The sequence below is a fragment of the Oncorhynchus nerka genome, linkage group LG3 (genome assembly GCF_034236695.1).
Source record: "Oncorhynchus nerka isolate Pitt River linkage group LG3, Oner_Uvic_2.0, whole genome shotgun sequence".
NCBI lineage: Eukaryota > Metazoa > Chordata > Actinopteri > Salmoniformes > Salmonidae > Oncorhynchus > Oncorhynchus nerka.
This window is the reverse complement of record NC_088398.1, coordinates 29,531,207-29,592,154: the sequence shown is the minus strand read 5'-3', so window position 1 is coordinate 29,592,154 and position 60,948 is coordinate 29,531,207. Positions and strand designations below refer to the sequence as shown.

The 60,948-nt window shown below is 43.3% G+C and overlaps 3 protein-coding genes, 1 long non-coding RNA gene and 1 other non-coding gene across 5 annotated transcripts in view; 3 read left to right on the top strand and 2 right to left on the bottom strand.

Annotated features, from left to right (window-relative positions):
- Positions 1-5,029: 5,029 nt before the first annotated feature.
- Positions 5,030-7,994, bottom strand: LOC115106426 (uncharacterized). Its single transcript, XR_003860042.1, has 2 exons — positions 7,908-7,994; positions 5,030-5,853 (listed from the first exon to the last, which is right to left on the bottom strand). It is a non-coding gene; the product is annotated as an uncharacterized LOC115106426 (long non-coding RNA).
- LOC115106420 (trophoblast glycoprotein-like) lies at positions 5,871-7,928 on the bottom strand. The gene has a single exon (XM_029629136.2). The coding sequence runs from the start codon at positions 7,641-7,643 to the stop codon at positions 6,507-6,509; it is 1,137 nt and encodes a 378-aa protein (XP_029484996.1). The 5' UTR covers positions 7,644-7,928; the 3' UTR covers positions 5,871-6,506.
- Positions 7,995-12,441: 4,447 nt separating the features above from the next.
- Positions 12,442-46,512, top strand: LOC115106410 (inhibitor of Bruton tyrosine kinase-like). Its single transcript, XM_029629125.2, is given in 27 exon segments — positions 12,442-12,609; positions 13,785-14,723; positions 16,307-16,403; positions 17,243-17,367; positions 20,031-20,141; positions 20,755-20,884; positions 20,887-20,924; positions 21,212-21,329; positions 21,446-21,626; positions 23,849-23,972; positions 24,286-24,463; positions 24,791-24,944; positions 25,167-25,802; positions 26,843-26,929; positions 27,131-27,213; positions 28,499-28,536; positions 28,782-28,878; positions 29,183-29,284; positions 29,482-29,599; positions 34,679-34,739; positions 34,958-35,079; positions 35,281-35,393; positions 35,493-35,766; positions 35,842-36,096; positions 36,352-36,546; positions 44,998-45,130; positions 45,431-46,512. Coding segments are annotated over 26 exon segments (4,026 nt in total). The 5' UTR covers positions 12,442-12,609; positions 13,785-14,393; the 3' UTR covers positions 45,557-46,512.
- Positions 46,513-58,701: 12,189 nt separating this feature from the next.
- Positions 58,702-58,754, top strand: LOC115116872 (U7 small nuclear RNA). Its single transcript, XR_003861607.1, has one exon. It is a non-coding gene; the product is annotated as a U7 small nuclear RNA (small nuclear RNA).
- A 1,623-nt stretch (positions 58,755-60,377) lies between these two features.
- LOC115106405 (terminal nucleotidyltransferase 5A-like) overlaps positions 60,378-60,948 on the top strand; it is a 6,257-nt gene continuing 5,686 nt past the window's right edge. Inside the window, exon 1 of the mRNA XM_029629112.2 lies at positions 60,378-60,948. This exon is cut by the window's right edge and continues 990 nt beyond it. The gene's annotated coding sequence lies outside the window, so the exon portion shown is untranslated.

The following is a 60,948-nucleotide window of genomic DNA, read 5'->3' as shown; positions in this document are numbered from 1 at the left end:
CCGTCTGGATCAGCCGTGATTTGGCCCAAACATAGACGTCTATAAATGACTTATTTTCAACTTTTATTCAGAACCCCAAATTTGCCTGATTTCAGCATCCATAAAATAGATAAGATCAACATCTGCAAAATACATATTTTCAACATACGGAAAAAAAGTAGCCTATTTACAACTTTCATTCAGATCTGAAAATGAACCTGATTTCAATGTCTGGAGAATATGTATTTTTCAACGTCCGGAAAAGACGCCTTTTCAACATCCTGTAAAATATATTTTAAACCGATGGAAAATACATTTTCACATTGGTTCAATGTGAAAATACGTATATTGTTTTACATCTTTTCAATGTCATTTTGCTTACTTTTTTGGTTTCGCCAAGGGCGTCAGAACGACAAGGACAGGCCCTGCATTCCACCTATCACCGTAGACCACCATCGTGCCATATTTAAACTATGCTGTGATGTTTTACATGAATTTTTTATCTTTGTAATCGCATGGTATCCACCAATTTCGAGCTGAAGATGACAACCTTGACAACTTATTATATAATTGATTGATTGACTATGGCTTTCCAAATCACCAAACAAAGCTATTTGTAGGGTTAATTTTAAATTAATGTTGTGATTGTTTTTGACATTCCTGAATCTGTGACCAGAAGCAACATCTCCCTTTGCAGCAAAATATATTTGTATTCTCTCTCTCTATATATATATATATATATATACTGCTCAAAAAAATAAAGGGAACACTTAAACAACACAATGAAACTCCAAGTCAATCACACTTCTGTGAAATCAAACTGTCCACTTAGGAAGCAACACTGATTGACAATCGATTTCACATGCTGTTGTGCAAATGGAATAGACAACAGGTGGAAATTATAGGCAATTAGCAAGACACCCCCAATAAAGGAGTGGTTCTGCAGGTGGGGACCACAGACCACTTCTCAGTTCCTATGCTTCCTGGCTGATGTTTTGGTCACTTTTGAATGCTGGCAGTGCTTTCACTCTAGTGGTAGCATGAGAAGGAGTCTACAACCTACAGAAGTGGCTCAGGTAGTGCAGCTCATCCAGGATGGACCATCAATGCGAGCTGTGGCAAGAAGGTTTGCTGTGTCTGTCAGCGGAGTGTCCAGAGCATGGAGGCGCTACCAGGAGACAGGCCAGTACATCAGGAAACGTGGAGGAGGCCGTAGGAGGGCAACAACCCAGCAGCAGGACCGCTACCTCCGCCTTTTGCAAGGAGGAGCACTGCCAGAGCCCTGCAAAATGGGGGGGGGGGGGAACCATACGACGTTCACAGAGCACCTTGTACACCAAAATGTCAGTCAGAACCGGTCAGTCACCCAAATAGGAGAATTGACATCTAAGAGGTTAATGGTACTTGAGCATGAAATAGGTTTTAATCATTGTTCTGTCATTCACCAATTTAACTAGCATCTGTAGCTTAAACAATAAGTACAGTACCAGTCAAAAGTTGACACCTACTCATTACAGGGTTTTATTTTTTACATTGTAGAATTAAAACAAACTATGAAATAACACATGGAATCACATAGTAACCAAAATTGTGTTAAGCAAGTCAAAATACATTTTAAATTTGTAGAAAACAGTAAAAATATAGAAAGTCTGGAATGAGTAGGTGTCCAAACTTTTGACTTAGATATCAAATCATACACAAATTGCGCTCAAAGCGGTGCCCACAAACTGTTCGGGCCTACATAAGCTGTCCCAACACCTTACCACTGCTACACCTGGCTCTTTGTGGCGCCTTCAGCCTCATTTACTAAATTATAAAAGACATATTTAACTTGCTTAAACAAATGTGATTTCTACTGACAATTGAGATGTACAAACTATGCCATAAGGGGACGACAAGCGGATAAGAGGCAATCCGTAATTTCGATGAAAACATTTACGAGCGAGCTAGGACGGACGTAGAGATCCGTATAACCATTTGTTCAGCACTTTTGAAATGTATAGCAACAGAATTCAGAACATGGGCCTTTCTTAGTGTTCTCCTTGCACACCAAGTCAGAACCGTAGGATAAATAAAAGGGGGCATATAAGCACTTGAAATATCCTTAGACAGTAGAGGCAGCCAGTGACCTCCATACCACATCACCAGGGCACCAGACAGGAAGATAGTGCTACAAATCACTTCCCATCCCATTTCAAAGAGGCAGTGCTACAAATAATTTCCCATCCCATTTCAAAAGGGGCACTGAGAAATACTGTCTCCACTAATAAATCAAATATAGATCTCCAGCCATTCAAAAGCTTGGGGTAAGTTAGAAATGTCCTTGTTTTTGAAAGAAAAACTATTTGTCCATTAAAATAACATCAAATTGATCAGAAATACAGTGTAGACATTGTTAATGTTGTAAATGACTACTGTAGCTGGAAACAGCTGATTTAATGGAATATGTACATAATGGGCCTCTGTACGCCTATCAGCAACCATCACTCCTGTGTCCCAATGGCACGTTGTGTTAACGAATCCAAGTTTATCATTTAAAAAAGGCTAACTGATCATTAGAAAACCCTTTTGCAATTATGTTTGCACAGCTAAAACTGTTGTTGTGATTAAAGAAGCAATAAAAACTGGCCTGCTTTAGCCTCTTAAGGATCCGCTCCTTTTTCCCCAATTTTCGCCTAAAAAGACACCCAAATCTAACTGCCTGAAGCTCAAGCCCCGAAGCAAGGATAAGCATATTGGTACCATTTGAAAATGAAACACTTAAGTTTGTGGACATGTGAATGGAAGGTAGAAGAATATAAAACAGATCTGGTATAAGATAATACAACAACAAAAAACAACCGTTGTTTCGTCTTTTTTTGTACAATCATCTTTGAAATGCAAGAGAAAGGACAATGTATTTTCCACCACAGGAGCCATTTAGATTTTGGCCACTAGATGGCAGCAGTGTATGTGCAAAGTTTTAGACTGATCCAATGAACCATTGCATTTCTGTTACAAGTGATGCATCAAGACTGCCCAAATGTGCCCAATTTGTTTATTAATAACTTTTCATGTTCAAAACTGTGCACTCTCCTCAAACACTAGCATGGAATTATTTCACTGTAATAGCTACTGTAAATTGGACAGTGCAGTTATTTGAACAAGAATTTAAGCTTTCTGCCAATATCAGATATGTCTATGTCCTGGGAAATTCTCTTGTTACTTACAACCTCATGCTAATTGCATTAGCCTACGTTATCTTAACTGTCCCAAAGAAGTTAGACTAGCTGAGTATCTGGAGCATCAGCATGTGGGTTCGACTACAGGCTCAAAATGGCCAGAAACAAAATACCTTTCTTCTGAAACACAGTCTATTCTTGTTCTGAGAAATGATGGCTATTCCATGCGAGAAATTGCCAAGAAACTGAAGATCTCATACAACACCGTGTACTACTCCCTTCACAGAACAGCGCAAACGGTCTCTACCCAGAATAGAAAGAGGAGTGAGAGGCACCGGTGCAAAACTGAGCAAGAGGACAAATACATTAGTATTTGTAGTTTGATGACAAATATGACAAATACATGTAGTTTGAGAAACAGACACCTCAAGTCCTCAACTGGCATCTTCATTAAATAGTACCAGCAAAACACCAGTTTCAACGTCGACAGTGAAGAGGCGACTCCGGGATGCTGGCCTTCTAGGCAGAGTTGCAAAGAAAAAGCAATATCTCAGACTGGCCAATAAAAAGAAAAGATTGAGATGGGCAAAAGAACATAGACACTGGACAGACGAACTCTGCCTTAGAAGGCCAGCATCCCGGAGTCATCTCTTTACTGTTGACGTTGAGACTGGTGTTGTCCGGGTACTATTTAATAAATCTGCTAGTTTTCAGCTGTGCTAACAATTGCAAAAAGGTTTTCTAATGATCAATTAGCCTTTTAAAGTGATAAACTTGGATTAGCTGACACAACATGCCATTGGAACACAAGAGTGATGGTTTTGCTGATAATGGGCCTCTGTACGTCTATGTAGATATTGCATTTTCCCCCCATTTTTTTTTTTCTCTCAGTCTGCAGTTTCCAGCTACAATAGTCATTTACAACATTAACAATGTCTACACTGTGCTTCTGATCAATTTGATGTTATTTTAAATGGACAAAAAAAGTGACACCAAACTTTTGAACGGTAGTGTGTGTCTATCTCTCAACGGTGGTTGGCTGGAAACTAATTAAGATGACAAAACAATGATTTCCTGAAATGGATAGCTAGCCTCTACTCCTGATACCTTATTGGCTTATTTAAAAGGCAGGGTAGCCTAGTGGTTAAGAGTGTTGGATTAGTAACTGGAAGGTTGGAAGTTCAAATCCCCGAGCTGACAAGGTACAAATCTGTCGTTCTGCCCCTGAACAGGCAGTTAGTTAAGAATTTGTTCTTAACTGACTTGCCTGGTTAAATAAAAAAGCAAACAATGCCTTGGGAAGATTGATTGCAGACATAAGAAATATGCGATAGGCCTACATATTTCAAACTCACAAGTCAATCCGGGGTTAAAATGAATCTACTATGTAATGGTGCATTATTCTTGTTTTACCCTGCAAACAGACTGTCTTTATATTGAGAGTGAGGGACAAGGAAACATGATTAACACCCACACACTGCATTCATTTGGACAATCTCTATGATCACAAACCTGGGAAATAAAAAAATTATGTTTACACAAGAGCCACTTTAACATTCAAACACATTGCCCGAAAAGCACATACCATCAGTGACTGAATGAGGGATGTCTGGGCATTGTTATGGTAAGAGGATTTGTTCAGTAGCTCGGGGCTATGCAAAGGTAGTAGTTAGTTGTGCACAGAGACTTAGTGCGTTTCTGTTTGTGCTCGTTAGCTCACACTACCTCCCGGGTGGTCTTCAATGTGCATGGTGAGGTAATGGCCAGGTGTTTTACTCAAAACGTTCACCAACTCTGCAGTTAATTCATAGTCCAGATTATGAACACTTGTCCTGTAAAATAATGTTCCACATTTGATATTTACTCATACATACTTGATGACCAGAAAGAAAAAAAGAAGAGCACAGCATTTAGTTAGCAGGAAAGTAAACAATGCTTGAAAAATAAGATACTTTAAAACGCCACACACCTAAAACACTGCAGATTAAAGCAAGAGTATGAACTCATTTCCATACCATACTGCCTGTAGAGTGCCCTCCTGGTAACAACCGTGGGTACTGTGTACCTTCATTAGCATTTGTCAGGAAAGACAACCCTTAACTTTCCCCCTTTGGGATCACAACGTCAGAATGCTTTGAATGAGTGCCAATCCTGTAACTGGTGTAGTTGAACCAAAGAGGATTTGGATAGAAATCCACTGACCATGGGCTACACCTCAAAATATTATTTTGGATGGTTCTGAGGTATGCAATCATTTGACTATCGCGCCAGGGATTTCTATCCGAATCCTAGTAGGGATTTAATTGGACAGGAACATTCAGTCACGTCTCACTTCCCAAATAGAATGGAAGTTGACTTAACAGTACTTGGAAAGTAATTCAAATCAATTCATCTTCAAGGTAAATTCTGCCACCTTCAGAAGTCCCAGTTAGCCTTTTCTCACCTCTTCAGAGTAAAAATTGGAAAGTCAACAACAGCTGCTGCCTGTAAATGTCTCATCTGCACGAGCTGACAGAGAACGAGTTAATGTATAAAGGTGACATGTGAAGTCTTGCCTGTGTGGTATGGTCGGTGCTGGCTGTGGCATGATGACCTCTGTCTGCATGCATTTGAACCTGCAACGAGGAAGTGGGCACTTCTCCATTTCGTGACCGTGAATCTCTCTGGTGCCCAAATACCTGCACATTCCTCAGTCACTGGAGTTTAAAAGGACCTCAGTCGAGAAAGGAAAACAGCAATGCAAGACATTTTATTCAGCTGTACATCATGAAAAATGTTGATAATGTCCACCTAACAAGTGCAATACTAGTGAGAGAAATTAGCAAGTGCTTTAATAATTATATTAAAAAGGAATAAATACAACTAAACAAGCATAGCAACACTGTGCAGTGGGAGGAAAGTAGAAACAAAAGTGTTTAAAATATAACCAGCAGAAAGGATATATATATCCTATGTATATAGCCTAGTTACTACCAGTCAAAATAAGTCTGTTTAGTTGGGAGTTCTACATACCATCCTCTTTTGCTCAAGGAAGGGAAAATGTTATATTACATAGAGCCCGCTCACAAACCCCATCTGAGTCATGATTCTCAGTCCATGGAACGTTGATCTACATGAAAAGGTGTAAAAACAAATAGACACTGCATTGCAGGGGCCAAGGGCATGCGTGGTGGCAGATTGTGGGTCGTCATGACTGAGGCTACTAAGAGTCATGACTGGTGTAGAAGTCTGGACAGTACTATGGGGGGGGGGGGGGGGTTGCAGGCCTGAGCCCCCCGGAACTACAGAGATGCTCATGCATATCCTGCTCTTGACAAGTCATAATGCCTCAGTCACTGTGGGGCCCTGGCTCACATAGCGGTCCTCTTAAATGTCGGAGTTGAGACTGAGGTTGGCCAACCTGGGGTCCGAGCTGATCTCATACCTGTAATGGTAGCCCTCCATGTGGTCCCTGCACGCGTCCCGAATATTGTATATCCAACGCTTTATCCCCTTCCTGTTGAGGTAGAGGACCAGCAGAAATATCACTCCGATCAAGGCCAGCACCATGCCCAGGAAGACATACGAGGTCTCCAGCACACTTTTCATTTCACCTGAAAAGGTACAATCTAACTCCAAGTTCTCTATCTGGAGCAACGGTAACTGCCGCAGAACCTCAGGGTCAGAACAGGTCATATTCTGCTTGTCTGTGACCTGCTCGGAGCTCCTCAGCCAGGCCACAAGGTCCTCGATATTGCAGTCACAGAGCCAAGGGTTCCCTGCCAGATGCACCTGAAGCCCAGGCTTGAGGCTGAAGTCCATCAGTGTAGTGTTGGGTAGTTGCCTCAGGGCATTGTCCCTCAAGTCTAGCTCACGGAGGGGAGGAACACTCAGTGTCCCGTTCCGGATGAAAATTAGGGAGTTGTTTTGTAGGTAGAGGATGGTGAGGTTGGGGAGGCGGGAGAACATGCCCTCAGGGAGGACAACCAGGTCATTGTTAGACAGGTCTAAGCGGGTAAGTTGAAGGGCTCCGCCACTCCGTAGCAGGCTGAAGAGCTCATCCATGAAAGAATGGTTGTAAAAAGCCCTGCTGAGGTTAAGATCCAGCAGTTTGTTGTAATCAGGGAAGGCTTGAGCACTAAAATTCAGAATCCTGTTGTTACTCAAGTCTAGCAGCCTGAGATTTGGCAAGTTATTTAATACATTGTGGCCCACCAGCTCCACCTGGTTTCCCGTGAGATACAAGTCTGTTAACTGCTCAAGAGGCACAGGGAAAGACCCAGCTGTGAGATGAGAAATATTGTTCCCAGTAATAAACAGGGTTTTAGTGTTTGCTGGCAATGGTTGCGGAACCATGAATAAGCCCTGGTTCACACATTTGACCGTGGATGTGAAACAGACGCATTTGTCAGGACAGGCTGAATCTGAAACAAGGATGGCAAAGAAAAACCACAAACGAAGCAGAGTCGTATTTTCCCGGGATTCTTCAAGTTTACAACATAACAATGAGCTCGCAAAACGCATTTTTTCACCTGTGGTTCCAATTAATCTGATAGATGAAACGAAGCACAGTGCTTATTACAGTGCACAAATGTTTTTTTTCCCCCCCGAGTCAAGTTCAAGTTCCTGTCCTCCACGTGCAAAAGGCTACTTTTCTACCTTTTTCCGGGAAATAGCTCTACTTTCGATTGAAACTGGGAGGCAACGGCTACATTCATTAGCTAAACAGCATCCTCGCAATACATTTACACGCAGAGAAAAGTTTCGGTTGCCAATCAAGTCTCTCACCATGATCCTCGTGTTTAGTGGGGGCTTTCAAATCCGCTTGCAGTTCGTTTGATCGCACCGTTCTCCCTCAAATATATTCGAGTCAACCTTTGAAGTGAAGTGAAAAAAAGTCATTAGATTTCGAGGAGATTTCCCAATAACGCCAAGAACACACGATACAACAAAAGCATCTGTGCACACACTTGGTCCAACACTGCTTCCCTCGACGAATCAACTGAATACACTCTTCTCCAAGTGGAGTATGCGAAAATTAGTCCGCGGCGGCACAAACCACTGCGAGGGCTATACCATGTTAAATTACAACGGGTGAGCAAGGGAACTTCAGTAAACGGGTGTTGTCGTCCAACAAATGAAACATTAGTTATATATCCTTGTTATTGCTCACATTTCTTGTTTCCTTTATTTATTTAAATGCATACACAATCACAATATGCGCAGTCTCTATTGGGCGTTTCACTGTGGTCAAGAAAATGACATGGGTGTGCGCCAAAATAAACCACCGCTTCATAGCTGAAGTAGCCTGGTCTAATCTAATGACAGGTTTTCGATCCAAAATCAAATGCATCATCAACTGTACTCAATTATTAGGAAACTGTAAACAAGTATTGCATATGATTTAATATCGTAAATTACATCTCAGATACATTGTAGATATCAGGGCCACTCAGCCAATGTGCTGGAGAGCTAAGGGAATGCAATTTTAAACCTCAGAACACAAAGAACCCATTAGTCTCAGACTTTATGTTTCGATTGAAAGATTATTGTCAAATGAAAATTCATCACTTGTTGTGTAATGCACTTCCTCACTTAGGCTATTATGTGCTTTTAGAGGGGAATGACAATCGAGAGCTAATGTGGGTGGTTTAATGCACTATATCCTACTGGGCTGCAATTCGTTTGAATAGCCAGCAGTAACATGTAAGCATAGCCATGGGAAATAGGGGTGCTGATGGTGCTGCAGATAAATAAATAAAAAATATATAATAATTTATAAAATATTACTATATTTTTTGTCCCACAAAATGAATGTACTAGATCCCCCTCACCCGACAGCACGGCCATACAGTACATGTGTTAATTTAGACAGTTGTCATTCATTTAGATTAGTTAACAGCCGATATATAATCCTAATTGATTGAAGAGGAGCACATAGTCCCCTGGGTCCAGGGCATAACACTGATGAAGTTCTTGGTTGGAGAGAAACCAAGCAGTGCTGTTAGTGTGAAGAAGCCTGCGTGTGTGTGTGTTTGAGAGAGACAGTACATAGGTTTACACAGTCAATTTCATGCTCTTATACATGTAGTTAGTTACATGTATGTCATTTAGCAGACACTCTTATCCAAAGCGACTTACTGGAGCAATTAGGGCTAAGTGCCTTGATCAAGGGCACATCAACAGATTTTTCACCTAGTCAGCTAAGGGATTCAAACCAGTGACCGCTTGGTTACTGGCCCAACGCTCTTAACCGTTAGGCTACCTGCACTGTAATTACTCTTGTAACAACATTCTATTAAAATGTTAATTGATAATAATATATTAACATCATTTTTAGTGATCCACTGTAAATGTTTTTGTAATTATATAAGAGAAACCTATCCCCTTTTAAAATAGCTAAACTGCTGGTCACCAGGATCTTCCGGTTCCATGCCCGAACTTAATCTGGCCCAAATAAAGGAGAGCAGCATGAAAATAGTTTATTTCCAAAAGGTTTAATATCCACCAATTTTTCCACATTTGTGTTTTTTCATCAGAAATAAATGCTTATGTGTACCTTTATGTGTGTGACAAATTTGACTGATTTTTAATTCATAGATTTTAGATGTGTATTAAAATGTTGTTGTTTTTTGTTGCAAAATGCTATATATATCCCATTGTTTAACTGGAATAGTATGTTTGTATCCTGTATATTTAATATGTACATTCTATCCATAATAAATGTAGCCTCATGCTATAGCGTTTAGTTGGCCTTGTCCCAAGTAGCACCCTATTCTCTGTATTGTACACTACATGTGACCAGAGCCCAGATCTCATATGACTGATAAATATAGGCCATTTTTTTCTGGGAAGGATTTCCACTAGATGTTGGAACATTGCTGCGGGGACTTCCTTCAATTCAGCCACAAGAGCATTAGTGAGGTCTGGCACTGAAGTTGGGTGATTTGGCCTGGCTTGCATTCGGCATTCTAATTCATCCCAAAGGTGTTTGATGGGGTTGAGGTCAGTGCTCTGTGCAGGCCAGTCAAGTTATTCCACACCAATCTCGACGGACCATTTCTGTATGGACTTCGCTTTGTGCAAGGGGGCATTGGGGCGGCAGGGTAGCCTAGTGGTTAGAGCGTTGGAATAGGAACCGGAAGGTTGCAAGTTCAAACCCCCGAGCTGACAAGGTACAAATCTGTCGTTCTGCCCCTGAACAGGCAGTTAACCCACTGTTCCTAGGCCGTCATTTTAAATAAGAATTTGTTCTTAACTGACTTGCCTATTTAAATAAAGGTAAAATAAATAAATAAAATAAAATTGTCATGCTAAAACTGGAAAGGGCCTTTCGCAAACTGTTGCCACAAAGATAAAAGCACAGAATCGTCTAGAATATAATTTTATGCTGTAGCATTTAGATTTCCCTTCACTGGAATTAAGGGGCATAGCCCGAACCTTGAAAAACACCCCCAGACCATTATTCCTCCTCCAAACATTCGGGCAGGTAGCATTCTCTTAGCATCAGCCAAACCCAGATTCGTCCATCGGACTGCCAGGTGGTAAAAGCGTGATTTATCACCCCAGAGAACGCATTTCCACTGCTCCAGAGTCCACGTGGGGCATTGCACATGGTGATGTTAGGCTTGTGTGTGGATGCTCGGCCATGTAAACCCATTTCATGAATCTCTTGACGAACAGTTCTTGTGCTGACGTTGCTTTCAGAAGCAGTTTGGAAATCGGTAGTGAGTGTCGCGACTGAGGAAAGATTATTTTTTACATGCTTTATGCTTCAGTACTTGTCGGTCCCGTTCTATGAACTTGTGTGTCCTACCACTTCGCGGCTGAACCTTTGTTGCTCCTAGACGTTTCCACTTCACAATAACAGGACTTACAGTTAACCAGGGCAGTCTAGCAGGGCAGAAACTTGAGGAACTGACTTGTTGGAAAGCTGGCATCCTATGACGGTGCCACATTCAAAGTCACTAATCTCTTCAGTAAGGCCATTCCACTGCTAATGTTTGTCTATAGAGATTGCATGGCTGTGTGCTCAATTTTATACACCTGTCAGCAACGGGTATGGCTGAAATAGCCAAATTCATTCATTTGAAAGGTTGTCCACATACTTTTGGGCATGTATTGTATCTCATTTTGCAACAAAATGTGATTGTTTGTCTCTATGAAATAAAATCATCTAGTGATAGATTTCAAACAAATACATGTCTGTCCTTAAAAAACAACATTTATTTATTTAACCAGGCAAGTCAGTTAAGAACAAATTATTATTTACAATGACGGCCTACCAGGGAACAGTGGGTTAACTGCCTTGTTCAGGGACAGAACGACACATTTTTATCACGTCAGCTCAGGGATTCAATCCAGCAACCTTTTGGTCATTGGCCCAACCCTCTAACCACTAAGCTACTTGCTGCCCCATTTAGCAATCCCATGCCATGATTAGATTCTGAAAAAACACACCAATCTCCTTCCTACGTTCTTTCAACTTAAAAAGCCTATTTACCAACATTTCTGAAAATTGATATATAGCGTTTGCATTGAAACTATTCTTAACTACACAGGCATAGGCACTGAAGAATAACCTAATGTGAAGTTTTACCAAAGTATTGTACCAAAGTCTTTCTGGGTGCACTCTTTCCTCATTAGTGGTGGTTTCTGAGGACTGGCCTCCTGATCTTAGTCAGTAGCAGAACTGTTCTCCTGGGATTATGCAGGATAATGCTGCTATCCAGTTTATAACCCTAGCTCTACCCTTGACCCCTTACATATTCTTAACTGGAGCCCACATGACCATCAATTGAAACTAAGAGACGTGGAAGAGAAATCATTTTTCCTTTTCAGTAACCTTCATGCATTTATTAATTAAAGTCATTATTTATTATTTTCAAGTTGAAAACCAGTGGCCCAAGGGTAGACAATCAATACATTAATGTAACTAGTCTACTCCCAGCTCTTAACTCAGAATACGTGTCACTTTTCATTTATTTAAAGACAGCCAATTTCTCCAAGCAGTGACGTCAATCAATCGAGTGGAATGATTTTGACGGTGTGCCAATCATCTGTGACAGGGGGCGCTATATCAAGGACCTACATATGTGTCTAGAAGATATGTTCTCCCGTGACTGCTGCACATATCGGTGTTCATATTTTTAATGCAGTCATTCAGTACATGTGCCGAGTTTACCATTTAAAGTGCTTAATCAACTCCACATTGACAAATGCAACCAGACCTCTGAGGTCTCGATCAGACGCAATGACACTGTCCAATTGAAAACGGGATTGTAAGATCTCTCAACCAATCAGAAGTCTCCGTGTTACCCAGCCACCTTTCTTTTTTGGTTCCTTACATAACTGCGGAGTAGGTTTGTTCTGGCCAAATATCCACGTTTAATAAGAGCTTTTAGCGATGCATATTTTTGAAACGATGACATTGTCGGTGTGTACCGTTGGAGCAAGCTTCATCACCACTTTCGTCTTCATCTAGCGGCAGGTGAGAAAGCGGAATGTGATCGTGGCAATCTATTTTCACTGCAACTCGCTAGCATTGCTAATTTAACTGAGTATAGCGATGATGTGTCAGTAGCATCATTCAGATCTCGATCGTCACATCAGGGTAACAAGCCAACAATACGTATATAACACGTTTTACTTTAGATTAAAGTATTTGAGATCCAATATGTCCAATATGTTAATGGTTTGTAGCTAATTTACAGTTAGCCAAGTTCAAATGCTCGCTAGCTGTCAATGTAGTAGGTAACTAGCCAGGATTTAGAGAATGAACGCTTCATTCGCTTGTAGGAAACTGTTAAATCATGGTGTACATGCATATAACTAGTTGTAATACCACTGGATTACATTGTAGCTAGCTGCCCAGTGAGTAAAAAATTGTAGGCCTAATGTCTGGTGCTAGTCTCCTAAGAGACTTAACGTTAGCTAACTAGTTAATAACATAGTTGTACTAAGTAGCAAGTATTCTAGATGGAAGCAGCAACGACTGGATCCGCTACTAACTTCGCTACGTAGCTAATCAACATATGTTAGCTATGTTAACTACACCGTGGACATCTAATGCACCATACATCTGACAGGTATATTGCAGACCAATGCATCTTTATTTAAATACCTTTTTTATTATATCTAAAAACATGTTTTTCACTTTCACAACTCCAAGCTGTGCATGTTGTGAAAACAGTCCGTTTCAAACTGTTGCATGTTCCTATTTTGATACCCTTATTTATTTATTTTTTCGTGTTACTAAAACTTTTGTGCAGTATTTTTGGCCTGGAGTCAATAGACATAGCTTAGCTGGACTACTATTATAGGTATCGTAGGGTCAAGTCAATTGATCCTTGCTGGCTGTCCCTGCCTATCTGGGGTGCTGAACTGCACTCTGACCTCTGTTGACCTTTCAACATAGATTAAACTGTTAAAACCTAGCAAGCCATATAGCATAGTACAGTTAAAGAGCAAGATGGGTATGTTGGATTTTCCAGAGCATGCATTTGTTCTTGGCACTTTCAATAGGCCTGTTCTGTGGCATTGTGGACAGACATTTAGTACATGCCATGTTCGTGTTGTGTAGCTATGAATCCAGTTGTTTTTTCTACCTTGCATGTGCTTCCAGTGTTTTACAACTAATGACTTTGTCCACCCTTTATTCCCCAGGTTCCCAATACAATTATGGAGTTTTGAGAAGGGTTTTGTGTGTTTTTGGGGGGGAAAGGGGGTCTTTCCCCTCAATTTTGATGGACTATTTGAAGGGACTTTCTGGAGGGTTACTGCCTTTTGTAAAATATTGTATATATATTTTTTTGAAGTTTGAAAAGGAGAGAATATTTTTTGTAATATATTTATAGTATATTTGTATTTTATTTTATATAAGTGTAGAATTTATATATACGTTTATTGATTCCTGGTGCCATTGTATGTTTCTAACACATTTGGTTGTGTTGAGCTTTGGGTCTACATTGTGGACTAAGATGACCTAAAACAAGGCCATGGGGTTGCTAGGGTGCTGTGGAATCTCAACACAAGCACAATTCTAGCACCTCTTAACAATCTCCCACCTTTTTCTATTTTCTTCAGAGAGCAGCTACTTACAAAACATTATAATTTCAAAGTTACATTGACTTGACCTAAAGCATTCTCTTAGGGTTTGTTGCTGTTTCAGTGTTTGTTTTAGAGTTGGGAGTGGGGGGAGCAGGGTCTCCGTGACTGGGTAAGTTTGCTGCTTTAGAGCGGGGAGTTTACTGCAAAGTTTAGAAGTCTCTCAGGATGAGTGTGGTGATGGCAAACCCGGACTGCACGCCAAAATGCCGCTCCTTGCGGCATGCAGATGAAGTGGTGGCGGCGCTGACGCGGGGTTCAGAGGGGAGCCTGCGGGCCTTCCTCAACGCCCACTGCCACAACGCGGCCACACTGAGGGACGCCTTCGGTCGCACGGCCCTGCACCTGGCCGCCTCACTGGGCAAGAGGGCCCTGCTGGAGTGGATGCTGGAGAGCAAGAGCCCTGACCTCATGGTGAAGGACAAGGAGTCTGGCTGGACCGCCCTGCACCGCAGCGTCTTCTACGGACACATTCACTGCCTCATGTCACTCATTAAGGTGAGTCTCCCTCTGATTCAGAACTAATGTTTAGATGACTGGGCCTCCTTTGGCCTCTACATACAGTGGCAAGAAAAAGTATGTGAACCCTTTTTGTATTTCCTGGAATTCTGAAAAAGTATGTGAAACCTTGGATTTTATAACTGGTTGACCCTCCTTTGCCAGCAATAACCTCAACCAAATGTTTTCTGTAGTTGCGGATCAGACCTGCACAACGGTCAGGAGGAATTTCGGACAATTCCTCTTAACAAAACCGTTTCAGTTCAGAACTTTTCTTGGGATGTCTGGTGTGAACCGCTCTCTTGAGGTCATGCCACAGCATCTCAATCAGGTTGAGGTCAGTATTTTGTTGTTGATTTGTTTTGTTTTGTGTCGTTGTCCTGTTGCATCACCCAATTCTATTGAGCTTCAATTGGCAGATAGATGGCCCTGCAAAATGTCTTGATAAACTTGGGACTTCATTTTTCCGTTGACGATAGCAAGCTGTCCAGGCCCTGAGGCAGCAAAGCAGACCCAAACCATGATGCTCCCTCCACTGTACTTTAGTAACTTTACAGTTGGGGAATGGTTCTGGTATTGGTGTGCTGTGCTCTTTTTTTTCTTCTTCTCCACTCAATGCTGTGTGTTCCTTCCAAACAACTCAACTTTAGTTTCCTCTGGCCATAGAATATTTTGTCAGTAGCGCTGTGGAACATCCAGATGCTTTTTTTGTAAACGTCAGATGTGCAGCGATGTTTTTTTTGGACAGCAGTGGCTTCTTCCGTGGTGTCCTCACATGAACACCATTCTTGTTTAGTGTTTTACGTATTGTGGACTCATCAAAAGAGATGTTAGCATGTTCCAGAGACTTCTGTAAGTCTTTAGCTGATATTCTGGGATTCTTCTTAACCTCATTGAGCATTCTGCGCTGTGCTCTTGCAGTCATCTTTGCAGGACAGCCACTCCTAATTAGAGTAGCAACAGTGCTGAACTTTCTCCATTTATAGACTATTTTTCTAACCGTGAACTGATGAACATCAAGGCTTTGAGATACCTTTGTAACCTTTTACAGCTTTATGCAAGTCAATAATTCTTAGTCTTAGGTCTTCTGAGATCTCTTTTATTCGAGGCATGGTTCACATCAGGCAATGCCTCTTGTAAATCGCAAACTCAAATTTTGTCTGTTTTTTTTACAGGGCAGGGCAGCTCTAACCAACATCTTTAATCTCGTCTCGTTGATTGTGCTCCAGGTTAGCTGACTCCCGACTCCAATTAGCTTTTGGAGAAGTCATTCGCCTAGGATTTCACATACTCTTTCCAACCTACGCTGTGAATGTTTAAATTATGTTTTCAATATAGACAAGACATACAATAATGTGTGTTTATTAGTTTTAGCACATTGTGTTTGCATATTGTTGTGACTTAGATGAAAATCAAATAAAATTTTAGTACCAATTTATGCAGAAATCCAGGTAGTTCCAAAGGGTTCACATACTTTAAATTATTGCTACTCTATTCTTAACTGCTACATCACTTACAGCTAGATGTAGTTATAGGGAAATAGTATACTGGCCCTAGTCGAGAATGGTGCTTCTGTGTTGCAGCATGGTGGCATTCTCTCCACCCAGGATAAGGAGGGCCTCTCTGTCCTGGACTTAACCATGAAGGACAGACCAGCACACGTGGTGTTTACGAAGACTGGTGAGGATCGCTTATCGTTTCATATCCATCTCTCATTTAGACAATGCATGACTAAAAAGTGAAAAGGCGGATGTTTCTTTAAAGCACATGGTAAAGACGGCTGTCAATCGTTGTCGTTTACCTGTAGAAAATGGTGTTGGAAGTCTTGGCTAGGGATGCACGATATATCTGTGAACATATCGGAATCGGACGATAATTAGCTAAAAATGCCAACATCGGTATCGGCCGACGCTAGCTAACTATAGCTACTGAAACAGATTGTCGTTATGTGACGTGTATCTTTTTTGACACGCAAAGACCCAAACGACGTTCTGTAGAAATCCTGGTGGAGAATGAAACGACTGAATAAGTGAACAACAAAATGGCACAGCAAGTTAGTGAAAGAAATAGGTTTTGATTATGTTTTACTGGTAATGGGGACATACGTAAATGCCAACAAATTAACTTTTTGGTCAGTGTGGTGTGTGTAACCTTTATTTAACTAGGCAAGTCGGTTAAGAACAAAATCTTATTTACAATGAGGGCCTGGACCACGCTGGGCTAATTTTGCGCAACCCTATGGGACTCCCAATCACGGCCAGATGTGATACAGCCTGTATTTGAACCAGGGACTGTAGTGAAGCTTCTTGCACTGAGATACAGTGCCTTAGACCGCTGCTTCCGTGTGTGTTAACTATTTAACCGTACTAGAATGCTTAAGGCCGCAAACATTTTCAATATCGGTATCGGGTTTTGTTGGCAAGGAAAATATCGGTATTGGCCAAAAATGTGATATTGGTGCATCACTAGACTTGGCTGTGACAAACGTTGTTTTGTAACTTTTGTTTTCTCTCTCTCAGACCCCACTGAGGTTTATACCTGGGGGAACAACACCAATTTCAGTCTGGGGCACGGGAACCAGGAGAGCAGGCATCACCCGGAGATTGTGGATCTGTTTGCCCGTACCAGGGTTTACGTCAAACAGGTAAACAAACTGACTACTATAGAGATCCAATAACTGTTCTCTTTAATTATTTGCAGTCTATGCTCTGTGCCTTTCCTCTTAAGGGGAGGTGTTCTGCCTCTGTTTGCCACCAGCTATTAGATAGTCACATGAGTCATGACAGGGCTTCCCCACCTTCAACATCCTAGTCTCCTGGTGCCTCCTCCCTCCACACATACTTGGCCTCAATATATGGCTCACCAGGGGGATCCATCACAACAATGCTTATGTAAACACGGTTGTCCTTTGGGTCTCCTGGATAACAGCCCCCCCCCCCCCCCTCCTGGCAAAACAGACCCCCTCCTGGGATATTCCCTCACTACAGGCTGTTCTCCTGGGAACAACGGGCATGGGTAGGAACTAGGAAACAAAGGTGTTCGCATAAGTTGGCATTGTTCTTATTGGGTGGTTGTGTACGGTATAAGGGGTAAAATCACAGCAATGGTAACTGGCTATTATGTAGCTCTCTTGTAACGAAGCTAAAATCACATCAGGAGACCACTTTTGAAGTCTGTCTTATGTGTAGTTACCTTTTAATTTGAGTGCACATGCACCTAGCACTGTTTTAGTTTGCAGTGTGTTTCTGTAGCACACGTGATGGAGTTGGCAAAACAAATGCAAAACAAATGCCCACTGGATTGACGCAAATAATCATGAAATCATTCTACCAGGTTGAAGGCTACTTTTAGGCTACTTTTAACTTAACATATAGTTGAGTATGTTTTGGGGAAAGCCTTTACAGCCTTTACATCTACCAGAAGACAGTTATCACTAGCATCGCTATATATATGTTTTTACTGTCCCTTTTTTTCGTTGCTGTGGTGGCAACAGTTTAGAGGCAATGCGCCGCTGCTAAATGAATACCGGGGAAACACTGACTGACATCATTGTCCTATCACTATGGATTTGGGGGTTTTAGAAATTGAAATATAATTTCTAAGCTCCTTTTTAGTGAGAGGGTGAATGACAGAGGAGTAGGACAGGTGCACTGGGCTTGGGTTCTGTGTCTGGCTTTGTCTAGCCCAGCTCTGCATGGTTAAACCCACGTTGGCCTTATGTGCGGTCCCCTCTACAGTGTCCCTGATGGCCATGTGGAGGCCCTTAGAGTGATTAAGGCTATTGGCACCAGACAGCACCTGTGTTACTGCCCAGTCTCTCTTTCTTTAGTACAGAGCAGGGTTCCCCAACTTGTGGCCCATTCTTTCATTTGGCCCCCAAGTTTTTGGAGGAAAAAATATATATATATTTTCATTGTTGGACATAAGACTGTAAAAACAGCAGGAAATCAGCTCCAAGTGATTTTAATAAATCTGTTCCAAGTATTCCTGTGTGTAATAGAGAGATGTGATCGTATACAAATTTAAGCAAGGTTTGAAATGATTGTTTTAGTCAAACATTATCTGTTTGGGCTTCTTGCGGTCAATTTGCGGTCTACATATTATTTTGAATTAGGTTCCGGCCCCTGAACATCTGCTCAAAAACATATCGGGCCGCGGCTGAATCTAGTTGACGATCCCTGGTGTTCTAATTATCAGCGTAAGAACACTATGAAAGCTATATCAGTGCTGCCACGTGATCGTTTCCCCTGCACTTGGCACATTCCAAGCTTAATTGCACCCCTCATACATCTTCCTCCTACAGATAACCATTCTCTTCTGGTGTAGACCCTCTAAACCTAAGCACTCAATATTTCAATATGATACCTGATAATTAACCCTATTCCAAGTTTAGGAGTTAGAACCCAGAATCCATCACTGGTATAGATGGTGCTGCGAAGTCTGAGGAAGAAACCTTGTAAGATAACTTTGTGTTTTTTAGGTAATGTTGTAGAGATCTATGAGGTCATTTTGTGGAGATGTAGGCCCTAACTATGGTTAGAACTGTTTTCCAGCGGTTATTTAGACCCTTGACAGGAAGGACCTTTTCACAGGGAGCAATGCTAGGGAATTCATTCCTATGACATCATCAGCTCTCGTGCTCTGCTACAGCTATGTCATAGGGTGGCATGCATTCCTAGTAAAGTACAGATTTTGACTAAAGTCTTTGGGTTAGATATGTTATAGCTATATCCAATGTAATATTGAAAGGTAATGACCCAACTTTTGAGTTTATCTAAGTTTCATTATTGTCCTATGGCAGGTTGCTGTTTAGCATCTACATTTTATACACATTTTCATGACCTTTGCTCAGTGGGGAGCAGATCCCATTTCAAGACCTCTCAGTGACCTACTGGTACCCCTACATGGAGTCAGAGCCTTTGTCCTCAGTGCAACCTGCCCACAGTCCAACAGGTGCTAGGGGTTAAATATTTATCCCAGTATGACATGCTTTAATTAAATGAGCCGGGTATGTGTGTGGGGCTGTCTCGTTATCAATGTGATACATCGGGGAAACCTCCCCTTCGCCCTATTGAGAGCTGGAGGGGACAATGCATTAGTAATGATGTTTACTTTTCCACTTGTGCCCCGGCCTATAGTACCACCACTATTTGACTATTACTACGAGAGGGCTTCGTTTGGCCACAGAAATCAATCAACAATCAATCAAACATGCTGCAGTCTTTTTCTTTGAGTGGAGCAAAATTGTCTCACTGAATAGACCTACATTATTGATTACCCCCAAAAATGTGTTTCCTTTCCTCTCAGGTGGTGCTGTGTAAGTTCCACTCCGTGTTCCTGTCTCAGAAGGGGCAGGTGTATACATGTGGACACGGGCAGGGAGGTCGGCTGGGACACGGGGACGAACAGACATATCTGGTGAGAATACTATATTGTATCTGACCTATCAAATTTTATTGGTCACATAAGTGTATATTCTACCCATGTGTGAATTGGATTTTTTTTTTTTTTTGTGCATATCCCACTCCCCCTGAGACACCCTTCGAGAGGGGGTCATGACCAGGGATCAGCCATTATTGACAGCGACCCAGGAGCAATTAGGGTCAAGTGCCTTTCTCAAGGGCACATTGACAGTTGTTTTCACCCAATTGGCTCTGTGATTTGAACCAGCAACCTTTTGGTTACTGGACCAGCACTCTTAACTGCTAGGCTACTTCCTGTATGTCTGTTTAACTCTGTTCACATGCTTCTAGCTTGATAAGCTGTAACCACTCCACCCTGAGTGTACCTGGGGTTGATTTGCACACCTGTGTTAACCTGGTTTGAAATACTTTTTTTGAAATGTGTTTGAGCTTGTCTGGCACAATGTAACCAGTGGAATCGTCCCAAAAGTGTCCACTTCAATATTGCCCCGTTTTTGAAGGCACGCCAGGGCAGGCGCAAGCAAACGTTCAAAGTATTTGACATGTAAAAAAAAAAAGAACATACTATTCAAAGTGAAATAGGGCTGTGGATTTTTATCATCGGTCAGGTTCCTCGGATGGTGGAGGGGCTCCTGTCTCATCACTGCTCCCAGGTGGCTGCAGCCAAGGACCACACGGTGGTGCTGACCGAGGAGGGCTATGTCTACACCTTCGGCCTCAACACCTTCCACCAGCTGGGACTGGCTCCCCGCCCGCCTCCAGCCACCTGCCCAAACAGGTAAGAGAGACACCTGGCCAGGCATGGTGCCCACATAGAGACTACATAGCTAGGCAGCTAGATGGGGCGTTGTCCCTAACCACGTGAGCGGAGTAGGACAAGCTAAGGAAAAAACTCCCGGGGCCTCATTTAGCAATATATATGTGTGTGTTTGTTATGACAATTGCATGAACAAATCCAATGCATCAGAAGACAAACATGTACACAGCAGACACTTGAATCTGAGGGAAGCTGAATTAGTGTGGATTGGTTGTTGACTGACGTTGGTCTTGTCCAATGGGATGTAGGTATTCTCCAAGACTCTTAAAGGCAGGACTGTTATTGGTGTAGCAGCGGGGAGATTCCACACAGTTCTGTGGACCAGGGAGGCTGTCTACACAGTGGGACTGAACGGAGGGCAGCTGGGTAAGTCATGATTGGTTTCCAATGACTTTGAAGTTAAGTCAAGGCAACTAATGATATGCTCTATCATTCCCCTACCTTGAATTTATACGTGGTGATGGTTGACTTTTGACCTTTAGGCTACCTGTTGGACCCCAACGGGGAGAGGTGTGTGACCGCGCCTCGCCAGGTGTCTGCCCTCTACCACAAGGACGTCACCATCGCCATGGCAGTGGCCAGTAATGGGGCAACGTTGGTGGTGACAGAGAAGGGAGATGTCTACCTGCTAGCTGACTATCAGTGCAAGAAGTTGGCATCCAGGTGACTATACCGATAGTGGAGAAGTGACTACCAGGGTCACGGTTAATTCCATTTCATCTCAGGAAGTCAACTGCAATTCCAGTTTCTCATTGAGGAGAATTGGAATACACATTTCAGTTTACTTCCTGAATTGACCGAATTCCAAATAACATTTTCTTTATGAGAGAGAGATGACGTTGATCGAATTAGCATAATACAAAAATCCCCATTAAAAATAATTATCTTTAAGCTTGAGAGATCTGTTTTGCATTGGATGTGTCTCAATCCACCGCATCCGCCTATTTAACACTTCTGCATTTGCGGTGAAAGGTGACAGAGCTAGAGCGAAGTTTGTCAGACCATGAGACATCCTGAATATCGATCTGGAGCACCCGACCGGTTTGGCCTACAAACTATTATGACCACTCGATGGAAATATGAGTCTCACGAACACGATGGTGTTTACTCTGCGACCCACACAAGCGTCGTCTGAAGTCAGTACAGCCGAACTCCCAACTTCTGTCTGTAGCGTCAGAACAGTTTGGGATACATACTAATATGACCCCTCTGTGTCAAGGTGAGACTCTCATGGACACGTACATGTTGGTTGTTTTGCTCTCATTTATGAAAGTACACTACATGACCAAAAGTATGTGGACACCTGCTCGTCCAACATATCATTCCAAAATCATTGGTATTAATATGGAGTTGGTCCCTGCTAAAACAGCCTCCGCTCTTCTGGGAAGGCTTTCCACTAGATGTTGGAGCGTTGCTGCGGGGACTTGCATCCATTCAGCCACAAACATTAGTGTGGTCGGGCACTGAAGTTGGGCGATTAGGCCTGGCTCGCATTCGGCGTTCTAATTCACCCCAAAGGTGTCCAATGGGGTTGAGGTCAGGGCTCTCAGCAGGCCAATCAAGTTCCACACCTATCCCGACAAACCATTTCTGTATGGTCCTCGTTTTGTGCACGGAGTCATTGTCATACTGAAGCAGGAATGGGCCTTTCGCAAAATGTTGCCACATAGTTGGAAGCACAGAATCGTCTAGAATGTCATTGTATGCTGTAGCGTTAAGATTTCTCTTCACTGGAACTAAGGGGCGTAGCCCGAACCATGAAAAACAGCCCCAGACCATTATTCCTCCCCCACCTATCTTTACAGTTGGCACTATGCATTGGTGCAGGTAGCGTTCTCCTGGTGTCCGTCGGACTGCCAGATGGTGAAGCGTGATTCATCACTCCAGAGAACGCGTTACTACTGCTCCAGAGTCCAATGGTGGCGAGCTTTACACCACTCCAGCCGACGCTCGGCATTTCGCATGGTGATCTTAGGCTTGTGTGCGGATGCTCGGCCATGGAAACCCATTTCATGAAGCTCCCAAAGAACAGTTATTGTGCTGACATTGCTTCCAGAGGCAGTTTGGAACTCTGTAGTGAGTTTTGCAACCGAGGACAGACTATTTTTTTTACACGCTATGTGCTTCAGCACTCGCTGTGTGGCCTACCACTTGTGTGGCCTACCACTTTGCGGCTGAACCCATTGTTGCTCCGAGACATTTCCACGTCACAATAACAGGACTTACAGTTGACCGGGGTAGCGCTAGCAGTGCAGAAATTTGACAACTGATTTGTTGGAAAGGTGGCATCCTATGACGGTGGCACGTTGAGTCACTGAGCATTTCAGTAAGGCCATTCTACTGCCAATGTTTGTCAATGATGATTGCATGTCTGTATGCTCAACGTTGTACACCTGTCGGCAACGGGTGGTTCTGAAATGGCGGAGTCCACTAATTTATATGTGTCTACATACATACACAAAAGTATGTATATGTATAGTGCCATTAGAAAATTATTCAAACCCTTGACTTTTTCTACCTTTTGTTACAGCCTTATTCTAAAATGGATGTAACCTTTTTTAAAAAAATTTTTTTTATCTCTGCAGTCTACAGACTACCCTATAATATGAAAGGTTTTTAGAAAGTTTAGCAAATTTATGAAAAACATTTTTTATACTTCAAGGGGTCTTAAAAATCAAATGGTAAAATGATCATTGGTATGACCTTAAAACAATTCCATATAGCTTAGTAGTTACCCCCCTCCTGGCTTAAACAGGGCATAGACAATAATGGGTTAACAGGAGAGAGAGCGAGATATATGTGATGATCATTCTACTGTCACTCGCTCTTTAAAAAAAATGTATATATATATACTTATTTTTTCCCATGCCCGATGTTTCTTTCAGACAACTGAACATCCGGAAGGTCCTTGTGAGCGGAGGCAGCCTGGACCATCGTGTGGACCCCCAGGTCCTGAATGAGGGAGGGGGAGAGAAGGTAGCCATCCTGGCCCTGGATGAAGCTGGGAGGGTAAGGACCAGCTGGGTCCAATACATTGAAAAATACCAAATACTTATAGTGGTGATGAGCTACAGTCATTTTGTTGGTGGATTCTTCATGTTCAAACGATTCACTCTATATTGATCACCCCTCAAGCTGATGTATTTGAGCCATTGATTATCTTATCCCGTTCTTTATTACTTAAAAAGAAACTGTTTGGATGATGATGTGTGTTGATCTATGTTTATTCTATGCATTTGTTGTCACCACAGACTGACAATGCCTTTACTTGTCCCTCTGGATTACTAAAGTGCTATTGAATTGATTTCTCGCTCTCCGTCAGGTTTTCTGCTGGCGCTCAGTGGGCGGTTCGGTGAGACAATGCAGGTGGGCATACGGGCGCCAGGTGTTCATGTCAGACATCGCCCTGAGCAGGAACAACATGATGTTTGTCACACAGGAAGGGGAGGGCTTCAGCGGACAGTGGCACGGAGAGTACAGGAAGACCGTGGAGAAGAAAGGTGAGTTGAGAAAATGGTTTACTCTCATAGCTCAGCGACGACACAATGATACTTCTGAGTACAACCAGTATTCTTTCACTTTCCTCGTTTACATGTATGGTGGATGATGAACTTCATGAAGTATGGAAAAATAGTAAACAAGACTTAGATTCAAAAGTACTCTTTTGCACCCTTGAATGTAAGTAATGTGTACTATTTCTCTGTTCTTCAGGATGTTTATCATCCCAGCATAAATCAGAAGTTGTTTGGATTTGAATCATTGGGAAGTAAGTTAGAATCACTGCGTTTTGTCATTTTACTAAAGCATTTCTCCCTTGTGTGCTTTAGATGGGAGTGTGGAGGTGTGTGGTTACCCAGAGGGTGGAACTGTGTACGAGCGAATCCGCTTGGAGAAGCTCCCCTATGTCCACCGTGCGGTCAGCATCACCATGGACTCCAAGGGACGCAACTTTGGAGTGCTGCAGTCTGACCCTAAAACCAGGTACTGTTCCTCTGTGTTGTCGCACCTTTTAAATTTTTTTTTAACTGTGTCGTCTTTATTAGGCCACACCGTAACAAAACGTTTTGAAATGGTCAATAAGTGTTTGTTGGGAAGTTCAGATAGTACATCCCTTTTTAACTATGTTTTGGAGCATTTCGTGCCTAGTGAACATAACCCTGATTCGTGAACAAAATGTCTGATCTCTGTCCTTCCCCCGCCCAGCCTGTTTGAGATTCCCAGCGTATCTCCCTCCTCCTTCTCCCAACACTTCCGGGGCCTGCTGGAGGAAGCGGACGAGACGGACAGCATCCACGACTTGACCCTGCAGGCTGGAGACCGCACCTTCCCCGCCCACAAGTACCTCCTGTCCATGAGGTCCGAGTTCTTCAGGAAGCAGCTGGTGCCGGACGGGGGGGAGGGTGACGGGGAGGTGAGGAGGAGCGAGGATGCGGTGGGCTGTGACCTGCTGGTGGTGGAGACGGTGAGCCCTGAGATGCTGGAGCACATCCTGAAGTTCATCTACACCGACTCCTGTGATCTGCTGGTGCAGGGCCACCGGCCTCGAGTCTTCGGTCAGAACCAGAATCAACAGGGCCCGGAGCAGGAGCAGCTGATCAGCAGCCTGCAGGACCTGGGCTTCCATGAGGGCAACCTGAGGGACCGCTTGGCCCTGGAAGTGTACCGCTCGCTGACCCCATCGGCCCGAGGGGACGGAGACAAGCCCAAAAGCAAGGGCACCAAGCCTGGGAAAAAAGGCAAGGGAGGCAAGGCTGGAGCTGGAGAGGGAGGAAGAGTCAACCCGGTCAAGACCTTACAGGTCGTGGCCAAGAAGCTTGGCATGGGCAGTCTGTCGGCACGGTGAATACTGAGTTGGTTATGATTGTTGTCCCCCACGATGAAATCGGGTAGTGGACTGTGGGTCGGTCCGTTCGTACGTTTGTCACACGCGATATATCTCAGACAGTGGCCCGATTTTTGACAACTTGAGTGAATGATGCATCTTACCATTGAGAGCTGGCATTTACAAAATTATACTGATTGGCCAGATGGTGGCGTTATAACATGTGATTGAAAATGCAAACTTTGAAAGGTCATGCACCTCACCCCGTTTGAGCTCAAGTCCCAACAAGGAACATATTTGTTTCAGGGAAACATGTTTTTTTTTTTATATCTAGAATATGTTTTTAAGATGGTTATACCATGGGTCATTTAGCTATCTGATTTGGGATTTTAGGACCCATGTAGGTGTATATTTTTTCAAATATTTGATGAAACATTGAATTTGGGCTTCTTCTATTAGCCAGCCTTAAACGCATTGAATAACATGTTCATATGTGGCACAACCGAATGTCCAACAATGTATCAATAGGAAGTATGGTTTGAGGTGTCTGAAGGTTTCATGTGTAACCCTTGGCCCATAAAATCCTATTCATTTAAATTATTTTTTTTTTAACCTTGAGACGAGTCTTGTGACGCTTGTGGGCGTCATAGAGTAAAACGGAGAACACGTTTGTAAGAGAATTGATGGTGGGGTCCTTTTTGTTTGTAGCTCAAACAGTTCGGACTTGACAGAAGTGTTTGGGTTTGAGACATGAGACTAGTCCTGTGAAGCTTGTGGGTGTTGTAGAGTAAAACCAAGAACACATTTTGTGTTCAAATAGTTTCTAGCCACAACCGTTGGGCACTGCAGACGTTTCGTGAGAACCGATTTTTCATCACCGGATGTGTTGGATTTGAGACACAGCCCATGCAAAAAAAAAAAAAAAATCTTAACTGTTGAATTGATGGAAATGTTGTCTTATGTTAATTGATTTTCACACTGGCATTGACCTGGGGGGGGGGGGGTTATTAACATGTTATAACCCGTAGTGTATTTTGTTAAATACATTTTATTACAGTTTGGATGGAGTGCAGTATGACAACGGGAAGATCAATGTAGTGCTTAAGATGACGGCCAACAAGCCACGATATAACCAGAAAAAGTGGTGAGTAAATTGCCGCGTGGCAGATTAACTGAGACAATGTTGTGTTCATAGAAAGATAATTACTAGAATGGACATTCCTATTCAAGTCAATGTCCTGTGACTCTATTCAGTTGTGTGTGTCATTGTCAGAAAACCAGGGTAGTAAAATATCAAAGCGGCGATCTTGTTCCCCGTCTAAGCTGTATCTCTGTCTCCCCCAAGCTCCTACCTCTGTGATGTCACTCTGAGGTCTGAGGATGGCAAGGAGTTCCCCTGTCACAAGTGTGTGCTGTGTGCCAGACTTGGTGAGCTACTATGTGTCAAGATATTGTTGCGTTTCTTGGAGTTTGAGGGGTGAACTGTGGGTTTGGGTTATTCAAGGTTGTAGACATCTGACACTAGATTGGTCATTTGTTAACTTCTTGGCGCACCCATCCCGTTAGCGGGATAATTTTCGTCAACATCCTCCGAATTGCAGAGTGCCAAATTCAAATTGAATTACTAAAAATATTTAATTTTCATGAAATCACATGTTCAATATAGCAAAACACAGCTTAGTTTGTTGTTAATCCACCTGGCATGTCAGATTTCCAAAAAGCTTTACAGCGAAAGCAAACCAAGCGTTTATGTAAGGACATCTCTCTCAGCAGACAAAACATTAAAAACAGCTAGCAGCAAAGTAGATTGGTAACGAAAGGCAATAAAATTAATCGCTTACCTTTGATCTTCAGATGTTTGCACTCACGAGACTCCCAGTTACACAATAAATGTTCCTTTTGTTCGATAAGGATTATTTTTATATCCAATAACCTCCATTTGGTTGGCACGTTTTGTTCAGTAATCCACAGGCTCGAGCAGTCACGACGGGGCAGAAACATATTCCAAATAGTATCCGTAAAGTTTGTAGAAACATGTCAAATGTTTTTTATAATCAATCCTCAGGTTGTTTTTACAATAAATAATCGATATTTCAACTGGACCGTAGCTTTTTCAATAGGAGAGAGAGAGAAAATGCACATGCAAAACTCTAGGGACACCCAGCCATCCACTGACGCGATGTGATCATTCTTGCTCATTTTTCAGTATAAAAGGCTGAAACTATGTCTAGACTTTGCACACCATGTGGAAGCCATAGGGAAAGGAATCTGGTTGATATCCCTTTAAATGGAGCGAAGGCAGGCAATGGAACAGAGAGCTTTCAGGAAAAACAGCACTTCCGGGTTGGATTTTCCTCAGGTTTTCGCCTGCAATATCAGTTATGTTATACTCACAGACAATATTTTGACAGTTTTGGAAACTTTAGTGTTTTCTATCATAATCTGACAATTATATGCATATTCTAGCTCCTGGGCCTGAGAAATAGGCAGTTTCATTTGGGTACGTTTTTCATCCAAACATCAAAATACTGCCCCCTACCCTCAACAGGTTAAAGTTTTCGGTACACAGATTAAACCTAGCCCTGGACTAAAACCATGCTCAATGGACAATCTCAATTGAAAATTATTTTTAATTAAGGAGTAAGATGTTTCTGGGATGATTTTTGGATATTTCTTAGTGGCAGTTCTATTGTAAACATGTCATGTGTTTCAGAGTACTTCCACAGTATGCTGGGGAACCCCTGGATAGAGGTATGTTATGTTTTGTCTTTTATGTTATTTCATGTTTATCAATCCATATTCATTTTTACAATTGATAAAATATCTGTTTTAGTTGCTGGCAATTGAAGGTATTGCTCATTGTACACTAAAGCTTAATTTTAATATTGCCAGAAGTAACCGTTGGCTCTGAAAACGTTATCTCACATTGTGCTTGAGTAAGTGTGCTGCTACTTGTGATCAGTGATGGTAATGTAGTTGTTATGTGCCCCCCACAGGCCACTTCTTGTAGTGCCCTAGAGATGCCCACCAGCTCAGAGATACTGCAGGTCATCCTAGAATATGTCTACACTGACGAGTCTCCCACTATCAAAGGTACAGAACACGCCAGATCATGCATATGCAACCTGTACACACACACACACACACACTCAGTGAAAAATGCTTTGGAACTATGGATGTAAATGAGCTCTCTTGCTAACTTGGGTACATACACATTGACTCTGTAATGTTGCTAAATGTGCACTGTCCCTGTCAAATAAGTAAATCAAATAAATATTGAGTTAAAAATAAGCATCCCACGTGGCTACCCATAATAATATTTACGAACCTCGTGTTGACTTTGATCTTGATGCACAAGGTAGTTGGAAGCTAAAAGTCTGTCTCTATCCACTTCCAGAGTCTCTCAATGTGGAGTTTGTCTGCAACGTGTTGGTGGTGGCCGATCAGCTTCTCATCACCCGACTGAAGGAGATGTGTGAGGTGGCCATCACTGAGAACCGTATGTCCTCTCATCTTCCCTCTGTCCTCTTAGCCCTCTCTGCTCTCCTCCCATGCCTCTGTCCTCCTCTCTTTCTCTGTCCTCCTCTCTTTCTCTCCTGTCTGTCAACATGTTAAACAGCTTTGTCTTGAAAATCACCCGTGTGAGAGCACTGTCCTGTTTGTTTTAAAAAATGTCTTCCTCTTCCGTCTCCTCAGTGACGCTGAAGAACGCTGCGGAGCTGCTGCAGTTTTCTGCCATGTACAACGCTGAGCAGCTCAAACTGTCCTGCATCCAGTTCATCGTGCACAACATGACTGCCCTGCTCGAGTCCAAGTGAGTGTGTGTATTAAGTACATTCGGAAAGTATTCGGACCACTTTACTTTTTCCCCATTTTATTATGTTACAGCCTTTTTTAATTTTTAATTTATTAAAGGCACTTAAAAAAAAAATCTGTCTTCACACCTTACACCACACTATTAAAGACGACAAAGGGAAACCCAGACGTGAGCTACCCAGTGATGTGAGCCTACCAGACTAGCTAAATGCCTTTTCTGTTCACTTTGAGGTAAGCAACACTGAAGCATGCACGAGAGCACCAGCTGTTCTGGATGACTGTGATAATGCTCTCGGTAGCAGATGCGATCAAAACCCTTAAACAGGTCAACATTCACACAGCTGCTGGGCCAGGCGGATTACCAGGACTTGTACTGAAAGCATGTGCGGACCAACTGGCAAGTGTCTTCACTGACATTTTCAACCTCTCCCTGACCGAGTCTGTAATGCCTAAATGTTTCAAGCATACACCCATAGTCCTTGTGCTCAAGGAAGCGAAGGTAACCTGCCTAAATGATTACCGCCCGTGGCACTCACGTCGGTAGCCATGAAGTGCTTTGAAAGGCTGGTCATGGCTCACAACATCCACCCTTGACCCACTCCAATTTGCATATCGCCCCAACAGATCCACAGATGGCGCAATTTCAATCGCACTCCACACACAAATCAAACCTGGACAAAAGGAACACCTATGTGAGAATGCTGTTCATCGACTACTTAGCGTTCAACACCACGAAGCTCATCCCTAAGTTAAGGACTCTGGGACTAAACACCTCCCTCTGCAACTGGATCCTGGACTTCCTGATGTGCCGCCCCCAGGTGGTAACGATGAGACTGCTTATAGGGAGGAGGTCAGAGAACTGGCAGTGTGTGGTGCCAGGACAACAACCTCTCCCTCAATGTGAGCTGATTGTGGACTACAGGAATGGCGGGCCAAACAGGCCCCCATTCAACATTGACGAGGCTGTAGTGAAGCAGGTCGAGTTTCAAGTTCCTTGGTGTCCACATCACCAATGAACGATCATGGTACAAACATACCAAGACAGTCGTGAAGAGGGCACGACAACCTTTTACCCCTCAGGAGACTGAAATGATTTGGCATGGGCCCCCAGATCCTCAAAAGGTTCTACAGCTGCACCATTGAGAGCGTCCTTACCGGTTGTATCAACGACTTGTATGGCAACTGCTCGGCATCTGACCATAAGACGCTACAGAGGGTGGCGCGAACGTCCCAGTTCATCACTGGGGCCAAGCTTTCTGCCGTCCAGGACCTATATAATAGGCTGTGTCAGAGGAAAGCCCATTAAAATTGTCAGAGACGTCAGTCACTTAAGTCAGACTTTTCTCTGCCACCGCACGGCAAGTGGTTCCAGAGCACCAAGTGTAGGACCAAAAGGCTCCTCGACAGCTTCTACCCCCAAGCCATTAGGCTGCTGAACAATTCATAAAAATGTCCACCGGACAATTTACATTGACATCCCCTCTTGTACACTGCTGCTACTCGCTGTTTGTTTACCTATGCATAGTCACTTCGCCCCCACCTACATATACAGATTACCTCAACTAGCCTGTACCCCCGCACACTGACTCGGTACCGGTGCCCCCTGTATATAGTCTCGTTATTATCATTTTTACTGTGTTTGTATTATGACTTTTTATCTTAGCCTACTGGGAAAATATTTTCTTCTTGAACTGCACTCTTGGTTAAGGGCTTGTAACTAAGCATTTCATGGTAAAATCAACACTTGTTGTGTTCGGCGCATGTGGCAAATGGTTTGATGTAGATTTTTAATGCAAATTTTATTACAAATAAAATAACTGAAATCACATTTGCATAATTATTCAGACCCTTAGTACTTTGTTGAAGCACCTTTGGCAGTGATTACAGCCTCGTCTTGGGTATGACGCTGCAAGCTTGGCACATCTGTATTTTGAGTTTCTTCCATCTTTCTCTGCAGATCCTCTCAAGCTCTGTCAGGTTGGATGGGGAGCTGTTTTCAAATCAAATAATTTTGTTGGTCTCACACACATGGTTAGTAGATGTTGTTGCGAGTGTAGCAGTGCTTGTGCTTCTAGTTCCGACAGTGCAGCAATATCTAACAAGTAATCTTAACAATTCCACCACTACCTAATACACACATCTAAGTAAAGGAATGGAATAAGAATATATGGATGAGCAGTGACAGAGCGGCATAGGCAAGATGCAATAAAATACTGTACATATGAGATGAGTAATGTAAGATGTGTAAACATCATTATTAATAAAGTGACTAGTGATCCATTTGTTAGTGGCCAACAATTTCAAGACCATGTAGGCAGCAACCTCTGTTAGTGATGGCTGTTCAACAATCTGATGGCCTTGAGACAGAAGCTTTGATGTGCCTGTACTGACCTCCCCTTCTGGATGGTAGCTTGGTGAACAGGTAATGGCTCGGGTGGTTGTTCTTGATGGTCTTTTTGACCTTCCTGTGACATCTGGTGCTGTAGGTCTCCCGGAGGGCAGGTAGTTTGCCCCCGGTGATGTGTTGTGTAAACTGCACCACCCTCTGGAGAGCCCTGCGGTTGAGGGTGGTGCAGTTGCTGTACCAGGTGGTGATACAGAATGCTCTCAATTGTGCATCTGTAAAAGTTATTCAGGGTTTTATGTGCCTAGCCAAATTTCTTCAGCCTCCTGAGGTTGAGGCGATGTTGTCCCTTCACCACACTGTCTGTGTGGGTGGACCATTTCAGTTTGTCTGTGATGTGTACGCTGAGGAACTTTTAAAAAACTTTCCACCTTCTCCACTGCTGTCCCTTCGATGTGGATAGGGGGGTGCTCCCTCTGGTGTTTCCTGAAGTCCACGATCATCTCCTTTGTTTTGTTGACGTTGAGTGAGAGGTTGTTTTCCTAACACCACACTGAGTGCCCTCACCTCCCTGTAGGCTGTCTCGTCTTTGATGGAAATCAAGCCCACTACTGTTGTCGTCTTCAAACTTGATGATTGAGTTGGAGGCATGTGTGGCCACGCGGTCGTGGGTGAACAGGGAGCACAGGAGGGGGATGAGGACGCACTGTTTTGGGGCCCCAGTGTAGAGGATCAGCGAAGTGGAGATGTTGTTTCCTACCTTCACCACCTGGGGTCAGCCCGTCAGGAAGTCCAGGACACTATCACACAGGGTGGGGTTGAGACCCAGAGCCTCAAGCATAATGATGAGTTTGGAGGGTACTATGGTGTTGAATGCTGAGCTGTAGTCAATGAACAGCATTCTTAAATAGGTTTTCCTATTGTCCAGATGGGATAGGGCAGTGTGATGGTGATTGCATAGTCTGTGGACCTATTGGGGCGGTATACAAATTGCGGTGGGTCTCGGTTCACTGGTAAAGTGGAGGTGATATGATCCTTGACTAGTCTCAATCACTTCAGTTCTCTCCAGAGATGTTCAAGTCCAGGCTCTGGTTGGGCTACTCGAGGACATTGAGACTTGTCCTGAAGCCACTCCTGCGTTGTCTGAGTACATGCTCCAGAGCGCTCAGGACTTCATCAAGGATCTCTCTCTACTTTACTCCGTTCATCTTTCCCTTTATCCTAACTAGTCCCCCAGTCCCTGCCGCTGAAAAACATCCCCCACAGCATGATGCTGCCACCACCATGCTTCACCATATGGATGGTGCCAGGTTTCCTCCAGATGTGACACTTGGTATTCAGGCCAAAGAGTTCAATTTAGGTTTCATCAGACCAGAGGATCTTGTTTCTCATGGCCTGAGTCCTTTTGGTTCCTTTTGGCTCCAAGCAGGCTGTCTTGTGCCTTCTTATTGTGGGGTGGCCACTCTACCATAAAGGTCTGATTGGTGGAGTGCTGCAGAGATAGTTGCCCATCTGGAAGGTTCTCCAATCTCCACAGGGGAATTCTGGGGCTCTGTCAGAGTGACCATTGGGTTCTTGGTCACCTGCCTGACCAAGGCTTTTCTCCCCTGATTGCTCAGTTTGGCTGGGCGGCCAGCTCTAGGAAGAGTCTTGGTGGTTCCAAACTTCTTCCATTTAGGAATGATGGAGGCCACTGTGTTCTTGGGGACCTTCAATGCTGCATGAATATTTTTGTATCCTTCCCCATATCTGTTCTTCAATACAATCTTGTCTTGAGCTCTACTGACAATTCCTTCGACCTCGTGGCTTGGTTTTTGCTCTGACATGCACTGTCAACTGTGGGACCTTAAATAGACAAATTCTTTGTGGATCTGTGTTAGGAAGTTTAGCTCAGTTTACGAGTCGTTTTGTGGGCAGTGTGCACATAGCCTGTCTTCTCTTGAGAGCCAGGTATGCCTACGGTGTCCTTCCTCAATAGCGATGCTCACCGACTCTGTACATAGTCAAAGCATTCCTTAAGTTTGGGTCAGTCACAGTGGTCAGGTAATCTGCCACTGTGTACTCTATTTAGGGCCAAATGGCATTCTAGTTTGCTCTCGGTCAAGTGTCTTTTTTTGTCTCAATTGTTTGGGTCTAATTGCTGTCCAGCTTGCTTAGGGGACTCTTCTCCAGGTTCCTCTCTTTGTAGGTGATGGCCTTGTTTTGGAAGGTTCTGGAATCGCTTCCTTTTAGGTGGTTGTAGAATTTAACGTCTCTTTTCTGGATTTTGGGGGGTCAGCCCTTGCTTCCAAATATTAGGGAAGATGCCATAGCTAAGGATGTTAGAGATTAAGTATAGCCAATTGGGATTTGTGGTCTTTATGTTTTATCATTTCATTGAGGATACCATCTACACCACAGGTCTTTTTTGGGGTGGAGGGTTTATTTTGTCCTGTAAGTTCATTCAATGTAATTGGAGAATCCAGTGGGTTCTGGTAGTCTTTTAATAGTTGATTATAAGATTTGTATTTGATCATGTATATGTTTTTGCTGGTTCTTTGTTGTAGGGCCAAAAAGATTGGAGAAGTGGTTTACCCATACATCTCCATTTTGGATAGATAACACTAAACAAACAACAAGAAGAGTTTTCTAATTTTCCCAGATGAGGCAAAACTATGCATTCTTCTTCGAGAGTCTCTCTCTCTCTCTCTCTCTCTCTCTCTCTGTTTTATATATCCTTATCTCTCTCTTCAGAGTGCTGGATATCCTGAGTGATGACGTGCTGGTGGAGCTCTCTGCCTCCTACAGGAGGATGGTGAGTCAGTTCCCCTTTGTGCCGTGACCGTACCTGCATCATCTGTACAGTGCGATACCTGGCATATGTTCAGTAGGGGAACTCAACAGAAAATGAAAATAGGGTTTATTGGAGGGTTTCTCAGATAGTCCCTCCCTGTTTCACTCGTTTTCTTCCATGTGATTCTTACTGAACATGACTGTTGGTTCTTATTAACTGACCTGCTACCATCCTGTCAGATTCCGGCCATGCAGAAGCGACTGATCACGCCTTACCCAGACGCCCCGGACCTCACTGTGTACGAGGACATGGACTCTTCATTCAGCGCTAAAGCTGACACTGAGCTAGACTACTCCTGCAGGTACAATACCATCTATCAAACTACTATACAACACTGGCTGCATCTCATTCCAGAAGTTGCTTGTTCACTCCCTGGCATGAATGAGATGGGACTGAATTGGTGCTGAAAGTAGGTTGCAATGATTTGGATTGAAATGCATCCAGCCAGTAACCTCCCTAACACTTGAACCGTGGCCGAATTTGTTTCTCTTCCTCCTCTCAGGGAGACTCTGTTGAAGAAGGCTAAGTTGAAGGCCAAAAGAAAACCTAGGCGACGCTCCGACAGCTCAGGGGGTTACACCCTTTCTGACATTATCCAGAGCCCACCTGCTGCAGGTAGAACACACACACACACTCTTTATCACGGCACACAATAATTATTTCCTTTAGTTGGAGTTGGGCTGATATGGATTATGATACACCGTCTCTTCTCAGTCCTCTTTCCCAGCCTGGTCAAGTCAGGAAAGACCAACTCCGTGGAGTCTCTGCAGGAGCTGATGACATCTGACTCTGAGGGCAGCTACAAGGATGTGCGCAGCCCCCGAAACCTCCAGAGTCCCGTGTTCCACGACAGGCCCGAGGAGGGGAGGGCTGAAGGAGGTCCCAGGTTGAAGACGCCCCCCAGCACCACCGCCACCATGCGGAACGGCCTCCCCGCCGAACCCCTAAAGAGTTCTGTTCCAGAGCACATCCCCAAGGTCACAGCCAGGTGAGCCAGGTCACTGTGGACCAGGTCAGGGTTCAGGGGTGGAACTGTATGTGACCTTGTGTCTTCTCTCTCTAGTCCTGCTCTGTCATGTCCTGTCTTGGATATCAGGGCCATCATGGATATGGAAGCCAGCTCAAAGACTCAAAGTCTCAGAGCCACTCCCAAAAGTCCTGTCAGTGTTGGCAGCAGTAGCAAGCAGTCCCCTCTCCCAGTCAAGCTTTCCCAGAAGCAGAGGAAGATGATCGCCATGGCAACCAAGGAGGGCAGTGCGGAGTGTGCCCTATCCAAATCGCCACCAGTCATTACTCCCTCAAAGAATGTGAAAGCATGGTAAGCCCCCCTCCATAAGGAATGCTCCTGATATCAGAGCCAGCACAGAAGGTGGTGGGTTGGTGAGACAATCCCTATGTAATAGAGTAGGTCCTCTCCCGGTCTCATTTGTGTTGAATGTTGTTTCATATACAAATACAGAATCTGCGTATTCCCTCAGCTGTTAGTGAAAGTAGTGCTTTTTAATGCGCTGAAGTAGTACTTTTGATTCATCAAATGTTGTTGAATATGGTTCCACCTCCCTTCTCTCCTCAGGGCCACTCCGGTCCAGACACCCCCTTCGTCTCGAGCTTTCCGGGACCTCCTGGTGGAGGAGGAGAGCCTGGTCAGGAACGGGAGGCCAGGGTCCCCGGGAAAGCCAGTTGCTCAGGGGCCTCTGGTCTCTGCTGCCAGGAGGGTCAACTTCAAATGTACTGCTAAGCTCCCCAGCGAGCCAGAGAGACCTGCTGGGTAAGACTGTGTGCACATAGACACGCACACATACGCAGTCGGTCATATTTTATGTTAGTTGTCACCAACGCACATACAGAAGTGTGTGTGTATATATCTCTCTCACACACACACACACACACACACACTATAGAGGAGTACACTAGCATGTATGGCCAAGGGATGAATGCCCTTATGGCCGATGAATCAATGAACTATCACTCTACCCTAAAGTACCAGTGTTGTCCACTAGATGTCTCTAGTGTGTCACCATGCTCACGCAGATTCCTGTTTCTATTAAAGACAGGAATCTGACACGCACTAACAGCTCTACTAGCATCAATGTCAGTTGGTTACCTTGGTGATGCACAACTTCGTTGTAGTAAGAAGATAGTGAAGCTTGTATCTATGGTTATTGTGCCATAATTAGGCCTATGTTATAGCTGATGGTTTAACCATACAGGATTTAGTTCAGTCTGTGTGAGGTATCTCTTTAGAATAAACATAGTCACTAAGAAAGTGGCAAGTGACTGGCAGAGTTTCTCTGGTTATTCCCAGTTATTCCAAAGGGAAGCAGACGAAAGAAAGAATAAGGATTTGGAGGATTATGTTAAGCTTCCCGGCTAGTCCGGGAAACCAGTCCTGAGTCTGTGGTTTGCTTGAGCAGGTGCATCGGAAATGTTCAAATGTCATTGGAAGGTAAGAAGCTCCTGCACACTGGGCGTATCACCTTTATTGATGTCTAAAAGCTCTGACGAGATTGCAACAACAATAAGCATAGCCTTCTTTACACACACTCTCGTGAAACTCCTGCCAACATGGGTGCAAAGTGATCTATGCAGATGCACAGATGGCACAAAAAAAAACGCTGAACCGGTCATTGTTTTAGCGAGAGGAAAATATCGCCCGAACTCCCTTCGCTAAGCACTCCTCTGAATTTTGGGCAACCAATCGCAGCACTCCAATGGATAGCAACTGTCGTTGAGTCTGACACCTCAGACAAGCTCATGAACACATGAAAGCCAGTGGGGAAAAATTGAGATTTATATAAAAAAATATATGTTTTGAATGGCTAAATAACAATATACCAGGGGTACTTGCCACTGTGTTTCCTGAAATGCAGAGGCTCTTGGAATATTTTGCTAATACGAAATTATACTTTGTTACTGTAACAGTATAGCTTCCGTCCCTCTCCTCGCCCAAACCTGGGCTCGAACCAGGGACCCTCTGCACACATCAACAGTCACCCTCAAAGCATCGTTACCCATCGCTCCACAAAAGCCACGGTATAGCTTCCGTCCCTCTCCTCGCCCAAACCTGGGCTCGAACCAAGGACCCTCTGCACACATCAACAGTCACCCTCAAAGCATCGTTACCCATCGCTCCACAAAAGCCACGGAGCAAAGGGAACCACCGAAACGCTATTAGCGCGCACCACCGCTAACTAGCTAGCCATTTCACATCGGTTACACTCACCCCCCTTTTGACCTCCTCCTTTTCCGCAGTGTAACTTTAGTCTGTCCCCTCGCTCGAACCAGGGACCCTCTGCACACATCAACAGTCACCCTCGAAGCATCGTTACCCATCACTCCACAAAAGCCAGAGCAAGGGGAACCACTACTTCAAGGTCTCAGATCGCGTGATGTCACCGATCGAAACACTATTAGCGTGCACCACCACTAACTAGCTAGCCATTTCACATCGGTTACATTAGCTCAACTGGTTAGCTACGGGCTCTCTCATTGAGCACCAAACTTTGCTAACGCTCCCTAGCTTGCTAACTACTTAACTTTCTCATAGTTGGCTTGCTAAATTGGCTATATTAGGAATATAATTTATCTGCTGTCGACATCGGCAAAATATTTGAGAGCACTTATTAGTAGGGATGCACGATGTATCGGTGAACATATTGGAATCGGACGATATTAGCTAAAAATGCCAACATTGGTATCGGCTGATGTCTAGTTTAACGCCCCAATGTGCAAAACTGATGTGAAAGCTGACGTGCATACCTACATGATGTAATGACGCCACGTAAAAGGTTGCGCTATACGTGCAACACAGCATTCCTAAACTAGCCCACAATGTCTGCTGTGTGGATTGAGCAGTCAAAAAGTCGAGCAGTCATTTGAAAAAGTAACAAACTTTCTGGGGCGGCAGGGTAGCCTAGTGGTTAGAGCGTTGGACTAGTAACCGAAAGGTTGCAAGTTCGAATCCCCGAGCTGACAAGGTACAAATCTGTCGTTCTCCCCTTGAACAGGCAGTTAACCCACTGTTCCTTGGCCGTCATTGAAAATAAGAATTTGTTCTTAACTGACTTGCCTAGTAAATTTTTAAAAATAAAGTGAAATCCATTAAAGCCAAGATAATGAAATTCTTGACCGTTCTGTCGTGGGTGATGTTGGCTTTCGCCGACTGATCGAGCACACTACCAAGTGCGCTATTTTTCAGATGTTGCCATACCGGAGTTACACAGTAATAGCGTCACAACATAATACTATGGAATGCCATTTAGGTCTTTGCGTGTTTAAAAAGATACAGTAGCACTGTCAAAGATGTACAAAAAAGTCTGCAAACGCTTCCCAAGAATGTTGTGCTTAAAATACCGCGTTGGTAATAAAGCATAATTTGTTCGACCGCAACTTCTGGGGTATCTAACTTTAGCTTGGTACCTAGCTAGCACCAATACAACCAGCCTGAAAACAAGGAACAGTAGAACCTGAAGTCACCTTCATTATTCTTTGCAATGATTTAGGAATCCTTGTAAGTATTGTTGTTCGCCTATTGAAATTGAACTTCAGTTCATGAAAATAAATAGCTAGTCAGCAACTTAGCTTTGGGCAACAGTGGTAACGTTTTCAGCCGCCAGGTAGCTTCATCTGGCTAGAGAGGCTTGGCCGCACCGGGTTATGTGTTGTGAAGCTAGCCACAATAAGGATTAGGCACAATAGTGGAATTTTCAGTTTGCCTTCAAAATAAAAGTATATTTGACAGTACTGCAAATGGTAATCGCAAAGTCCACTATTGTGGCTAGCTTCACATCCTTATTGTGGCTAGCTTCACATAGATTGATCCGACCACCATTAATCAAATAAGAACTGTCTTATAAATTAGGGGTATTTTAGATGACACCTAGCTATATAGTTAGCTAGCTAACTATAGCCACTGAAACAGATTGTTCTTCAACAAAAATATAGCTTTTTAAAAAAAATGTATGACCAGCACTGTAGGTGCGCGAGACGACTTTACCAGCATTATAGCTTACGTATCGATGAATTGTTGTGACAAATGAAATAAGAGTGACAGTGTAATCAATGTGTAATAACTACTTAAAACATTTATGAATCCGTTAAATTATTGTGATGTGCAGTCATATTCAGGTCCTGATTGGTCAATAAGCTTATTTGACACGTTAAGTAGTATATTTCTTGACACCCAAAGACCCAAACGACGTTCCATAGAAATCCTGGTTGAGAATGAAACGACTGAACAAGCAAGTAAGTGAATTAAATAGGTTTTTGATTGTTTTATTGGTAATGGGGACACACAAATGCCAACCAAATAACTTTTTGATCAGTGATGTGTGTAACCGTTATTTAACTAGGCATGTCGGTTAAGAACAAATTCTTATTTACAGTGATGGGCAAACCCGGACGACGCTAGGCCAATTGTGCGCCGCCCTATGGGACTCCCAATCTCGGCCGGATATGATACAGCCTGGATTCGAACCAGGGACTGTAGTGATGCCTCTTGCACTAAGATGCAGTGCCTTAGACCACTGTGTCTGTCTGTGTTATTCTGGCAAGGAAAATATCAGCCAAAAATGTAATATCGGTGCATCACTACATATTATCCCCCAAAGTGGTTAGTACCTTTGACTGCATGCACAGAGCCATTCAGTGGCTAGCCATACTACAAACACAATTTTACCAGTTTCCCATACTGCTGGGCGATATGGCCAAAATATCATATTACGGTATTTGAAAATAATTGGTATGGTATGACTATATTTGACTGTATTTTTTTTATTTTTATAATACAAGTTCTACATTTGCTATATGACTGCTAGACTGTCAAATCTAAGTGATTTCAATGAGTCTTCCTCCTTTCTGATTTGTTTTATACTGTTCAATTCAACCAAAAATAATTTCACTTTCATCAATGTCAACATTTCCTGCACTCATTTCAGATTGTTTCCACACCTGTAGGCATTATTTTTAACCAAATGTTGCAAATGAAATTTGACTTGTGATTTGGAGCAAAACACTTGGGTGAACTGTTGGCATCATTGAAATATGATTATTCTAGTTCTATAGTTAGAATATAGTGGTGGGCACTTTGAGTACAGTGTTTGACAGTTAATTGTTAATTGAAAAATTAGGACACCTAAGAGGCCTTTCTACAGACTCTGAAGAACACCAAAAGAAAAATGCCCAGGGTCCCTGCTCATCTGCGTGAACCCGCTTTAGGCATGCTGCAAGGAGGCATGAGGATTGCAGAGGTGGCCAGGGTAATAAATTGCGATGTCTTTACTGTGAGACGCCTAAGACAGCGCTACAGGGAGACAGGACGGACAGCTGATTGTCCTTGCAGTGGCAGACCACGTGTAACAGCACCTGCACAGGATCGGTACATCCAAACATCACACCTGCAGGACCGGTACAGGATGGCAACAACAACTGCCCGAGTTACACCAGGAACGCACAATCCCTCCATCAGTGCCCAGACTTTCCGCAATAGGCTGAGAGAGCCTGGACTGAGGGCTTGTAGGTCTGTTGTTAGGCAGGTCCTCACCAGACATCACCGGCAAGAACGTCGCCTATGGGCAAAAAACCCACCATCACTGGACCAGACAGGACTGGCAAAAAGTGCTCTTCACTGACGAGTCTCGGTTTTGTCTCACCAGGGGTGATGGTCGGATTTGCATTTATCGTCGAAGGCATGAGAGTTACACCTCGGCCTGTACTCTGGAGCGGGATCGAGGTGGAGGGTCCGTCATGGTCTGGGGCGGTGTGTCACAGCTTCATTGGACTGAGCTTGTCATTGCAGGCAATCTCAACGCTGTGCGTTACAGGGAAGACATCCTCCTCCCTCATGTGGTACCCTTCCTGCAGGCTCATCGTGACATGACCCTCCGGCATGACAATGCCACAAGCCATACTGCTCTTTCTGTGTGCGATTTCCTGCAAGACAGGAATATCAGTGTTCTCCCATGGCCAGCGAAGAACCAGGATCTCAGTCCCATTGAGCACGTTAGGGACCTGTTGGATCGGAGGGTGAGGGTTAGGGCCATTCCCCCCAGAAATGTCCAGGAACTTGCAGGTGCCTTGGTTGAACAGTGGGGGAACCTCTCACAGCAAGAACTGGCAAATCTGGTGCAGTCCATGAGGAGGTGCTCTGCAGTACTTAATGCAGCTGGTGGCCACACCAGATACTGACTTACTTTTGATTTTTGACCCCCCCCCCCCCCCTGTTAGTCACATGTCTGTGGAACTTGTTCAGTTTCTCAGTTGTTGAATCTTGTTATGTTCATACAAATATTTACACATGATAAGTTTGCTGAAAGTAAACTCAGTTGACAGTGTGAGGACGTTTATTCTTTTGCTATGTATGTAGTCAGCAAACCATTAGCTACATTTGATTAACTAGCTAGTGATTAGCGGCTAACAAGATTTAGACCCAACTTTCAAAGAAAATACAAACTAGCTGTTTGCAGATGTAAGAAACACAAACTAATATTGTAGTACTAGAACGCTAGGGGAATTTATATTAAAGATTCGAAGTGAAAACCACATCCTTGTCAACATTGTTGCATGTGCTGCATGCAGACTGAACGCAAGTGTCTCGTGGTTGAGGAATAACACATGAGCTCCTTGAGTGACGGGTGTTGCTAGGTCTGTGTGGGTATCAGCATGGAGAGAGACCGGAGACTGACTCGAGCAGCGAAGTAAACTATAAAAATGTATGTAACACACGGCCTATCACATTTTCTAAAAACCCAACTTTCAAATAACGTTAAAGAATTTAATGTACAATTCAATACCGGTAAGGTCAAATACGGTGTACCACCCAGCCCCATGTTCCTGTGAAGCAATTGTAATGACAGTCCACCACAACATACCCAAGAGTTTCCTGATTAGTTAGGGGTAGTCTGTTTTTTAATTTCATTGTGTTTTAAGATCAGGGGATTTTGGCTTCCTGGGTTAATGTTGTCTGAGGTTCCAACAGTAACCAAGTGGGGCGGGGCTTAGTGAAGGGTCAATGTACTGAACGGGAAGCCGCTGCCTGAAGCAGGATGTAACTCATTGCTCGGGCTGTGGGGCCACCAGGCTGATGGTCACAATGACCTTTTCACTTCCCATTCATCAAGACTGACATGTCTAGTGAACTACTCCCTGGTTGGAACAGATCATATGATCAGCCCCCCCCCCACCCCCAATCCTAACCTTAACTATTAGTGGGGAAAATGCTAAACTGACCCAAGATCAGCATCTAGGGGCAACTTCACCCTGCACAGTGAACTACACCTCAGACACCAGCTGGATTGGTAGAGCTTTAGATGCCGAAAGAGCTGAATATTTGCCTGGTCCCAGATCTTTGTTTGTGCGAAGATAAAAAAATAACCACAGGAGTTGGCAAGACAGCACAAAATGAGACCAGGGTAACTGAATACTGCGTACTCCTGATTTGAAACGACAGTAAACGATACGATTTCAGCGTAATAGATTTTGGGGTGTTTTTACATAACGTTTGTAAGAGATTGTTCATGTGCTGTGTCCTATAACGTTGACATCTAAATTAACAATATGGGCGGAGGTGTTTTAGGAATGCATTGTGGATGTTTTCATTTAAACTTTGGTAGCAATGTTTTTTGAATTGTGACATCTCTCAAATCATATCAGGCCAACGAATTACAGGAAGTGTGTGCGCTTGTGTGACCCAAGGGTGTCAAACTCTGTTTTTGCAGAAGCTCTTGACTTTTGCTTACTTCCTCTTCTATCAGAGTCATTCGGGGACTCTGTCTTCCAGACGTAGATCTTTTCTCACTGCCCAGAGCCAAGATGGATTAAAGACCACAGACTGGGAACGCTCTCTTTCCGGTCTGTGACGTCCGCTCCCACTCTGTGCAGTCTCTAATGACACCCTATTCCGTATGTAGTGCACTACATTTGGGCTCCCGAGTGGCGCAGCATCTCAGGGCAAGAGGTGTCACTACAGTCCCTGGTTCGAATACAGGCTGTATCACATCCGGCCGTGATAGGGTGACCCAGCATTGTCCGGGTTTGGCCGTCATTGTTAATAAGAATTTGTTCTGACCTGCGTCATTGTATAAAGGAGATATATATATATATTTGAAGTTTACATACACCTTTGACAAATATATTTATTTAAAATTCCCTGTCTTAGGTCAGTTAGGATCACCACTTTATTTCAAGAATGTGAAATGTCAGAATAATAGTAGTGATTTTATTTCAGCTTTTATTTCTTTCATCACATTCCCAGTGGATCAGAAGTTTACATACACTCAACTAGTATTTGGTAGCATTGCCTTTAAATTGTTTAACTTGGGTCAAATGGGTGGCCTTCCACAAGCTTCCCGCAACAAGTTGGGTGAATTTTCCTCCTGACAGCTGGAGTAACTGAGTCAGGTTTGTAGGCCTCCTTGCTCGCACGTTTTTTCACACATTTTCTATAGGATTGAGGTCAGGGCTTTGATGTCCACTCAATACCTTCTTTGTTGTCCTTAAGCCATTTTGCCTCAACTTTGGAAGTATGCTTGGGGGTCATTGGAAGACCCATTTGCGACCAAGCTTTAAAACTTCCTGACTGATGTCTTGAGATGTTGCTTCAATATATCCACATAATTTTCCATCCTCATGATGCCATCTATTTTATGAAGTGCATGATGCTTCCACCCTGTGCTTCACGGTTGGGATGGTGTTCTTCGGCTTGCAAGCCTCCCCCTTTTTCCTCCAAACATAACGATGGTCATTATGGCAAAACAGTTATATTCTTGTTTCATCAGACCAGAGGACATTTCTCCAATAAGTGCGATATTTGTCCCTATGTGCAATTGCAAACCGTAGTCTGGCTTTTTTTTTATGGCGGTTTTGGAGCAGTGGCTTCTTCCTTGCTGAGCGGCCTTTCAGGTTATGTCAATTTTACTGTGGATATAGATACTTAGAATTTGGTGTGATTTGGGATGTAACCTGGTAGTGGGCCCTGAATATGAATCAGCCTGTGAGTCTGTGGTGTAGTGATGGCTTCTGATCCTAATCGGCATTTGAGATGACTTCTATGTCACAAGTGATCACTCAGAACAGGAAGTAGGATCCAGTTTCTAATCTACTCCTCATGCTTATGGATGAGCACGGAGGGAGGGAGATTTCAGGGCTGGGGAAATGTGTAATATCCATATTTGTAGAATGTTCAACCTGTCACAAACTGAAGGTCATTTTCTTTACTGACCAGCCCCTGGGTGCTGGGAGTGGCAGGCAGCCCCCCTACAGCCTCCATGGTAACCTTTGCTTCTATCGTGGAGGAGGAGAAACAGCAGGAGGCTGCACTGATCCGCAGCCGAGAGAAACTTCTGGCACTCATTCAGGTAACGTGTGTGTGTGTGTGTGTGTGTGCAGAAATTTGTAGCAGATGTTTATTTTGCACACTGTGCTTTTCCTTTCACTGTGAGCTTGTCAGTTCGAACTCACGTACTCAACCTAATGATTCAGTACCTTGATAAATGTCTCTAAGAGGAAATCTGAAGGACTTAGTGTAGATCAGCTGTTGATATTCACCCCCCCCCATCACCTCTGTCGAACTCATGTATGTAGGACAGCTGCCTTGACTTGGCTGTGGCTTTAAAGCACTCCAACTGTGTTTGTGTCTCCCGTCCCTCTCCTCGCAGATTGAGGAGGCAGCGATCCAAGAGCTTTTGTATCACTACGGCACCCGCAACAACCCCGACGAGATGATTGTGGTGGAGAGGTGTGTCCAGGGGCCCATCGCCATCCCCTTCTGGAACAAACACTGAGACGTCGCACGTCAAATACCCATCTCCTTATCCACCCGATGACCATATGTATCTCCTGTCAGTCATTGTTACGATATACCTCAGGCCTAGTTGTGCCAGTGGGCTGGGTCTGACGCAGGTCTTTTTATGCTTGACTCCAGTGTTCCTTAGGTTTGGTCACGGCTCTTCATTTTTCGTGTTTACCTTTTTTTGAGTGTGTCCCTGAGCAAGGAACAGTGGGTGAGAGAAATATTTGTTGCACCTTGCCATCAAAACATGAGTAGAGATACACTTCCAAAAAGTTTCAGCTGTTTTAAAATATGTTCACAGTTAAGTAGTTGCCAAAGACTAAGTATGTAAGGAAATGAGGCTGTCCAAACTACAAATTGGGTCCCGAACTACATTAACAAAGCAGGATTTGGTCTGTTTCAGCACTTTTTAGGTGAATAAGCTGTGCCAATTAGGAAAAGTACTATAGCACAAGTTCCTCTGAGAAGAACTAAGCCTAAAGCCAGGGCCTGGAGTTCAGAGGCCAGCTTGATCTGGTTGCTACCTAGTTCTACTTTATGAGTTGGGAAATGCGTTGTGTTCTGGATATATATTGTGTGATGCAGGGTAGTTGAATCATGGAAGGAGGTGGTCGGGAGTGACTGTCATGCAGCCTGCCGTTTTCTAATGTGAGCTAATTGTGTATGAGTATTCGCTGGTTTCCCTTTATCAGAGTTATAGGGCAGGCTGTCGGGTTTGTGCCTTGCTTTCACCCTGACGATCCTCTGATGTGTACACACACACTAATAATTTCTACTTTCTGGCTGGTTGTATTTGAGTTGTTTTACTTTATTTTGTGTTCTGGAGCTGATGTGTTGGCTTGGTGACCCAGACCATGTAAACCCAGTCTTTTTCCATGCAGAACCCTTCGTTTGAGACTTTGGATGTGAGAAAATGGCATGCAATAAAACAACTCACCTGTCCAATGACTATGTTTCCTGGTTCTGTTATTCTTTATTGTGGAATGGGTCTTATAATTATTTGTGCAATATTACAATAGGCCCATCTTGTGTTATGCGAAACAGAAGAGTGTGAATGTCCAAGGCTCATGAGTCTGTCTAGTGTTGCTACAAGATTGGAGGCAATCGCCCTCCAACTCCCTGACCGATTCAGTGAGAGCTACATTTATCTCGATGGAAACAGTGCCTCTCTCCACTCTTAACATCTGTGCTCTGCATAAATAAACAACAATTAAACACCTACCTGTGATAACCCTGCCATAAAAAGAGAGGGTAGGGTGGTGATTTAATGGGTCCTAATAGTTCTGCGTCGATACAGTATGACATCAGGAGTCCGCCAGAGACCTGAGTTCCTAGTCATTATTCCATTAAGCTCCATTTGTCAGGACGGAGATGATGCCGTTACACAGAAAGGCTCTCAGAAAATAAAAAAGGCACCATGTCAGGTCGGAATGGTCCAGCTAGGTCACTGACAGCAGGTCACCTCCTGCTAAAAATGTTTACCTCCGATGTGACGTAAGTGTTTACCTCGGTAGACGTTTACCTCCTGCTAATGAGCGTGACATACTCCAGAGATGCTCACCACCTCTGAATTTAACTATATGAATATGGATATCTCCTGAAATTCTCCTTGTTCATAGAATGTAACAGCTGAATTTCCATCTAATGGGCAAACTTTTTTATGTAACTTTTACAAATGAATCAATTTACTTGAGTTCCAACTTTGAGCATGTAAAGTCGTGTCATCCCTGAGCGTTTTCATATCTGTGAAGCTGGAGTAAAATGCCTCTCAAAGCACTAAGCCAATCTCTCTCTTGCTCTCTCCTACCGCTGGCCAGAGCCACGATAGTGACATCTGCCCCCGCTGTTTTCAGTCTTTAATTATGTGTCCCAGATGACACCCTATTCTCGAAGTAGTGCACTACTTTTGACCAGGGCTCTGGTCAAAAAGTAGTTTACTATTTAGGGAACAGAATGTGACTTGGAACTTATCCTAGTAGTGGGGCCTGAATTGTAATCAGCCAGTGAGTCTGTGATGGGGTGTAGTTAAAAATAAATACAAAAACAGCCTGTATTTGAACCAGGGTCTGTAGTGACTCTTCTAGCACTGAGAAGAGCCTTAGACCGCTGCCATTGATAACTTGCGACATGGAAGTCTTCTCTTATCACTCAGAACAGGGAGTAGGTTCCAGGTCCTAGTTTACTCATGCTTATGGATGAGCACAGAGGGGAGGAGGGAGAGTGTTTTCTCTATTAACGTACAGGGACCATCAGCGTTTCATCTTGAAGTTCGAGCCTTGAGTGTTTCTACATCTCTTCCCCCAATCTCACTCATTTATTTCACAGACAACACACACACACACACTGCGTGTCAGTTGTAATTCACCCACCTTGTCCTCTTGGGTAGCCTTTGGTCATCCTTGGTTACCACTGTCACACAGCCTATATCCAGCTCAGACCTCCCTCTCTCTTGGTCTTTCTCACGGTCCTCTGTTCCTTAGTTTCCCCTTACCCAGAACAGCCACTGACGAAACCAAAGCCATCTAGTAATTTCCTTACAACCAGAGGGTCGGCAGTCAACAGTAGGTGGTTTGAGTAAAATAAATATTGTTTCCCCTCTTTGGGAGTCACTTCATTTTTAGGTGGTTATAGAATTGAACTGCTCTTTTCTGGATTTTGATAGTGGATTTTGTCATTCTAATCTGCATGCATTATTTGGGGTTTTATTTTTTGCAGAATTTGGCGTTTCTATTTTGTGAATTCTCAGTTGGTCAGAATTCTGCATGCACTCTCAATTTGGTGTTCCTATTTTGTGAATTCTCGGTTGGTGAGTGGACCCCAGATCTCCATAAAGGGCAATGGGTTCTATAACTGATTCAAGTATATTTAGCCAGATCCTTATTGGGATGTTGAATTGTATGTTTTGATGGCATAGAAGGCCCTTCTTGCTTTGTTGAAGTTACTTGTGATTCGGATGTTTAGGTCGAGGTAGATATAGTTCCGTGTGCTCTAAGGCAACAGTGGCTAGATGGAATTTGTAGTTCTGGCAACTGGACCTTTTTTTGGGACATCATTTTTGTCTTACTGAGATTCACTATCAATGCCCAGGTTTAGTATTCTGTGCAGAAGATATAGGCGCTGCTGTAGGCCCTCCTTGGTTGGGGACAGAAGCACCAGATCACCTGCAAACAGTAGATTTTGACTTCAGATTCTAGTATGGTGAGGCCAGATGGTGCAGACTGTTCTAGTGCCCTCGCCAGTTCGTTGATAGAGGGTGGGGCTCAAGCTGCATCCCTGTTCCACCCCACAGCCCTGAGGATAGAAATCTGTGTTTTTGCTAATTGGACGTCTTGTTTGTGTGCAATGATTTTATAATATGGTTTTCCCCCCAACACCGCTTTCACACAATTTATATAGCAGACCCTCATGCCAAATTGAGTCAAAAGCTTCTTTGAAATCAACAAAGCATGAGAAGACTTTGCTTTTGTTTTGGTTTATTTGTTTGTCAATTAGGGTGTGTGGTGTGAATATGTGGCCTGTCGTACTGTAATTTGTTAAAAAGCCAATTTGACATTTGCTCAGGATATTGTTTTCCCTGAGGAAATGTAGGAGTCTGCTGTTAATTTTTCCCAAGGTTGCTGTTGATGCATATCCCACGGTAGTTATTGGGGGAGAATTTGTCTCCCCCAATTTATGTGGAATGTGGTATCGGTCCTTGCTTCCAAATGTTGGGGATGATGCCAGAGCTGAGGATGGAATCTGTGGTCTGTTTATTTTATAATTTAATTTAGGATACCATCAAGGCTACAGGCCTTTTTAGGTTTTGTTTGTATTTTGTCCTGTAGTTCATTCAATGGAATTGGACAATCTAGTGGGTTCTGGTAGTCTTTAATAGCTGATTCTAAAATGGTGTAATTGATCATTTTTATGTTTTTGCTGCTTGTTAGTTATAGGGCCACAGATTGGATAAGTGGTTTATCCATACATCTACATTTTGGATTGATGGCTCTTCATGTTGTTTAGTGTTTTCCAATTTTCACAGAAGTGGTTAGATTATATGGAATCTTCAATTACCTTGAGCTGATTTCCGACATACTGTTCCTTTTTCTTAGTCTATTTCACTATTGTTTTAGTGTTTCACCACGGTGAAGGAATAGGTATTTTCTGGGTCTCTGTTACGGTTTTCTTGCGGTGAAGGAGAGGCGGACCAAAATGCAGCGTGGTAATTTTGATACATGTTTACATGTTTAATGATCAATTGTGATGCGAGACAAGCCTGCATACCTCCTCCTATTCTACTCGTCACCTTACCCTCATGTCCATTCATTTCCAAAATGAGGATCCTAGTCTCACACAATGAGGTAGGGCTGAAATGAATAATAAGATGAAGACGACGACTGACTTCACAGTTGCTACCAAGCCTCAAATTCTGCTCTAAAACGGAGGGACGATGATTAAGGTCTCATTCAACTGAGTAAGTGAAAGGTGGGTGGGGGTGTAGCTTGGCCTTGGCCTGGTATGTTCCATCCCCGGGTTGGATCGGAGTTCCATATCACAGACTGGGAATGTGGGATGGAAGGAGATGGTATTCCGTGGAACGTATAGCATGTTCCCCTTTTTCCATAGATTTATTAATCCTGAGGTACGGTATCTCCTCTCTGGTTGGCCTGGAGGGTGACCGACGGTACTATGAGTTTCCCATCTGCAGGATGGAGCAGAAACGGACAGAAATGCTGTCTGGCCCTCCACGGGAGGACTGTGCTCCCAGAAAGTCTGGCTGTCACGCCCATCAAGGTCATATTTATGAGAGCACAAGGTAGCAGAACGTTGTGCATCAGAAAACAAAACTAGTGTTTCTTATTGAACAAGTGTAGATAGTATCTCCTAGTTTCCTTCCGTTTTTGTGCCTAGAGAATACAACACAGGGAGAGAGGGAGAGACATTTTACTCAAACTGTTGGACCACCTACCCACTACCCACTGGTTGTTAGGAACTGACTAGATGGAAGATGGAGAAACATGGTATGGAGGAGATGGACACACTGGTTGCCCTGTAGGTTACAGAGAGCTGGTAGTCCCATCCACCAAACTACCAGGAGTGAAACAGGGAAGCAGCAGGGGGGTATGCTAATTTGTTATAGATCAGACCTAACTCACTCCATTAAATTATTCAAAAACAGGAGCATTTTACATCTGGTTAGAAATAAGTCAACCAAGGAATTTCTTTTAAATCCACCTGTGTGCTACCTATATCCCCCCCAATAGACTCACCATGCTTTAATGCCGACAGATTCTTCATCCTAGAGGGGGAGATCAACCATTTCCAGACCCAGGGAAATGTACTAGTCTGTGGCGACCTAAACACCAGAACTGGACAAGAACCAGACACTCTCAGCACACAGGGGAACAAACACCTACCTGGAGGTGACAGCATTCCCTCCCCCATTTGGGAAAGGGGATACCTAGTCAGTCGCACAACTGAATGTATTCAACCGAAATGTATCTTCCTCATTTAATCCAACCCTTCTGAATCAGATAGCAGCAGCCCCCCCCCCACACACACACCTGTCTCCCCCTATACACAACTACTACAAAACCACCAACAAAAACGGGTCACAACTCCTGTAGTTCTGTCTCTCGCTAGGTCAATGGTAGTCTTCGATGGGGACTCCTACGATAGGTACACCAACAGTTGATCGCTTGGCAGCAGTACTGTAGACTATATTATCACAGACCTCAACCCAGTCTCAGAGCATTCAATGAGCCCACTGACACCCCTATCAGGTCACAGCAAAATCAGTCTACTTTAACAGAGCATTATTCAGTCATGAGGCCTCAAAGCCAAACAAACTGCATACTATTAAAATATGCTATAGATGGAAGGAAAGTAGTGTAGAAACCTACCAAAAACAAAACACATTTATCAACAAAATCAACCCCTTTTAGGCAGCTTCCTGGACAAAATGTTTCACTGCAATAATGAAGGTGTAAACCTAGCAGTAGAAAGCCTAAACAGCATATTTGACCTTTCAACTTCCCTATCAAATCTTAAAAATTCAAGCAGATAATCTAAGAAAATTAATGACAAATGGGTTGAAGCCATGCTTCTGGGTTCAGAGTAAGAGCACATCATTTCTGGCCACACCAGACTCAAAAGCAGGAAGTCAATAAAAATGATTTTCTAATAGAACTCAACACAGAACATCCTATAATGCACTAATGATACTAGTAAGTCAAGTGGGCTGTGCGACTGAACTGAGTTAGTCTGTACTTTTGTCTCTGTTCCTAATTAGGGTGGCCTTTGACTATGTTGGCCCTCTATAGGTATATGCTTAAATCACTGTTGAGACTAAGTGTCTAACAAGAATACAATTCTGTTTTACCTCTGACTTTGTGACATGTCACGTTCACTCTCTAGAGAGTGTCTTGACAGTCCGAGACTGTCCAAGAGCATCATAAGTTGTGACCTGTGTCAGAGTTATTCATACCCTACAGTCCTCACCTGTCCATTTGCTAAAGTCCCTTCCAGCAGTTTGTAATCTATCTTCATAGCCGTAGAGAGTGGTTAGAGCCCCGGCCAGCAGTCCCAATTCCACTTAGCGGTCATGGAGCCAGTTAAGCATGGATTACTTGACTGCTCCACAAACGTCAGCTCAGCTGGCTACTTTAGACCGTTAAGGTCTGTTCCCAAGACGAGCTCGCACAGAACGTGCCGTCCTGCCATCTTGGCTGCTGACGGGTGACGTCTTTGACGCTCAATGAGGTTGGTGATTTATGATGGGCTAAAGCCACGTGCTACCTGGACCGGACCTAACATCCCGTCCTACTGGCGACTTGGCTGGACAACCAGGCTGCAGAAAATATACCTTTTTTTAGTTTCTGTTGCTAGGCGGCGGACAAACCAAGGGTTGACATGACATTCTTTGGTCAGTTGTAGGTTTGTTGTATCCAGTCTTTGTCCACTACCTTTGTGAGGAGCAAAACGCCTATCACTTCCTACCCACGACGTTCTTGAATTAACAGCTCAATTAAAATGTAAGAGATTAGGAAACTCCTGAAATACACCAAAGTTTGGAGGCTTTGCTATATTGGCCTAGCTGGGCCAGAGGTGCAGGTGTTGGGGTGATAGTGATGGTTGATGGCGTACGGTTGGACAAGAGAATGTAAGTCAGCCAACACAACACAGGGAGGGTGGAGGGTGAACCCACGCAGCACAGCACACCGGTCAGATCAAAGAGGGTCTGCTACGCCCATCCCTAAAATGCTTTAGCAGCTAGCGGTGTGCTTTCCTTCTCCGGTGTCACTGGACACCCTAGCTGTCAGATCACAAACGGCCCATAATCAGGCCTATGAGACCTCCACAAGGACAGAGATGGGCCTCTCTATGTCCCCCTGAAACATGACCCCTACTGTTACCCCCAGCATGGCCCTGACAAAAGAAACCCAGATCAGTCTCACCATGCCCATACACACACGTGTGAATGTGCGCACACATACGGTTGAAGTCGGAAGTTTACATACACTTAGGTTGGAGTCATTAAAACTTGTTTTTCAACCACAACCACATTTCTTGTTAACAAACTATAGTTTTGGCAAGACGGTTAGGACATCTACTTTGTGCATGACACAAGTCATTTTTCCAACAATTGTTAACAGACAGATTATTTCACTTATAATTCACTGTATTACAATTCCAGTGGGTCAGAAGTTTACATACACAAGTTGACTGTGCCTTTAAACAGCTTGGAAAATTCCAGAAAAATGATGTCCTGGCTTAATAAGCTTCTGATAGGCTAATTGACATCATTTGAGTCAATTGGAGGTGTACTTGTGGCTGTATTTGAAGGCCTACCTTCAAACGCTGTGCCTCTTTGCTTGACATCATGGGAATATCCCCAAAAATTAGCCAAGACCTCAGAAAAAACAATTGTAGACCTCCACAAGTCTGGTTCATCCTTGGGAGCAATTTCCAAACGCCTGAAGGTACAACGTTCATCTGTACAAACAATAGTACGCAAGTATAAACACCATGGGACCATGCAGCTGTCATACCGCTCAGGAAGGAGACGCGTTCTGTCTCCTAGAGATGAACGTACTTTGGTGTGAAAAGTGAAAATCAATCCCAGAACAACAGCAAAGGACCTTGTGAAGATGCTGGAGGAAAGAGGTACAAAAGTATCTATATCCACAGTAAAACGAGTCCTATATTGACATAACCTGAAGGGCCGCTCGGCAAGGAAGATGCCACTGCTCCAAAACCGCCATAAAAAGCCAGACTACGATTTGCAACTGCACATGGGGACAAAGATCATACTTTTTGGATAAATGTCCTCTGGTCTGATGAAACTGTTTGGCCATAATGACCATCGTTATGTTTTGAGGAAAAGGGGGGATGCTTGCAAGCCAAAGAACACCATCCCAACCTTGAAGCACGTGGGTGGCAGCATCATGTTGTGGGGGTGCTTTGCTGCAGGAGGGACTGCTGCACTTCACAAAATAGATGGCATCACGAGAAAAATGATGTGAATATATTGAAGCAACATCTCAAGACATCAGTCAGGAAGTTAAAGCTTGGTTGCAAATGGGTCTTCCGAATGGACAATGGCCCCAAGCATACTTCCAAAGTTGTGGCAAAATGGCTTAAGGACAACAAAGTCAAGGTATTGGAGCGGCCATCACAAAGCCCTGACCTCAATCCCATAGAAAAGTTGTGGGCAGAACTGAAAAAGTGTGTGGGAGCAAGGAGGCCTACAAACCTGACTCAGTTACACCAGCTCTGTCAGGAGGAATGGGACAAAATTATCCCAAGTTATTGTGGGAAGCTTGTGGAAGGCTACCCGAAACGTTTGACCCAAGTTAAACTATTTAAAGGCAACGCTACCAAATACTAATTGAGTGTATGTAAACTTCTGACCCACTGGGAATGTGATGAAAGAAATAAAAGCTGAAACTAATGTGACCCACCTGGAATTCCAGTTATCTTAGGCAGGGGGAAGGGGGAGATGGAGGAGTTGGAGAAGATTTCAACGGCATTTGAGAGGAACGAGAGGGGAGGACACAGATGACTTAAAACCCTGCAGAAGTGCAGGTATAAGTCTTTAGGATTTGTTATAAGCGTATAGGCTTTCATAATGGCTCATTCTAAGATGTATAGTACAATTACGTGGGAAATATTTATTTGACTCAAAATGCATGGTATTTCGTCAGAATCATTATGAGAAGACGTTATTAAGGACTCGTGCATGCGTGTGACATGTCTTACGTTGCGTTATAACCGCCTCATTATACCTGCAGGCTTTAAGTAAAGTGCTACAGAACAAACCTTAAGCTTTTTATCCCCACAAAATGCATTGCCCACGCAACTTCTAAGATAATGTACTTCGCAACTTTGAAAAATGCATCTTGCATCACCATCAGTTGTACTTGCAGATAACGTGCAAGAGTTCCTGTAATGGTCTCGCTACAAGAGCTCTACACAAAACTCTATAATCTAAGGTAGTTCATGTTATTCACATCTCAAACGTCAACTGCCAAGAGGAAACAGATTAGCCTAGATGTTTGTCAGTGGTTTCCACACAACTTCACAGGCAACGAGAGGAGATAAAAATGCATGCTGCCGAAAGGAGTGGTCAACCTTATGAAATTACTTTTTTTTTGCACATTTGCCTCCACTAATCAATTGCTTAGAAATGTAGAACGATAGAATAACGTGGCATTATGGAAAGGGGGTGAAGACCACAGATTTAGTGAAGGAAAGGTGTTAAACCACATGAAATACAACTTTTCCATCTCTATGACCTATTCCAGATATCTTAGTTTGGCATCTGTAGAACGTTCCAGAGCGATTGTGACAACGTATGTGTATGAACCAATATTTTTGCATTTGCTATAGGCCTAAGTCCCCACTCCCATCTAATCAGTGCCTTGGTACTCCTTCACTCGTGTTAGAGCATAATAACCGGTGGTTCCATCCCCTCCTGTTAAAGTGAGGTCAGATGAGAGAGGTCAGACCGGCTCGAATGATCTTAATGAGATAGAAATTCTCATCATGCCGCTAGAGGACCCTGGCCCTCTGGGTAATCCACATACTGACACCACAACCCATGCATCTCATCCAGCACATTAAAATAGGTCTAACTAGAAGACACACGAGTGCACTCTCCCCGGAACCGCATTGCCAAAATTTGAGCCCTGCTCCTCTATCCCAACTCATTAGCGTAATGTGTTCATGTGTCGCTCCTCTCCATATGATCTGAGGAATTAGCTAGCGAGCTGTCCTGCTCGACTAAAGGGACTCTCGCTCACAATTAAGAACGTGTTTAGTTAGCCATTGTATTTTGTTTTCAAAACATTATGTTTCGGACGTCAATGGCCTTCAGTAGTTGTTGTTGGATGTGGACGATGCAGACGAGTGAAGAATAGTGACTAAGACATTAGATTCTAAGTCCCCCGACCGACCGTCTCTAACTCTAAAGATGAGCTCGAAGGGGAGATGACGTGGCAGTCCGAGGGGATGCGACTCTTCACAGTGCATCTATCCAATGGTTCCTGTCAGCTGGTTGGCACAGTGAAAACCCCAGCTTCTGTCCTTAGTTTATTGGACCGAACCGTCCAGATCGTTTTTTTTATGGACCCTGGAGGCAGGCTCTCTGTAACTGTAAAAGATCGGTTTTACGAGGGAGAGAGCCAACAGTCACAGTTGAGAATATTTAGTTTACGTTGAATGGACTAAATCGTTTTTTGGTATCTTTTAATTGTCACTGTATTAGACTAAACATAGGTGATTTGATGATGTGGAAGTTGAAATGGTGGTGGAATGAATAGTGGAGGCATCTCCTGTTTTCTTTGTGACTTGCGGTATCTCTCTGTGGTTCTAAATCAATAGTTGTTTAGTAGTCCGAAAATGTCTGAAACATTACCTTGATTGACCATGCTGTAGGTCATGTAACTGTTTGTTACATGCAATATGGTTTGTGGACAGATGTTGCTCTCCGGTTTTGTGATGAAACAAAGGCGTGGTTGAATTTATTCTGCTGCTTTGTCTTCTTATTGTCTCAGCCTTTATGCCTATATATCACGGTGGTAAGGCATATGAACTAACATGTTATAGAGCAAACAACACACTTATCGCATAATTATCCCAATTAACACATAAGTTGTAATATGGCATTTTTCCCCCCCTGGCTTGGCTTCCCCAGTGATTTTACCCACACACCGCTACTGCTTTTCAAAGCACTCACTGATTATGGCATCTCTGAAGATAAAGTAATCTGTAATGATAGAAAATTCAGGATTGTCCATGCAACAATTTTTGCATATCCCCCCCCCCCCTATGCAGCCCCTGTCAAAAATTGTAGAGGAATATACACCTACTGTCTCTATAGCAACCGCTCTGATTTGGCTGGAGTGGAGATGGCTGGTGCACAGAGCTCTTGAACGAAGGCCAGCCCATACCTCCACACCCGGGAAAAAGATTGACTCCTCACGTACATTTCCAGATGTGAGTTATTGTTTGAGAGACTTGTGATCTCTCATTGGACCGTATACCAATCAAAAGCTGGCTATCCCAGTATAAGCCAGTAGCGTGAATGAGATGCATGATTCGAATAATATGCATATGGCTACATATGAAAGTATGGCTGTGAATGTATCTGATCTAAGTCTATAATGCATCAAATCAAAATCAAATACATTTGTATTGGTCACACGTGTAGCGAAATGCTTATGTTTCTAGCTCCAACAGTGAAGTAATATCTGACAATTCACAACAATACACACAGATCTAAAAGTTAAAGGATGGAATTAAGAAATGTAGAACTATTAGGACGAGCAATGTCGGAGTCAGGAGTATAAATATATAATATGTGTTGGGATGTATAGACATTATGGACAGTATGTGGATATACTAAATATTCTATCTGTAGAATGTGTAGGATAGAATAGTATATATATAGCAATAGTTTAATAGGATAGCATTGACTAGAACAATACACACAAATCTAAAGTAAAGGAATGGAATTAAGAAGATATAAATATTTGGACGAGCAATGTCGGAGCGGGTGTGATTGTAAATGATCAGTGATCTATGCGAATGTGACTGCCTCGACCCCCTGTTGTGATGAGTGTGACTGTGCAGGTAGGCTCTGGGACCTCTGCTCTGCTGTAGGCTAAGAGTAAATGGGATAATCTGGGTTTACAGGGCTGGGTGGCTGCACTGCCTGATAGATGACCTGACAGCTGCCCCTCCCCAACCGGCCATGAACATGGCACAGCAAAGTGTGTTTGGCTTTGGCAAGTTTCCCTCTGATGTTTGATGGAGATGAGCGTCTGTTCTCTGTTTCTCTGATGCTAGCTGCCATGCTGTGCTGCACTGTGACATGGAAGTTCAGTCTGACACTGACATTAGAGTTGTGTCAGCTGTTTTGCTCACACTTCAGCAGAGAGCATTAAGCCCAGGGGGTATGATGATGATGATGGGGGGGTTCAAGACAACCGAGACGCTAATGTCCACAACACTAGTTAGCCCAGGCCAGTTGGTATATTGGCCAAGAAGAGAGAAATGCATGGTTGCATACAGGGATTCAACTCAGATTGTCAGATATTTCAGGGCTGGTCACATCCCCTTCGCATTCACAAGACCACTGAGCTAATCAGGCCTCCCAGAGCCGCTAGGCTAAAATCCCCTCCACATTGTTAAGACCCCTCCCACATTAAAAAATAATACAGTTTACTATAGAATATTAAAGTACTTACTATAGAATTCTATAGTAAACTGTAGAATACTATACTACACACTGTAGTATCCCTCAATCACGTATAGTACTTACAATAGAATGTTGCAGTATACTTTAGAATACTATAGTAAATACTACAATCTCATCCGCAAAAAATACTTTATTAAATACTACAGTAATGTCCGCAAAAACACTATAGTCCACAAAAACATTACACGTTTTAACTATAGTAAATACTACAGTATTTAATTTGTGTATACTCTGCCCATTCCCCACTCCCACATTACAATTTGTGCCACACATTAGTGAGAAACCTACATGCTAAGTATAGATCACATATTGTGTTCCCTACAGGTTATAGAAAAGAGCAGGAAGCTCTGAACTATCCGTTCAGACCCCAGACCTACCTACCTACAGGTTAAGGAAAATGTGCTCTTTCAGTATTTCTCCAGTAGGTTTCCTGAAGGAGAAAGCCTCCACTTCTATGTCAAAGATAATAAAACAAAAACACTTGTAAATTCTACAGTGACATCTGCAAAAACACTACAGTAAATCCTACAGTATACTATAGTCCGCAAAAAAACGTAATGAATTACTATAGTATATACTACAGTTTTATTTTACTTCAGTATTGATACTATATGTAACGGATCTCGTCCTTCTCTTCTGAGGAGGAGTAGCGAGAAGGATCGGAGGACCAATTTGCAGTGTGGTAAGTGTTCATGATGTAATATTTAATTAATCAAAATGAACACTGAAACACAAAAAACAATAAAGTGAACGAACGAAAACCGAAACAGTCCTGTCTGTCGACATACACAAAGACAGAAAATAAACACCCACGAAACACAGGTGGAAAAAGGCTACCTAAGTATGATTCTCAATCAGAGACAACTAACGACACCTGCCTCTGATTGAGAACCACACTAGGCCGAACACAGAAACCAACATAGAAAAACAAACAGACTGCCCACCCCAACTCACACCCTGACCATACTAAAATAAAGACAAAACAAAGGAACTAAGGTCAGAACGTAACACTATACTTAACTGTAAATACTATAGTAAATACTACAGTATTCACTGTAGTCTTTTTGCCATCGCAAAATACTACAGTGAATATTACAGTAAAGTCCACAAAACACTACAGTGAATACTACAGTAAAGTCCACAAAACACTACAGTGAATACTATAGTATTTATACCATAGTATACCATAGTATACTAGTATACTAAATATACGTAAGTATCCAAAGTAAATGTAATTGCTTAAATGTACTTAAGTATGAAAAGTAAAAACCATTTCAAAATCCTTTGTATTTCATTTTTTAATTTTAAGGATAGCCAGGGGCACACACACTTGTGTTTAATGAGTCCGCCAGATCAGAGGCAGTAGGGATGACCAGGGATGTTCTCTTGGTAAGTGTGTGAATTATACCATCTTCCTGTCAAAATGTAATGAGTACTTTTGGGTGTCAGGGAAAATGTATGGAGTAAAAAGTACATTATTTTCTTTAGGAACGTAGTGAAGTAAAAGGGAAAGTTGGCAAAAATATAAATAGTAAAGTACAGAAACTACTTAAGTAGTATTTTTAAGTATTTTTACTTAAGTACTTTACACCACTGCTCACAATATGTTGTTGCTGGATATTTTTCAAATGACTCAGATTTGGTTGGGATTGTATTCCAACTTTTTCCTCTTTCCCATAGAGGGCGGTATGGCAATGTCAACTCAAAGTAGGCTTTTGCTCCACAATTTCTGTATGGTCTATGAAATCCTGCAAGTCAAAATAACAACTATTTATAGTGAAAACCTTACATCTCCTATAAATTACGACTTAAAATAATGTGATTTCAACTCAAAGGAGGACACATTAGGCTATTATATTTTTAATTAACGGTGCTTGCATTTCACAAGAGACTATAGAAAATTACAGTTTTGTTTGTGTATATAAATGACCTATATCAATATGGTCACCGCTGTAGAAACATAGCAAGCGTAGAAAGACGCCTGTACGGTGTCCCTCAAGTTAGGTTAAATTCTGTATACCTGAAAACCGGCACCTTTTTGCCAACGCCGCTATAGTGCGGCTGTAGTAAGAAGTCCGATTTGCTATTGGTTAGCACATAATTCGCTGTAACTTTATTTTTTATGTTTATGGCACCTGGTATTCCCAGGTGGTCTCCGGTCCCAGTGGCCGATGGTATATATTTTTTCTCCCCGAATTAGGTCCCTTGGCTCATCTCTGCAACTACTCAATGGGATCGGGAGAGGTGAAGGTCGAGTCATGTGTCCTCCGAAAACATGACCCTCCTGGCCGCCTACCTCTGCTCAACACTGCTCGCTTAAACCGGATGTTAGGCAAGCCCCATCAGCCAAACCATCCCCTACCGCGGACGGCGCTGGGCCAGTTGTTCGCAAAACCTGGGATCAAACCCCAGGCTGTTGACGTCGCTCAAACTTATCTTCGTTCAAATGATAAGGGGTTGTACATATCATGTGACATTCCTAAAACTGTACCTGCCTTTCAGCGAGAAGCAACGCCCACAAGCCAAGCACAATGGATAGGTAACGGTTAACTTTGATGGAAAACAAAAGTAGCCAAACTAAACCACATCCGTTTCACGTGACATGGAAGGCTTTAAGAATTTATTGGAGACGAAAAGGGAAC

What these genes read in the sequence shown, in the direction of transcription:
- LOC115106420 (XM_029629136.2), bottom strand. Translation starts at nt 7,643, where the DNA reads ATGCGTTTTGCGAGCTCATTGTTATGTTGTAAACTTGAAGAATCCCGG.